Below are 62,334 nucleotides of genomic sequence, written 5' to 3'. Positions count from 1 at the left end.
CATTTATTCTCTCCCATTCTTGAGGAATAAAAAAAAGACAACTCTCTCTTGTCTTACTTGATAGTAAAAAGTATTGTATTATATGTTTTTTCATAATCGATTTTTAATTGTGACTTGATTATCATAGATTTTTTCTTTTAGTATTTATGTCTCTCAATTTTTTATTAGATTGTGATAAATTATTTTGTAGTCTTAAATTTAAAAAAAAAAATAAGTATATTGATGAAAAATAAAAAATAGAATCATTTTTTTTAAAGTGATAAAATATAACCTAGTCATGAAGATGAAAACAAGACAGATTTAACTTGTTCATATATTTTGAATCATAATACTAAGGATTCAATTTTTCAATTAGATGAGTTCTCTCTTAAGGTTCTTGCCAACAATGGTTATTTGCATTCAGAAAGAAATACCAAAAATTTTTAGTTCTGATTATCGATGAGTTTAAGAATCTTAAGGAACGAAAGACAATCTTTAAATATATGTGATTTCTTTTATAATTATCATTATACTAAATTATGTATTCTTTTTATTGTATTAGTGACTATAATTAAATACATAAATTTTGAGTATATTATTTTGTCTCCTTCAAAATTATTGGTCTAAGATTCATCACTAGGCTCAAGTCAAATCCAAGTAGGATTGAAATGACCATATCAAGTCAAATTGGCCCTGTATTAAGCTAAGATGGTCATGTTTACATTGAGTTAAGTGGGTTAGACACACATAAAATTAGATCGGGTTAGGTACACATTGAGTTGACCAAGTTAAGTCAAACTCGTATCGGGCTAAGATGGTCAATCCCATGTCATGATGGGTCAAATTATTCTTATATTAAATTTATGTGGTTGGGTAGGTTGAATTTAGGTTAAGCTGAATCCAAGACAAGTTAAGTCAGATAAAACTCAAATTGAGCTTAGTTAAGATAAGATTGGAGTTGAACCTATATTAAGTTAATATGGATGATTTCATAACTACATTGAGTTGAATTAACTTTAATTCATTATAGATCAAACTAAATTGATTTCACCTTGAGTAGAGTGAAATGTTCAACTTAGATTAAACCACTTCGAATCTAACTCACATCTAATAAATTGAAAATAGATTCACGATTGTCTTATTTTTTTTTAATACTTTTCATCTATATTTTTATATTTTTTCCTACTCTCCTCACTTTTCCATATTTTTAAAGGATTATTTTGTAATTAGAAGACGTATAATTATAACATTACATTAATTGTAAATAATAATTCAGTTATGTTAAGGACACACAAAATACTTATAATAAATTTTTCATTTTGCTTGATCAAATCTTTTGTATATAAATATATGATAGAATATTGTAATTGTCCTAACCACACCGTAAGTACACGATCACGGTCCTCAAAGGGCCGGTCACTCCAGGCCGACGACTAGTCCACGACATACAGCCACCATACACATTTAGGGTTGAACACTCTAGGCCGCGGACTAGCCTGTGACAATCACCAATTTATCCTCCATACGGATTACGACTAATATCCCTCACAGAGAAGGCAGTCCTTGGCGTCTCCCTCAAGTCGACTACCACCTAGCGTCCCAAGGAAGTAAACCACACCTGATCACGACCACTCGAGAATTAAGCGGACAAGAAGGATGTGAAAGTCGAGATCCGCATGATCGCATACCGGGTACCGAGCACTCCATGGCAATTGTTGACAACATCTGAAGGACCAAATGGCAATTCAGCCCCTAGCTCTGGACCTAAAGGTAATTGGGAAAAGGGAATTCAGGCCCAAGACCCATAACAAGTAGGACCCACATGTATAAAGAGTATAAATAGCACACTATTTTAAGCATTGATTACGCATTAATGTATTATCTGAGATTCTGACATCACCTGTGTTAACTTAGGCATCAGAGTGTCTTTTGTAGGTCTCCCTGCACCGCCCTTGAAATTCACCCGAGGAAGAGTAGATTTGCCTGCAACCGAATACAAGACCCCTTTCAACAGATTTACAGAATACAGTTCGGTCCCTACAAAAACAGTAATAAAAAAATATTTTCTTAATATTATTGATGTGGATTATCCAATGAGTTTGTGGTTGAATAAACTCTTTCCCACCACAATCCGGTTTGTCATTAATCACATTTTTTTTTTCTAAAACACTATCAAATATGAGACCTCACTTAAAGAAAGAATCAAATCCATTACAAGGAATGGAACCAACTTTTACGGGCACCGACGGATCTTTAAAGTGACAGAAGGCTTGCTCCCAGATTCTTTTATATTTATATAATTTAATATTTAAATTCAAGTATTATTTTTAAAATTTTAATATTTTTAATGTATTTTATATATTTGGTATTCTCAATAAACTCTATACATTTATATTTATATATAAAGGAAAAGTTTTTTTATCCTCATTTATTTTTTAATTTTATCTTTTAAAGTTTTTTAAATTAAAATAATTATTTTTAAATGATCATTTGTTTAATTTAACTAATTTTTTTATTTTATTGTATTTTTAAACTTAATCATAATAAATGAAAATTAATTATAGTAAAATTATAAAAATTATTTGTTTTTAATTTTATAATTATAATAATAACAATAATAATAATTTTAGTACTTTTATTATCATAAAAAAAGTAAGTCCAATATTTTTACTAGTTTATATTAAAATGTTGGAATTACTCTTTTGGTCTCTATTCGTTCAAAATTATCAAATTGGTTATCAGTTCTTTTAGTCTTTATTTGGTCTTGATTTTTTGAAAAATTGATGCAATTTGATTCTTTTTTGGTAAATTTCTTGAATCAAATCAAAGTTTTTTCATCAAAATTGAAGTTGTGAATAAACATAATTAGTTTTGTTAGTGTAATTGACATGATCCTAGTATCAATTTTGATGAATTTTTTTTGATGCGTTTCAAGAAATTTAATGAAAATAACTAAATTGCAACAATTTAAAAAAAATACAACCAAATTGAGATTAAAAAAAAATTATAGGATCAACTTAACATTTTTGAACGAAGATAGAAATCAAAACCGTAATTCAAACAAAATATTGATACTTAAAATATTGGTTGAAAATTCACCACGGTTTACGGGACCAATATCTTAGAATAAAAAAATAAAATATTTATGTAAAAAAATAAAAATGTTATTATCTTAACAAAATAATATAGAAAATAAACAAATAGATAACAATAAAATAGTATTATCTAATTAAAATAATTTTAACATTTTTTAATTATATATATGTGCGTGAGAGAGAGAAAGAATTAGAAAAGCTGGGGGACCAAGACCTTCTAAACTATCAAATAGTATCTGTCTTTGTCCAGTTGGACCAACAACGTGGTAAATAATGTTTATGAGATATTACAATTTTATAATATTATTATTTAATAATCTAATAATAGTGTGTGATGTACATGACCAAAAACATTTTGTAGTTTTATTGGGGAAGGTATAAGTGAGAAAGATAAGTTATATTTTTTTTTGAATATATATATATATATAATGTTTTTATAGACAGTTTGAGTTAGAAATTAGGGTAGTTGAGAAAAGAAGTGCACTATGTTGGATGAAACATAATAAAGTCAAAAGTAAATGCAAGAAATACAGCAGCAGCCATAGTTTGTTTTGTTGACACACAGTGTTGAGCTGCCATTGCCTACATCATTCTATTTCTAGATTAACACCTATTTCCATCAAATTCCACCCATTCCAAACCCTAAAAAAATAACCCTCAATTAACACCTTCTTTTCTCTTCTCCCTCATATTTTGCTTAATTATCTCCCAAAATTCAATTTCCCATCAAAAACCAAATTTGGCTTTTCCCATAAAACTTTCTCAACTCACCCTCTGTCCCCTTGTCCCCATGGCCATGTACAAAGAAAAATATAAAGCCCTTCTTTCATAGAACCTTTTTTCTCCCTTCTTTCTTCAAACTTCTAAAGAAAAATCCTTATGGGTTATCGTTAGAATCCGATTCGGAGAAGAAAGAAGGGAAAAAAAAGAAAGAAACTTTTTTTAAAGAACTAATAATAACTGACTCCGTTAGGCAGTTAGAAAACAGTTATGTCAGTTCTTATCCGACCGGCGGTGTCTCACCGGAGGATGCCGTGTCTGGGTCAGAGCGAGCCCGGGACGCGGTTGGGGGAGGCGGTGGGTGGCACCGCCGCCGTGTGCTGCTGCTTCTCGTTCGGGCTGGCGAACATGGTGTATGTCGCGGTGTACAAGGTGCCGGCGAGACTTTACCAGAAGATGCTGCAGCGGAAGCGGCAGCGGCAGCTGAAGAGCTTCAAGGAGAGGCTGGAGGCGGCGGCCGCAGCCGCGCACGTGCGGAGGTGCACGTGCGGGGCCTGCGACGACATCATGGGCGCGGGGTGCGTGTACCCGCTCTGCATCGACGACGTCGTAGACGTGGCGGCGCTGCGGCGGCGGAGCGAGGCGGAGAATGACGCAGAGTTGTTGGAGCTGGAGAATATGATGTGGGAGAGGTTTCGTGGGACAGGGTTTTGGAGAAGCCCTTCACAGATAGAACGAAACGTTATTGCTGCATCTTCTTCTTCTTCTTCATCTGCTTCTTCTGCTTCCAATGTTCAGGTTCCTTTGTGAATTCATGATTCCTTGCTTCAACCCTGTAACATGAAACTGAACAATATTTGTTCATTAGTTAGTGGGGTGTGTCTTGGTTTTTGGATTTATCCTCAAGTGTTCATCTTTTTTTGTATTACATGAACACAATTATCAATTTCTCTCTTCGTCGCTTCCTTCCAAATGCTTCAAAAGTTATCATCATGGAATGAATTAGGTTTCTCAATCTAAATCTTAAGAAATAACAATCAGTATATGTTTCTTAGATTAAAGTTAGGTTTTCATAATTTAGTTAATACATTAAAAGTAACCAATGCAGAAATTAAAATATCTTCTAGAAGTTAATGAGTCAACTAGTTTTAGTCATTGGAATGTAAATACATAATTTATATATTCTCTTCCTAATTATTTATTTATACAATTTCTATCCAACAATGTTAGTCAAATAATTTATGTCAAGAAAAATCTATTTTATTTATTTTCTTTTGTAAGTAATGATTGGTAAGTTTGTTTTTCAAATTATTATTTTATTTTTGGTTCGCTCTTGTTAAAAAAATTACCGAAACATGTCATATATTATACTCTCGGATTTAAGTTTTGTAAATTGAAAAACATATGGTTGGAAAGGAAAAATATTTGTCTGTCGTATGTGAAACAAATCTTCTAATTTAAGATAGGTAAGGAAAAAAGAGAAGTGATATAATGTGATGTGGAATTAAAGATAAAAAAAAAAAGATATGTAAAATATGTTGAAAAAGCTTATTGTATAAAATAATAATATTCTCTTGTCTTATATGGTGGTCCTATATTTATTCTTTGTCTCCTCCAAGTTACTTTTGCCACAAAAAAATTGAGCCACACATATAATGCATGCAAAAGCCTACTACGTCAGGGTCGTTCTGAGCCACTTCAAGAAATTTACAGCTAGTTAAACAAAATTAAAAATTTGCAGGTAAAAAGGGATAGATTTATTGTTTGGAAAATAACAATGTTTCATTATATTGAAATATCTTAAAGTGTTATAAATATATATTATACAGAAAGATAGTTATATAACTTTATTAAAAATATATGATTCACTTTATTATGTTCAACTATATTAGTAGTACAATTTGATCAATTTTAAAAATATATATTAAAGTTTAAAATAAAAAATCAATAGAAATATTTTCAAAAGAATTTTATATTAGTTTAGGGTAAATGTATTTTGTCATGGACAATATCAAATGGAAACGACATGCAGTTAATTGACTTAACACGTGGCAGGAGTTTTTTTTCAGATTTCTATGAGTTTGAGGTTGACACTTGTTACTGCTGAGGAACGGTCCCCTCCAATGGACTTGTCCTAAACATGTAAGAATCACCTCTCTCTCCTGAACTTGTTCGCTCATGCCACGTTTATCATCATCATCATCACACACACACACACATATATATATATATATATATATATATATATATATATATATATATATATATATATATATATATATATATATATATATATATATATATATATCATCTTTTGGATTTAGCCTTACAACCGGATAAAAAGTTATAAGGGTTAATTAGGGTGTATTAGGGTGTAATTCTTTATATTTCAAAGTATAATAGTCTAACATCACGATTTAATTGTAATTTAGTATATTTAATTGTCACGAGATAATTGATTTCACTTATAATATATTGATCATATACTCTTTGATTTTATTGAAACATAAAAAAAATCTCTTAATTGTTTCTCTTATCTATTTTTTAGTGACGAAATCTGACATAGTTGATTTTTGGAGAGTCAAGGATGAGACAGGTTAGAACAGAGCAGACTAGCCCGTTTTGTCATCTCTAGTTGAGAATAATTTAAGTGTAAATAATCAAGTGTAAGACTAAGTTTCACGTTATATAGAAATGATGAACTTAAATATCATATAAGAAAAAAAAAATCATAAATTTAATGTTTTGAGGTTTTTGATCAAAAGTAGTGTCAACCCTTATGTGAGTTGAGTTTATATCACATTTATATATTATTTTCTAAATGAATCTTTTCGAAAGATAAAATAAAAGTCTAAATATTAGAATGTGTCATTTTAGTGATAAACTTATATTGCTGTCCCAAAATAAATTCAACATCGGTTAACAAAATGAGAATTAAACATCTAGACTCCCTCGATTTGAACGTGTAAGTGTTGGAACATTGTCACACAAAATTGATGTTGAGCAGCTAGAAGCAAATATTCTCGATTGCATGAGTTTTCCATAATGGGAAAGAGGTTTATGGTTGAGAGGTTGAATGTATCCAATAATATTTGTGATCGTTAGATCATCATTCTAAGCACCACAAAGTTGAAGTTGAAGTTGAATTGCTTTAGTGTCTTAATTAGTTTGTAGTTCATTAGAAGAAGGAGAATGAGTGATTTAATATAATTGAAATTGAATGAAAAATAAAAAGGAGATGCATGATTGGTACGTATGAGTGAGAGGGAGCAGGTATTTAATTGAAGCATGTGTATGCAGCATATATGTGGGAAAAGACATAGTCCTACATAGGAGTGTAGTGGTCCAAAACATTAACAGTAGCAGTGTTTGAGTGAGTTTGAAATTGAACAGAAGAGTAGGGTTGTGTCAGTTCCTCTTCTCAGAAATTATTTCACAGTCTAAGCTATAGGACATTTGGGATGATGGTGATGCTCACACCACCCAAAACCACTTCACTTTCTATCATCTTTTTTACCTTCAAAACCCTTTCCATAAAATTTGCAGTAAATAATGATATTATGACTCTCATTTTTTGACTTTCATTCTTTATTTCCTGACGTGACTTAGTGTGGGTCATTGATTAATATACCATTATATTTTTTTTAAAAAAATCAATAGTTTACACTAATTCACGTCAAGTAAAATATGAGAGTTAAAAAATAAGAATCAAAGTATAATTTTCCATTTACAATATTGATTAGGTAAAACAATCATATTTGTGAACCCCGTAAACATGATAAATCATTTTTATTTAATGTATTCTTGGTATTCAATAACATAATTAAAAACATGACAAAAAAGGTTTAAAGACGTTAATTTTCTCATAATTCTTTTTTAATGAAGAATTCAATCAATTCAATATTTTATTGATTTGTCAAAATAGACTCTTATGATAAAGAAGAACCTCTATATAGAAATCTTGTCTTTTGGTCAAATAAAAAAAAAAAAGGTTCATGTCTATTTTATTTACAACACATAGTACAAATAGTAATTGATGTGATTTGTACATAAATAAGACATTATGATACTTGAATTTCTATTTGAATTTTCTATTTGTTTTAGTTGAATATCTTCTTTTATTTGATTTTTTGAATTGTTTATTTTACAATAGTCGATGATAGTCACAATAGAAATTTCAACGAATTTAGTCAATGAGCTATAATGAGTTATAAAGATCTATTTATAGATAAAAAATCTAACCTTTAAGAGATAAAAATTTAGAAAAAGATAAATTCTACACGAATTTTAAATCATCTTAGCAGATGAAAGTAGGGTGAACTATAAATAAGTTTAAATCTCGAGGAAGTACCAAAATTTTTTAAAACCTTTTTTTAATTTTAATTGTTTTGATTGATTTATCTAGTTTGAAAATGAGGTGAAATGATTATTTTTAAGAAAAATCTTGATTATCTCATATCTTAAAAAAAAGACAATAAATAAAACTCTAGAGTAAAATACTTAATCCTATCCCATTTAAATGTTAAAAGAGGAAATAGTTACGGTAGTCACTTTTTAAAACATACATAATTAAATAAAGTTACTATAAATTAAAGATAATTAAATATATAATGAATCCTTATAATTTTTCAAGTTTCATAAAATATTATTTAAATTTTTTATTATATTAATAAAAATCACTTTAATTTTTTAAAATTACTTTAAGTTACAGATAATTAAATTAATCATAGAATCTTAATACTTCTAAGATATTTTTAGTTTTTTAAATCGAACAAATTTGTATATCTAATATATATATATATATATATATATATTAATTCCAATTTTGATAGAAAATTGAGAGACAAAAACATATTAAATCCTTTAAATTATATATGATTCGTCATGCCGGCCCGACACAGTCAAGTCATTGTGCCACCCAACCTCACAAGGTCGGGTCGTCGAGCCTGCCTAGTCAATACGGGTTGTCTGGCACGGCCTGTCCAAGTCGTTGGGTCGACTCAATCTGTCCAGGTCGTCAGGTCGACTCAATTGTCGGGGTCATCGGACCCGTTTGCCCCATCAGGGTCATCAGACCCGCTTGCCCCATCGGTCCATCTAAGTCTTTGGGTTCACCTGACCCATTTGGGTCATCATGTTCGCTCAAATTGTTTGGGTTATTGGGCCTGATGACTAGTCTGATGTCGGGCCTGCCCAGCCTATTCTGGTCGTTGGGCCCGCCCGACACTTTAGGGTCGTTGAGTCTGCCTCGTCCGTACAAGTCGTTGAGCAAGGTCCATCCGAATCTTAATTTATCTAGTCCATCTCAACCTTTAGCCTAGTCCATCTCAACCTTTAGCCTAACCCAACTAAAATTTTAAATTAAAAATTTGGATTGAATTTTTTGGATTGCCTATATTTGAAAATCTTGTTTTAGATAATGGATATTCAATCCATAAAATATATAAAATGTAGATTTGATTGAAATCCAGATCCATTAAAGTGAATTTTAAATGGATTGAATTTTTTATAAAATAAATTTTAAATAGATTGCATCATAGCAAAAGTATATCAAATCAAGAAATTTTTTTTTTTCCCGCACCTAGTTTTCTCCTAAAAATTTAAGTTATATAAAAGAAAACAACATGTGATAATAAGAAGTTGTAATGAAGTTTATTGGTACTAGATTACCTTTTATTGTATACCTTTTATTGTATAATTTGTGGTATGATGTGACTCTATGTTCTAACAGAAGTACATGTACATTTGTAGTGGCAAGTATAAAAATTCAACAATAATAACCTCTTGCAAGAATATATTGGATAATCTGTATTGTATTTTTTTATTTGGAATTTTAGTTATATACGTAATTCTTATTACGAGGAAAATAGTTTGTTTATAATTTCAAAAAAAAAAAAATATATATATATATATATTAAATATAATAATTTTTAGAGTGTTATATAAACTATATGGGGTATATATCGTGTTTGAATTTTTAATTATAAACTAAGTTGAGGTTTAATTAAATACAATTAAAAAGAAAACAACTCGTTCAAATTTTGAAGTTATTTAGAGTTTGAAGTAAATTTAATATCTAACCTAATATGAAAAAAATGTCAAATATAAGGTGGTTTGCAACTGATTTACACATAAAGTGAAAAATGGTACTGTGGACCTTTGTTTATTTGACTTCTTAAGACATGTAAATGAGACTTTTTGTATCACCCAAATGGCGAGTTAGCATTGTTATATTATTTATTTATTTATTTAGAATTAAAATTTGTACAACTTAAAGCATTATTGAAATATTAAAAATAGTTATAAAGATGATTTTTGGTATTGAAATATTTTTTATTGTTGAAACTTAAGTCTTTATTGTACTACATTAATTTATGTTAGTTAGAGTTTGTTATAAATAATTTTTAAACATTTTAAGGTTTAATTAAGTTTCAAATTTATAATAAATTCAGTTATTTTAAATTAAAATTTATTTAATTATTTATTTATTTATTGTGGACTCAAAATTTCATACTTTTAATTAAAATTTTAGTTTTTTTATTATATTATTATTCTCTTGTTTACTTATTTATATTTGTTAAGAAATATGAGATGGTAGGATAATATGAAATGATATTTAGAATAGCTAAGTGACTTTATTATTTTGAAGACATGTTAGATAAAAAGATTGGTCATACTCCTAATTTCATATCATTATCTACAAGAATCAAATATTTGCCATTGTTATTCAACATATTTTCAATAAAAATAATAAAATTTATTTATTAATTTATGTTAGTTACAATATTATTTTATACTAATTACAAAATTTTATATTTATTAACACAAAAAAACAAATAAGTAAGATAATAAAATAAAATAACAATTATGTTATTCAATTTATAAACAAGTTAAAGGAAAGAGACTAGTTAAAAGATATAAAAATTCTGAATATTTAATAGATTAAAAATTTATTTATAATATAATTAAAAGTATCTAAATTTATAAGTGATTTAAAACTTAATTAAGATATATTTTCATATTAATACTCTTATATAATATTTTCATGTCAGTTTTACATTATCACTAACATGTTAATAGTAGTTTAAAATAATATTTACATAAAGAATAAAAAAAGAAAAATGTACATAAAAGAAATAATCCCTTCATTAATGATATAAATATGTATCGATGATAGTAATGTCATGTATTCATATTCTAATAATAAATTTTACGATTAAGTATGTTTTAAAATTTTGGATTTTATGTAAAATTAGAATAAATCTGTCTGTATATAAAACATATATTTTGATTTTCAAATTTTTAAAATAGATGAATATAGTAATTTTAATTAAAATATGTTAAAATTTTTAAAATAGATGAATATAGTAATTTTAATTAAAATATGTTAAATTCTTTCCATGTATCAAATATGTTTTATAATTGTCTTTTAAGTTGTTTACACCATATACATTCTTATATTAATATTTGTTATAAAATACATTTGACATATTAAAAAAATTAATGTAATTAAATTAAAAAGATTATATCTATTTAATTTTAAAATTTTAAAATTTAAGATATATCAAAATTTTAAATAAAAAAAATCTTAATTTTATGTACTAAAATAATACTTAATCCTAATTAAAAAATACTTTATTTGATGATCACGATGTCACAAATACATTGAGTACTTTTAAGCCAACATAAACATAAAAACTGAAAATATTTATTCAATAGTTATAGCTAATATCTTTTGGTTCCAAATCTTTGGGATTGTTTTCTCAATAAACTTTTCGGTTACATTTATTTATGTTATTTGAAATTTTATGAGTAACTTTAAGATGTTTCATTCTCACAAGTATCTTAACATTTTCTATTAACAATTGACTAACGGTAGAATAACATAACTTAATTTTAAAGATTTAAATTAACAAATTTGCTGTTGAAATTTTACAGAGACTAAAATTTTACATTAACAAAAAGTAGTTGAAGTCCATTCTAAATATACTATTTGTTAAACAATTTTAAGAAAAAATAGCTTTATTAAGTATATTTCTGAATAACCACTCGATTAATTCTGACCTTTTAAAACCTGATTAACAAATTATGAAAAGAAAAAAATAGAAACAACTATTTATTGGTTCAAATGTCAATTGTGAATTAAAAATCAATGATAAAATAATTGAATTTAATCCGAAAACTTTGTTAGACAGAAGTTGAAGTGACAGAAAAACCATAAAAAGAAGAAAATAAAAATGGCAGAATGAGACATTATTGTAAGGCTGAGAAAGCCTGAAAAAGTGAGCCTTTTATTCATAAGGTGTGGGGTCTTTTTTCCATTACACGCACAATTGTTTTGGTAGACAAATCCACAAACCCACCAAACATCCTACAAGGTAAACTGTAACTGTCATCCTTTTCTTTTTTTCCCTTCGTTTTTTCTTCATCACTTAATCACAATCTCTTGCATTCTCTGTTTTCTGATTTCAGGGTTTCATCCTCTCTTCTCAGGGCCTCTTCCTTCCGTTTCTTGGGCCCTTTTTCTTTTCTGGGCCTTTGCCTATTATCGATGGAGGTCATTACTTGAATCTTGCCATGTTTTTTTTATCAAATTTCGTGTCTTTTTGTTTCTTTCGTGATTCCTTGTGCAATATCAGTTGTAAAGATTGGTGCTTTTTAATCTGGGGTTGGTTGGATTTGCCCCCTTTCGGTGATCCTTTTCTTTGACGTGTTCTTGCAAAATGTTTCTATTCCTTTTTCTTTTCTTGGATTTTGTTGTGATCTCACCGATGATTATTTTACTTTTCATTTTGATAATTATGAAAGTTAATCAAATGTGCATCCATTTATTGCTGGGAAAACATGATCGAACATGTTCCGGAAGGATAGGTATTTGATAGTTGGAAGCGGGAAAACTGATGATTGTTTGAAGTTATTTGCTCAATCCGTGGAAGTCTTTTTTCGAAGAGTTCCTAAAGCTTAATTGGGTGCATAGGGCTGATGGAAACTGCGTTTATTTTCATGGTTGATAATAAAGGTCAAGGTTTTAAATTGTGGTCGTGGTTTCATCGTGATTCTTTGACATTGAGGGAAATTGCAGAAAAATTCAGCCGCATTTGCAGCAAGCCCAGATACATTCTTGTACTGGCCAAGATTGTTGTCATCAAACATTTTCTAAAACCTTCTGCAAATGAAATTGCAATTGTGACTGCAATATCAAGAACTTTAGGCTCTCGCTCTCAATTTTCCACAACATCAAGGATTGTGAGGAAATTGCAACAACAACAATTTGAAATTTGTTAATGATATTTCTGAGTGTGATGTTGTTCTTGTTGTTTTGCTTTTAGTTTAAAAAGTATGTGCAACAGAATTCTTTGGTAACTTTCTACGGTAAGGTTTTTGTAATTTGTGCTGAGGGTTGTGCTTGCCACAATTCAGAGCGAGGGACTGTGCATTTGGCTCAACCTAGTTGAGATTTTGGTGAAGCAGAATTAGCCTAGTATTATCACTGCATCATTTCCTTGTCTACCTTCACTTGGTTTAATAGATATTGGGGAGTAACCTGGATACTATGTTTACTTATTGAGATTGCTTATAATGGCTCAAAATATTTCATCTTGACTCTGAGAACTCTGAAATATACAGGTTCCAGAAATGGGAGGCAAGACTGAAAGCCGTTTGACATCGGCAGCAGCCTTTGTGGAAGGGGGGATTCAAGACGCATGTGATGATTCTTGCAGCATATGCCTTGAAAATTTTAGCAAAAGTGATCCTGCAACTGTAATGTTCAGTTTTTGTGCTTTCTTTTATTCTTTTCACAAATAGAATTATAAGCAAGGATGGCTTGATTTGGAAAGCATTTGTTTACTCCTTTTCCCTGTCTCTCTTTCCAGGTCACTAATTGCAGGCATGACTTCCATCTGCAGTGCATTCTTGAATGGTACATTTTAATACTTTTCATGTTTTTTTCATAAAACTTAGCTATCTAATTTAATTTTAATATTATGGTGTCAACCTTAGAGTTGGGTAGGTGGGACTTTGCCAAAACTTTAACTGTAACTTTTCGACAAGTGCTACCTCCAACAAAGTTTATACCCTATGTGTTGTTTGTATGCAGGTGCCAGAGAAGCTCTCAATGCCCTATGTGTTGGCAAGCTATCAGCTTGAAGGATGCTACCAGGTAGTTAAGGATTTTTCTTATTATGGCCTACTTTATGATTCATTTCATGATTATATTCTTACAACTCTATGAATTTCATGACAGTCAAGAACTGCTCGAGGCAGTAGAGCAGGAGAGGAGCTTGAGGAATATGCCATCCAGAAATGCTTCAATTTTTCATCTTTCGCAGCACGAATTTCAGCGTGTCAGTCTGTCTGTCTGTCAATCAGTTTTTAGCACATCTTGTTTCCACCATCTATACATGCTAGCAATTTTCTTACTTGTGCAGTTACCAGTGGAGCGTGATTCTGATATTGAAGAGCGAATCCTTCGACATTTAGCTGCTGCAGCATCAATGAGGAGAGCACACCCTCTTGGTCGGAGGGAAAGTCAACGATCTAGGTCATCTTCTCTTGGCAATGTACACTCCTTTGTGTACGCAACTCATCCTAGTGCACCTCCATCAGTTACTGGAGGGGGAAGTGAACCAGCTGCAATTCCTGCAGGAAATCCATCTGCTCCTCTTATATTTGATGGAACACAGCAATCATCACCACAGCAGAGGCCCCTAGTACAAACTCGGAGTTCTTCTTTTACTTCTGCCTCTACGGTCCCAACAACAAATCTTCAACGAGCTCACTCCAATGGGTAGTTAGACCTTAATATTTATTTTCTTGTGGTAATTATTGGTGTGTGATCATGTGAAGTTATACATTGTATATTTACGTGTTTGTAGAAGCTTTGCCTCTCATTCCTTGCCTGCAAGCCATGATGAACCACAGCCATCAGAACAATCATTCTCAGATTCTCTCCTTTCCAAATTTAATGCAGTATCCATGAGGTACAGTTTCACAGAAACCTTGTGCCTGCAAATTCTATATGTTGTTAGGTTGACTCATCCAGTGATTTTTCTTGTGACAAAGATACAAAGAATCAATTTCAAAGGGCACAAGGGGATGGAAGGAGAGGCTGTTCTCTCCTAATTCTTCTGTGTCAGAACTTGGTTCTGAAGTTAGGAGAGAACTGAATGCCAAAATTGCTAGTGTGTCCCGATTGATTGAGCGCCTTGAAACTGCAAGAGAAAATAAGAACGCTGCAGGCACTTCTGTATCAAATCATTCCGTTGCAGAGACCAGCAACAACCAAAACAATGTGGAAGTTCATGGAGAGAACTCTTTTCCTGGCAGTAATTCTTCTGCTACTTTTTCTGCCGTCCCAGATTCAAAGTGAGCTCTAGTTTACTTCTGTTCATGCATCTTTGCTCAGCATATCATGTTTGAAGGTGAGCCTTGATCTTAGTTTACACTTTTTTGCCACACAACAGAATCAATGGAGATTTCATTCATTCATTAACTAAGTTTTAGAGTTTAATAATTTCTGTGAACTATCTGTGTCAAATATTTTACTGAGTCCAAAATATCTACTGAGTTTTTTAGTTACACTGGTGTTAGTATATTAAAAGTTGATCAACCAATTAAAGATGATCATTAGTATAACTTCAAGATAGTGTTTGCAGAAGTTAACTTGTTCATTCATGGTGGTTAATGATTGAAAGACAGTACTTTTTACACTAGTGGTGGTGTTTGATTACAACGTATAAGAAATGTTTAGTGTGTGTATCAGATATCATTTCTCAACTGAGTGTTTTTGTATTATTTTCAGGCAAGCACTTGCTCAGATATGACATGGTGAGGAATATATGCTGATGGAGGTTATTGGCTTTGAGTAAGAAAATAGGATATGAAGCAAAAAGCTTTTGCTTTTATGTAAATATTATATGCGGGGAACTGTAGGAAGTAAGTATTTAAGGTATGAACCAAGGGAGAAAGTGTTATGAAATTTCTCCAATCTTAGGTATATTGCCATATATGTTCATAATCTGTCCTTGAAATTACTTTATAGATATCAAGATGGCAACTTGAATTCTTGGTGTTTCTGCTACTTTAAGCTAAAAGCTTAGTTTTGAAATTCACGTTGGGAAAACCTGAAGCTATCATACTGTTATGAATTAAAAGTAAAATCCGGTGATTGCAGTTCTGAAGTTGTGGCCATTCTGGAATGTTTACATTTTTTACCTTTTGTTTTAAATCTTTTGATCAACAATTTGCACTGGTTGTTTTGTATAGTTTTTAAGTTTTTGTCACTATCAGGGTTATTTTTTTGCCAGAATAAAGTTAATATTTTTTTCTTAGTTTAATTAGTTTGTTTTCTTTGCAATAAAAAAAAGAGTTGCGTTATGGTTATTTATCTTTCTTCACCAATAATGGTGTTCTAATGAATTTTTAACTTGATATGAAAGATTTTTCTTATTTAATATTATTAGATAATTACTACTATATTTTAAATTTATTATTTAAACTTGAGCATGAACAAGGAAATATTAATGTGCAAAGGACAAATATTTGACATGAAGTTTTTTATTTAAAATGTGGTTGAGAAATTATACTAGATTTGCTTTTTCTAATCTGAATCTTATTACTTTTCCACAAGCTTGCAATTTTTGAATGTTTTCTGAAAATTTGTAAAATTATTTTAAATCTTAGAAATTCATGAATTTATTTTAAATATTTTAAATTCAAAAAATCTTTTAAAAGATAAATATTTTAAAAGTCCTGCTATATTCCATTCCTAACCAACCAAACTAAATTTATTTCAAAAGATCATTTAATTCATTTTGTAATAATCATGGGATGATAGTGAGAAATTTGGGAGAAAAAAAATTACCCTTGCAAATTTTTGCCATAGAAATATTTCCTAGCAAATGTATATTTTTGATTACTCTATTTTTTTTCGATGGAATTATGACGAATAAACTAAGTTCTTATGTTTTTTTTTTTTATTCTTTCTTGTTAATAAGTTATTAGTGACTATTTTTTTCGTAGTTAAAAGACATTTGAAATTTTTTGACAAAAAAGAAGTGGTAAAATATTGTGCAAGCTAGGACAAAGATAAGATAAAAAGCTATATCACCTGGTTTGGGTTGGTATACATAGTTTTATTTTGGGTGATTCTAATTGGTTTGATTGCATTTATGTATTTTTGAAAAGAGGAAGAGTAACAAAGAAGATTAGATGACTTTGGATAAATTTTGAAAGAATCTTGAAGTATTAGATAGATATTTTGAAAGTTATTATCAACTTTTAACTAATTAATTAAAATAAACGGTAGTCGTAGTCTATATATCGTCCTTAAGGTGATGTAGATGAGGTCAATGTCTTTCCTTAAGACTCTACACTTTCATCTCTATTGAGAACTTGAACTTGATGGACTAGTGGTCTTATGTCACTTCCAAGACGATGTAAACGAGGATAATGTCCATCCTTTAGACTTTACACTCACATCACTACTGAGAGCTTAAGCCTGAGGGGTTAGTGGTCTGTATATCGCCTCCAAGGTGATGTAAACAAGGACAGTGTCCTCCCTTTGGACTTTAGACTTTCATCATTTTTGAGAGCTAGAACCTGAGGGGTTGGTAGTCCGTATGTCGTCCCCAAGGCAATGTAAATGAAGATGATTGATATGAGTGGATCCATTAAAGTCGGGTTCAGGACGTCGTCATAAAACCCAAGTCCTTACATCATGCTTGACTGATGACACATTCGCCACATATGTCATCTTCTATATCTACACCGCAAGGCATGAGACAATCATGAACACATCTTTGTCATGTTCGTAAATTAACTAACCACCACAATGAAGTTGGTTGGTTTTTTTTTCTCTTATAGGCATGTAATCGAAATGATTCAAAAGAGACACATGTTTTACTAGACAATAAAAAATAGAAGAGAAAAGGAAAAATAAATAAGTGTTTTTGACATAAATTTCTACTTCGCCTTTGGTAGAACAAGTAGCTTGTTTTGTTTATTTTCAAGCTATTTTTGTTATAAAATGGTCTTTTTTCTATATTTTTTTCACCTTTATATTATTAAACTAGTCATTTTGAGAATTATTTTTTCATATTTTTCTATAGTTGAAAACTATGATTCCATGATTACAATAACAAACCTTTGTCAAATTTTAGCTAAATAGTTATGAACTCATTTTTTTATTCTCCTACTAATTAGTTATGACATAAATAACTCTATATGACATGTCATAAGTTTAAATCTTAATCTCATGTTTAAGATGTCCATGTGTTGATAAAAACAAATAATAACATGTGATGAGTCTAATAGTTTGTATATATGGAAAATAGGTATATGAAAGAGTTCAAATTAATGTTAAACATTTGGTGTTAAAAGTCTTATAAGAAGACATAACATGAACACATTTGACACAAGTTCTTAACATGAGACACACTTTTGGATGAGATGACATTTAAAGAAAACAAACTTAGCAAGAACACATTCCAATGATGATTATAACATAACACACAAATCATTAGAGTTTGTGTGCTCAAGATGACATTGATAGAAACATCATGAATGTTATCTTTTACAATACTTTGAGTGCAACAATAAAAGGTATCAACATAAAGTCAAACACTTTCTTAAAAGATGTTAGCATAAAGTCAAGTCACACACATGCAAGCTTCAAGAATCCAATTTAGGAGGTGTATAAAAGAAAGTTTCAACATGTATATATGATTAATGAAATGCACACTTCTCACATGAACTTATATGAAAAAAAGTTCCAATCTTCCTAGTGTTTAGCATTATTATTTATAAAAGGTCTTTGTTATTCTGTCGGGATATCCGTTTTGGATGCGTCTGTAATTGTCAATTTTTTGTTGGATGTGGACCTTTATCTTTTTTTCTGTGTTTTATTCTATGATTGCTTCACTTTAATGTTGTATATAATGATATCTTTATTTTTTTTATAAGGATAGAAACAATCCTATAGTCAATTTTTAAATTTATATTAATTATTACTGATAAAAAATTGGTGAAATTATGACTATAAAAGTAAATAATGTACATTCGTAATATATTTTCAAGCTTGTCATTATAAAATAACTATATTGTTATATAATCTATTGTAATTAGTCCACTCATTTGCATGTTATAAAGAAAAACTGAACATAAACTTAAATTGGTATAAACTAAATGTTCACTAATTTTTCTACTAACCGAGTCTTCTATTATTGGTTATCCCTTTTAAAGATTTTTATGAAAAGTTTGTCAATTGGTTTCAAAGTCTTTAGACAACACCCACCAATGTTTTGCAAAAATTGTTTGAAATAATTTTAAAACTCTATTCAATGTTTAATTAACCAATGTTCAAAGTAATAATGATCATAAATTGTAAAGTAAATTCATAATTTATTCCTATTATATAACTTCATTCCTTACAAATAGTAAATTACTTAATACAAATACAATATTTAAATAATTGGATCAAACGGACAAAAGCTCATCAAACTTATTGGTTATAGATTTCTTTTTTAAATATAAAACTCACTCTAAACCATTTATAAATATTTTGAATTTACTATTTGTATGTATTTTTATAAAATTAAAGATTAAAAATTCTAACTTCTTTTATTGAAACATTTTTATGCTTTTGTCATCTAGAGTGTTCTTTTAAGCTTTTAGTTTAATTTGTTTAAATTATTATTTAATTAAAATAAATACACATACAATATGAATATTTGAAAGTTATCTCAAGTTATTGATACGTTTTTTATTTTTATTTTCAGAGTATGATCAAAGCCACATAGGGATTTGACTATTCAATATGAGTATAAGATAGAAACTAGAACCCCAATCCCTAATTTGGACTATGAAACCGTTGTTCTCCAACTCCGTCGTCGTGAAGAAGAAAAAATGAACTGAGGAAGAAGCGAAACATTTTTTAACCCAAAATCTTTTGCTTTCTCCCGCTTGCACGTAATCGTAGTTTCTTCAATACCCTTCCTCTTACTTCTTCTGTGGCCTCTTTTTTTCTGCGTGCTACCGAATTTCGAGTCCAGTTGTACATGGTGTGACTCGATTTACGATTTATCACTTTATTGTTGAATAAATTGGGACTTTTATGGAAAATTTTCTGGTTTTTTGCGAATGGGGTGTGTTGTGCGATATTGAATTTGTGTACTACTTGTAAAGTATTAACTGTGTTTGATGAATTAATTGAAATAGAATGAACATTGGTACTCTAAAGAGGATTTCTTTTCTTCTATCTCTTTAAAAACTTTGCTCTTACACCTTACAAGAAAAGGGTGGTTTCGTTTTTCTGTTTTTCATTTGCTTAAATTTCGTTGTTTTATGAGAGCGAGTCTTGGGGAAGAATTTTAAGCCTATCCACCTTCACCCTTGTAACTTGATGAGAATTTGTTGTCTATAGTAGGTGAAAAGGGCAATTTGTGTACAGACAGATATTGGACATGTACTATCATGAGTAATGAGGGTTCTCATAAAATGGTTTAAATATATTTTTTCTTTTGATGTTGTTTCTTGTATTACTTAGGTTATGTTTGGTTTTCAGTTTGGGTTGCTTCCAATTCAGTTTGGCGAGTAAACTCAGGTTTGTAACATATTAGATTTTATTACCTTCAAAAACACATTTAGGCATTAACATTTTTTTATGAAAACTCGATTTTGTAGAAGTTAAGACTAGTGCTAGTTTCGAAAACTCAGTTTGCTGACTTAATGTTGATTAAAACGTATGTTTGCAAATTTAATCCAAACGTGCACTTGATTTTCAATGCAATGATTTCTTTTCCTTTCTCGATTATGTACTTTAACTGAATTACGATTTTGTTTTGCGAGTTTGAATTTTATTAGGTTGAATTGTTGAAGGAATTTATTCTAGTGTGCTTTGTGCATGATGCAGTTCTAGATATTTGGTTCTGAAGCTTCTGTACTATGGCAAAGGACAAAGCTGTTTCTGTCAAAGATGCAGTTTTCAAATTGCAAATGTTACTCCTTGAAGGCATTCAAAATGAAGATCAACTGTTTGCTGCTGGATCTTTGATGTCGAGGGGTGACTATGAAGATATTGTAACTGAACGGTCCATCACAAACGTGTGTGGTTACCCACTCTGCTGCAATGCTTTGCCGTCTGAGCGCCCTCGGAAGGGTAGATACCGGATTTCACTGAAGGAGCACAAGGTCTATGACCTACAAGAGACTTACCTGTTTTGTTCTTCAAATTGTGTTATTAGCAGCAAAGCTTTTGCTGGGAGCTTGCAAGCGGAGAGATGCTCAGCTTTAGACCCAGAAAAGCTAAACAACGTACTTAAGTTATTTGAGAATTTGAATCTGGAACAAACAGAAAATGTGCGAAAGGATGGAGATTTAGGTTTGTCCAATTTGAAAATCCAGGAGAAAACTGTAACAAGCAGTGGGGAGGTGTCTCTGGAGCAGTGGGTTGGACCATCAAATGCAATTGAGGGATATGTTCCAAAACCACGGGAGCGTGAATCTAAGGGTTCACGGAAAAGTGTTAAAAAAGGTTAGGATCTTCTGGTATTCTAGGTAATAGTGGGAAACCATAGATAATGAGATAGCCATATGTTATTTCTTGCTTAGGAGTATCTTGTTTATTATCATGTTTATTCTTAGGCCTATGGATGATTTATGACCTAGACTGTGAAGGTGAAGCTGAGAACTTAGTTTCTGTGAAATGGAACAGTGTAATTACTGATTCTTATCCTTTTTTTGCTTTTCAACAAAGTGAGCTTTGCTTGTACATTGCAGGGTCCAAAGCTGGTCATGGCAAGTCAAACAATGACGAAGATTTGCTTAACAATGAGATGAACTTCGTGAGTACTATTATTATGCAAGATGAGTATAGTATTTCAAAAGCATCCCCAGGTCAAACAGACACAACAGCTGTAGACAGGCAACCAGAAAAGGTTGGCCTTAAAATGGTCAGGAAAGATGAGGATAGCATTCAAGATCTGTCTTCATCTTTTAAGAGTGGTTTAAATTTAAGTACCTCAGAAAAAGAGAAGGAACTATCCAAATCATATGAAGCAGTGGTCAAATCCTCTCCCAATCTGGCTAGTAAGAAGAAAGATGCACATTCTGTTTCCATATCAGAAAGACAATGTGATCAGGAAAAGAATAATTCCGCAAGGAAATCAGTGCAAGGTAAAGGGGAGACAAGTAGAGTTACTGCTAACGGTGGTGCTTCCACTTCCAACTTTGATCCTGACAATGTTAAAGAGAAATTCCAAGTAGAAAAAGTGGGTGGGTCGTGTGAGACTAAACTCAAATCTTCCCTTAAATCTGCTGGTGAAAAGAAACCTAGCCGCACTGTTACTTGGGCGGATGAGAAAATCAATGGTGCTGGGAATAAAGATCTTTGTGAGGTTAAAGAATTTGGAGATATTAGAAAAGAATATGAATCACTAGGTAACGTAGATGTTGCTGATGATGAGAATATGCTACGTCAAGCATCAGCAGAAGCTTGTGCAATTGCATTAAGCCAAGCATCAGAAGCAGTTGCATCTGGAGACTCAGACGTCACTGATGCTGGTAACTACTGTTTCTTTTACGAGTTATCTATTTAAATATTAATTGGTTTACAAAGGGCTTCTCATCGATCAATGGATCTTGTGCAGTTTCTGAAGCTGGAATTATTATATTGCCTCGGCCAGATGATGTTGTTGAGGAAGGTACTATGGAGGATGCTGATATACTACAAAATGATTCAGTTACTGTGAAATGGCCAAGAAAGCCTGGAGTTTCGGACATTGATTTCTTTGAATCTGATGACTCATGGTTTGATGCTCCACCAGAGGGTTTCAGTTTGACAGTAAGTCTAGTCAAATTTTTTAGAAAATGCCAATCTGTTTTAGTGTTCACGGAATATTCTAAGATACCTTGCGATTTTTTTTTTGCATAACTTCAGTTGTCACCTTTTGCAACTATGTGGAATGCCATCTTTTCGTGGATGACATCATCTTCTTTGGCATATATATATGGAAGGGATGAAAGTTTTCATGAAGAATACCTATCAGTCAATGGGAGAGAATATCCTTGCAAAGTTGTCTTGTCAGATGGTCGGTCATCTGAAATAAAGCAAACATTAGCGGGTTGTCTTGCTCGAGCTTTTCCTGCACTTGTTGCTGGGCTTCGACTGCCAATACCAATATCCACCTTGGAGCAAGGGATGGTAGGACCTTTGAGTTATCTGTGTTGTTGTGGTTTATATTAGTACGGTTGTCCATTGAGTCATTACAGTTCTATTATACTCTAGGAGGTCTGATCTGGTATACTTATATTATTCATTGGGACTTATGATACTAAAATGGACTATTAAACGGTGAAAAAGGCAAAATCATATCGTATAATCTGTGCAAATTGATATGGGTATTGCTTGAAATAAGAGTCACATAGAAGTTAGGTAATGGGCTGAAGGATAAATAGTACATGTAATTGAAAAAAATATAAATTGCTTGGGAATGAGGTGTTCACCCTGTACTCATTTACTTCCTCCGTACAATTTCAATTCCTTAATCTTTAAGTAGCTCAATTCAGGGGAAATCTGCAATATTTGGAAGATACCAAGTTGAATTGGTCTTTGGCACGTAACAAATATTGACTTCTCAATTCTGGAAACAAATACTAAATTGATTTATCCCTGTTACATAGATTTAGCATCTGCACCACTTTAACTGCTTTAGATTGACAATTATAATTTTGAGAATCAGTTTTTAAATTTGTGGAAGTAGAGGGTGTCTTGGCACCAAAAGTCATCACATCAGCCTCTTGCAAAGGCAAGGTTGGCAACTGTACATCCCTCACATATTGCGTCCAAGCACATTAGCACGAGGCTACCTTTTTTTTTTATGAAGTGTAATTAAGGCTATGAGTTGCAGACAGGTTTGAGATATAAACCTCATATCTATATTGATAGAAGTCTTTAATATTACCCGATGACTTGTTTGTGAGTTAATGAGTTATATGTTAGTTCTAATGACTTTCTCTTAGGCATGCTTGCTGGAGACAATGTCATTTGTGGATGCACTTCCAGCTTTCAGAACAAAGCAATGGCAAGTGGTTGCTCTTTTGTTTGTTGATGCATTGTCCGTTTGCAAAATACCTGCTCTTATCTCATACATGACGGATAGGAGGTCTTTGTTTCACAAGGTGAGAGACCCTTTGTTTAGATCATACTGACTTACTATTTTATATACATTATTATAGAAGGAATCTGTTTGATGTGCATGAAGCATTACATATTTATGTTGGATTGTACAAATATTCTGGCCAAAAAGGGACAAACTCTTGTTCTGCACTGGTCTTTTGATTTGGGGTAGTTCAATTAACATTTATCTCTATTATTCATTTGCTAAATCTGGTTACTTTTCATCTGCACTTCCTTACAAATGTTATGTTTTCTGTTTATGGTTCAAATGGGAGCTTAGCAACATAAACCCATCGTAAATTAGCCATGATGATGTGCTTAATGTTTTCTCCTTCAGCTTTAGACTTGATGCCGCCACATTTATTATTCCATAACTTAGTTCATGTAGTGTGGTTCTCCTACCATGGCTGTGGACTTGAAATTCTTGTTTGCACTCCAATGGCTTCCCATCTTGTAATGCCAGGCTAATTTTTATTTTTATTTTCCTTTTAATTTGATTCCCTACGTAGTGTTGGGGTTGCAAAAATACGTATATGAGCTGGAATTTGGAGCCTAATAATATCATTTTCTTTTGTTGTTTTATCTGTTTTGTCATGCCAGATTTTGATGTATAATTTTGAGCTATGCTTTTATATCTGTTAACCATTGTTTTGTTATTGATTTGGTGAAACAGGTTTTGAGTGGTTCTCAAATAGGAATAGAAGAGTATGAGATTTTGAAGGATCTTGTAGTACCACTGGGCCGGGCACCTCATATCTCTGCCCAAAGTGGGGCATGACAAGAAATAGGCCAAACGTTGGAGTTTGTTCATAAATAGGCCAATGATGAATTGAAAAATTACCTTTCAATGGAGTGTGTTCATAAATATCAAAGAACATGCAATGACAATAATACTAAGCCTCGAGCAACACTGAAATCAGATTTCTCTATGTTCTATGCTGGTTTGAGGGAGTGATGAATGTAAAATTGATATTGTTCCAAAATATTGTAGTTACAAAAAAAAATCTAAAATAGTCCGATTTAACAGACAGTTTGTAGAAGGGTCTGAAGATGTCCATTGGATTTTCTTCTGAGGTCATGTCAGGATGGGGACAACCACATGAAAAAAAAAATGACAGAATTCCAAATTCCTTTACTGAAGTGATGTCCATTGGATTTTGCCGATTGATCATATTACTTTTGGTTTGCAAGACATTGAGCGTGTATCAGTATTTGGATGATTATTAGTATGGTCAATTTTGGATGAAATTGATATTTGTAAAAGTGATTCTTGTGAGAACAATAATACTGACAATTAAAACAGCCATATACAACAATATAATAAATAATGTAATAGTATGAATAAATAACTGATAAATTGATTTCAGTACCGAAGTGATATATGTTTGTGCTTTTACATTAAAAGCAATAGTAAAATTTTGTTCTTTGTTTTTCTTTTTAAGTTTTTCAACTTAAAATCAATTTTTAGCATGTGAATCCAAACAAGCGAATTATGATTCAACCTGAATTTATGTATACACTAACGCCATGTTTGGTTCTGTATTCAACATGGGAAAAGTGGTCTAAAGAACCACATTAGTTGGAAAAAAAAGTAGCTCTGGTTGAAATGATTTTGAAGTAAGACAATTTGTTTGTGTGTTACTATTTAAAGAAAATTTAAAAGTAAAATTTGAGTTTTTTCTTTTCTTCAAGACTTATTTTAGTTCTATCAATTCCAAACTTATTAGTAATTCTTTAAGGTCCTTTAATTTAAATAACTCAAAGTTCTCTATGTATCAATGGTTTTTAGTTAATTTTTCTGTGTAGTTGAGTATGCATTAACTATCGGCAAAATTGGAAGCAATATCGATAGACAGTTGAATTTCATCAAATAAATTTATGCAACTTTCAAGCCAACTTTAGGCATATCTAAACACAGTATAAAACTTATGCCAAATCCAAAACAACATTAAACTTCAGCAAATTAAAGTGGGAGTGCTTTCCTTGAACATTGTCTACAAGTTCAGTTTTTTATTTGTAAGTTTGATTTATGTGATGGATGAAAGTATCCTTACAATTAACATGGAAGGGTATCATCTTGCATGCTTTTCATCATGGGAAGCAACAAAGAAAAATTGTCTCAGTAAAAATGTTCACTTAATCAGAGGCAAGACACATGAACAGTTTGGTAAATAATGAATTAACAAAATATTCATTACAAACAGCAACAGTTCAATATAAGAACAATCAACCTATCTTCAAATGCAATACAAGATTATAATGAACATGAAACAATCTCTATATTCACAACAACAATGAAATAACTGGTAACAAGGAGTCCTATGTTTATATAAATACTCTCTGGCTATATATATGTGAATCTACACTCCCACAGTAACCTCGTATGATACAATCTCGGGTGTGGATGAATTTAAGACCAGTGCACCATTCTGAGTAAGCTCAGTTTTGGATTCTAGCTCCATGTCATCTTGATATTCAGAATTGCAAACTGGTGGATCATGGCATTCTTCATTGTTTCCTGTGCCTGCTTTCACATCTTGGTTGATTTTAGTAGACTTCACAGGATTCTTCTCAGTTTTTCCAATTGCAGTTTCCTGAGACTGCACCTTGGCTTGAGTTTTTCTGATTGGTTTCTTTGAAATCACTTCTTTATTAGTACCCTTTACCTTTGCCTTGGTTGAATCATTCTGTTGCTGTTTTGCATGTGGACTAGAACAGGATTTATCATCTGAATGGTTCACAACATATCCTTTGTTTCTTCCAAGCTTTGGAGATTTTGGGCGTGTTATAGGTATCTAGTTGGTAGATAAAATACATCAAAATAATGAATATTAAAGGTTCTCTGGCTAAGAATTACTTCCATAACATGAACCTTCTTTTGTATTACTATGACAGTGAGCTTCTGTTGCCACAAAAGGTTTAGAAAAACAAATTTTAAAAGGCATTAACAGCTATGTGAGCATGTGGTGGTTAAATTACCTTCTTCAATTCAACTTTTGGAGGAGGTTCCTTGTAGAAACTTGGCATTGGAGTGGCTTTGAATGTCATAGTCTTCCTCAATTGCTTGATCTCAGCCTCCTGGTTTTCCTGCCACAAAATCAGAAGAAGATAAATGAAAAAAAGGTGATAACCTGGCAATGGGAGCTCAAACCACATGGAACATAAATTACTGAATTCATTTAGTTGTTGGTTTTGACACCTTTGATTTCTCTTGCTGATTAGTTTTCTCTGCTTCCTTTTCCTGAATTTTCTCTTCTAACTTTGAGAAGAACTGGGGGGAAAGGAGAAAACAGGATCAATATCGGGAATATTCAATATTAACATCAATAGGCCGCAAGGTTTTAACAGTCACCTCCTTCCTCTTTTCAGCTCTTTCTTCCAATCTGAAGGAAAATCCAGAACCACTGCTTCTCCTTCGAGGAGTATGACTTCTGATAGCACATAAACAAGATTTCATGAACATTTTAGCTAAGGAAAAAGAGGTATGACATTTTCTTTGTGAAACATTATTGAAATCCTAATGAGATTGGCAGATACACAAGGACAACATAGTGAACTGAAAGTAGTAGTGTCACAAATCATACGAAGTTGTGGAGTGAGCATCATCATCCTCTTTATTTGGTTTTTCAGTTTTTGCTGGGGTTGAAATCTGATCATCAGGTCTGCAATAAAGTAAAAAACCACAAGGTGGTAATCCCTTCAGCAAATAGATATACATTACAGAGTAATCTCCTACATGTATTGAGTGTTCACTAGAGTTAAGTTCACCATAGAGTGAAATATATTGATATAGAACCTAGCAACAACATAAAGAAAATTAAGCAAATCTGAGACGTTAAGACTTACAAGGATGCCTCAGATGTAAGGCTCTTGGAAACCGCATTCACCGCCGGAGAGGACTCTCCAATCTAATATGCAGAATAGAAGTCATGAACATGGAGACTAATGAAGAGAAGCTATGAAAGAAACTGAGTTGGAAAATTGTTTCTGTACCTCAGAGGTTTTAAGGTTATTCATGGATGTTAAAGAGGTTCTATGGTTAGAATTTCCAGTGTTTTTTTCAGACTCCTTTGAGTTAACTTCATTGTTTGTCAGCTTGCTTGAACGACGAATGGAAGGCTGAGCTCTAGCCCCATTAACATGCTTAGTTTCTGTCTTCACAAGACTGCCATTGATGCTTTTCTTCATGGCATCTCTAGCAGCTGGTTTGGCTGGGAAAGAAAGGCTCTTGGAGAGGTTTGGCCTGTGTGTTTGAGGTGATGAAGCTGTGGACTTCAAATTGGGTTTGTCTTTGGTGACAGATTTGTTCTTCTTTGAAGCGACATCACCTTTGCCACCATGTTCCTAACCATGTTCACATGAATTAGTTTAGGTGGCAGATCATGATTACAAATGATCATTAATAGTTCAATTGAAGACACAATTCTGATGCATTAGAGGTACCTTGGCAAGTTTTGAGTTTCTACTTGCTGTAGATTTGGGCCCTTCAACTTTTACAATGGATTCAGATGCCTCATTCGTGGTCTGAATTTCAGCATTGCAAGTTTTCTCAGCTTCCTTGTTTATGTTCTCGTTAGTTGTTTCCCCAATAACATGTTTCTCGTCCTCCATGGCAACTCCATTTTCAGATTCCATTGTGCTACAAACAGTGACACAAGGTTGAGTTTGAAGATGACAAAAGTAGTAAAGGTTTCTGAATCAAATAACTAAAGACAAGAAACATGTATTTTTAAGTGTTTTTATGTCAGATCAGACTCTTAACCCCATTAAATTTCATGATGGGAATCATTGGGCAGTGAAAGATGAAACCAATGAAGAACTATCAAATCTCTCATCCACTTTATGCGACACTTTCGACTAACACCATGTTGTTTTGCAGCAAGGAGCATATATATGTATACGCCATTGCAATTCAACAAAAGCTAACACACTCAAATTATAGATTTTACTCAGAATTTCAGATAATTTCCTGTAGACATTCTCTGAAATGAAAGTGCTATTAAGGACAGATGTAACTGGAGTAAACAGTGTCCCTTGATCCATCTTAATGATCATTCTCTGCAAAAATTTCCTTCCATTCCCCCTCTTCAAGTTCTCAACTTGAATACAAATTCTCTACTAACAGAAACCAGAAATAACACTTGAATTCATTGCAATTTTGCAATGTTTGACACAAATCTAGACTCACTTTTCATCACCTCTTTCTGTACAACTATTATCCTGAAATAAGATGGATAAGTAGAAAGAAAACGAAGCTACATAATATAGTTTCAATGAACATTCCATTGTTCTTCTGCCTCCACCTCCTGCACTCAAATCCTCATAATCCAATGCTACAGTTTCTCTCAACAAAAGCAAAAAACAACAAAGAATGACATTGGATCTTAACACGTAACACAGACCCATATAAGATGAGCTTGATTTTTATTGAAAACACACGCAATCCAACAAAAGAAGATACACAGAATCCAAATCAGAATAAGAAAAGGACAAAATGCATCTCGGAAACAAACACAAATGTGGGAATTCAGAACTGGGAGATGCAATAGATGATGACACAAATACACACACTACGGGTACCTCTTAAACCTGGGATTTTGTCTGTGGCCCTGATTGATAAAAAGGACTAAAGAAATTCAAAGACTGAATTTTTGTAAAGATTGGTAGAGTAACATGCAGAACACAGTTTCAATTGTGGTGGGTTGGATTAGAAGCACCAGAAGAAGTGGATTTTTAAGTGTATGTGAAAGATGAAACTGAAAGATGGAGTTGGTGACACTCAGGTTTTCATTGAAGATATGCAAGATAGATTTGTGGAAAGAAAGCTCAAGTGGGACTAGCTTTCAATGAAGTGGAATAGATAGGAACTGCCACAATGACTCTTCTACCACTCCCTCAACATGTAACTGTCACAGGAATCTTATTCATATTTTTATGTCTTATGTTGTTTTGTTATGTTATGTTCTTTATGTTCAATTTTCATATACACGGTAAATCTAACAAAATTTACATCATCAATCCATCATAAATCACCAACTAACATAACTTCTAACTTTACCATTATTCATGATAATTTCTGCAGGAAATCTACTATTTACTCTTTCTCTTTTTTTTTTTTACTGTGACTGACAATTGCCTAAGCATTTGAGGTGAAACTATTTGGTGGAATCGAAAGTTAAAAGACAACATGCTTGCAATGTTTTTGTTTTATTGTTTGATGATCTGAGATAATTGATGATTTGGATTATTGGTGCTAACAAAAATAAAATGATTATGTTGTCTGTGTATGTGCACTATATGCATGTGATTAATGTTTAGTTAATTAGTGAGGTATTCATTAGAAAGATTAATTAATCAATCATTGCGTTCATATATGATCATAAATAAATAATTTGTATCTGTCTATGTAGCCCCAAAAAAGAAATGATTTGTATCAATGCTTGAAACTGACTCCGGGAAGAGGGTGCCACTGCCAGCAAAATTTGTTTATAATAATATCAGAGAATAAAGAGAAAGAAAAGGAGGTTGCTAAAGGGTGTTTCTGCATAATGGAAACACAGAAATAAAGAAGAAAGAATAGTTCATTAGTCTGCTTTTTTAATTCTAAACCTTGATACAATATGTTTTAATGTTTTTATTTATATATTAGCCATTTTATTTTACTTTTCAATTAATTAATGTGAAATTTGAACTCATTTTAATTTAAATTTTTATGGAAAGTTAAATTTAAAAGAAACAAAAGAAGAAAAAAAATACACTTGAATTGGTTACAAATAAATGTTGCACATGAATCGATTGTTCCGTGATGAAGACTAAATGAACCAGATCACAATCAAATCGTGACATATAGATAATTATATTCTTAAGTAAAAAGATTTATATTTTGATTAATGATTAAGACTTTTGACGAAACTAACAATAAATATAAGAGTTTTCATCATCAGTATGATACTAATGTGAAGTTTGATTAGATATATGGAGAGATTTAGTATCAATAAGTTATGAAAAATCAAGACATCAGTTTCAAAATTTTATGATAATTAATTTATAAATCTTCTCCTTATATAATATTTCTTTTATATGAGATTTCAAGTGAGTTTGAACTTTGAACAAAATATGTGTTAATTGTAATGGAGAAGGGGAAAAAAGTGAGATGGGGAGGGAAAGAGAGGGAAGGAATGAAAGGAAAGATAAGTGAGTGTTTAGGAATATGAAAATGCAAGCACGAATTTTGGGGCCAACATTTGTGTCTCTTATCTTATAAGCCAACAGTGATAGGTGTAACTATCACAATTCCACTCCTACCTAATAAATTCTTACTATATATGTATACTATTTTCTTTTTTTATTCCTTTCAGATTATTTCTCAATAACTTTCACCTTATTCTATATATTTTTATATAAATTTCAAATTTCCTTTATTTTAATTTTAAATGTTTTAAATAATATATGAAAAAAAATATATTAACAATTACAATAATTAATTTTTAATTTAATAAAATAGAATATCGTGAAAAGATAGGAACACACGTTATGATCTCCTGTATTAGAAAAAAAAATAGCAACCTTTGTGATTTTTGTGTTAATTAATATTGTAATATTTATGGTGACAAAAAACAATGTTGATAAAGTGGTGTTTTATTAGGGTTGCAGTGACGTGGCACTACCGTGGAACGTGATTGTTCGCACGTTAGGCTTAGCACCTGGCGCCAACCATGTGTGAGCTGTCATTGAGTTGATGATCCAACGGTTGCTGTGATCTGAAGCCAAAATCAGCACCGTCCATGTCAGTCCAAAATCCAAATCATTCTCCACGTTTTGGTGTGCCCCACTTTTTATTTTCTTTCAAATTAAGACTCTGATTCTCACCATTTTCACACAATTTTGGTTATTTTGTGAGTTTAGATTTTTTATTAATTTTTTGTGTTGTTTTTTGTTTAATATTAAAAATACATTATATTAATATTTTAAACATTTTTTTAATATATTTTAAAATGTAAAAATTAATAATAATTAATATATTATAAAAACATAGTTTAAAAATAGTAAAAAAATATTCAGCAGAAAATTCAAATTTTTATTTTGTTGTCATAAGTTTCATTTCTGTTAATGTAATACACAGTCTTCCATTTTCGACTTTTCATTTTCAGGTACACGTAATTAAAATATTTGGTTTAGTATTAATAATAATATGGCATCATTCGTATAATAGGACAAAATTTACAAATTTTAATTTTCGACATTTTTCTCATATCTTATTCGGTTATATTTTACAAAGAAAAAGTATATATAATATGATAAAGACTTTAAAATAACTTTTGCTGCGTCTAATAGTTATCTCAAAAATAATTTTTATTTATATAGTAATTAGTTTTTAATGGATTCTATTTTTATATTAATTTTTAACGATGAAAATTTAATTCAATTTTCTAAGTTAACATAACGAAAGATGTTCTGAAAGCTTCTCCAATTATTGGTCTTCATCGTTGCTAGTGATATAATAATAACAATAATGGATGGGATGATACTGCAAATTTCATAAAATATTATAACTCTAGATCTCGCCCTTTCACTTAAATTAAATACTATTATATCAACGGTCATAAAAGGCAGCATCCTTTCGTTTATATTCTCTCCAGAACACCGTATAAATCCCCACTAGAAAAATCCAAAGGAAAAAGAAAAACGAAGAGAAATGTGTTTCTCATTCTATTATTTATTTTTTTCGTCGAGTAGTGTGTGCATGATTGATTCCGGTGCGAATTATTGTTTTTCATTTATTTCTTGCGTTGATAATTTGAGAAAAATTAAATTCATTTCATTTTAAATATTTAATCTAAATAATATGATAATGTAAAGATTTTTAAACGTTTATCTTCAAAAATTAGGTTGAATCTCTTTAACTAAAATTTTATAGATAAAAAAAAAATGGAATAAGAAACTTTTTGTTAAAGCTACGTAAACAGGTGTAGATTAATTATAAACTAAGCTACATACCAACTTAAAAATAATTCAATAACTAAACATGTTAATTACCAAAATTAGTCATTTTCATAGAAAGTCATGATGAGTAAACAGACAAACACAAATGTCTTTTATTTATTACGTAAAATTTCAATTTTTACAGGGTATTCATTTGTATCATTATATTAATTATATTGTACCGTATAACCTATTAACATTTTCAACCAGATCTTGAGTTGATCGATCCAAAGATAAGCGGTTGAAAGCCGCCCAATATGGACGGATAATCTCGCGGTTTGTTGATGTGACAATTTCTCTGGAGTACTTTTTAAGAGGCTCACAACCCAAGCAGTCGTGGTTCGACTGCAACACCCAAGTAATTGAACGACCACATTGGTAGCGTCCCAATTTATTAGTAGAATTTTGTCACCATAACATAAAAATGTGACCTTCGACAACACGCTCAGATCCGGTCGGTCGGTCGGTCTTACTAGAATTAGATAACTATAAATTAAAGTAAAATAAGTCAGTAATCAAGTTTAAAAAAACAATTGGGTCGTGATTAAGAAAACCCTAATCACAAGCCCATGTCAAACACTATAAATAGAAACCCAACGTAATTTGGTAAAGACTTTTACTTCGCATTTAGTACAACATTAATTGCATTCACCTGAACGGACTTGAATTGAGTTAAGTATCGAAATCTTATTGACAAGTACCTGATCAGCTGGACAACCAAACGGAAGAAAAAAAAAAAGACCAAATATGAGAAGCTGTAACGAGGATAAGATAAGGACAAATTCAATGTTTTTAAATAGGTGATAATTCTTTATATCTGAAACATATATTAAAAAGTATATACCCAATAAAAATAAAAAATTACCCTTTCTTAATCCAAACCCCCACTCTCCCTAACTCATCCCATAACTAAAAAATCTATTTTCAAAGTCTTTTTTTATTATTTTTTATTTCAAAATCCAGAAAATTCGTTAGCTTATGAATCTTTTAATTCTTTCCGAAGGAACAATGATTATATATCAGTTGCATGCTTTTTGTTTTTGTTCTTGTTTTGATTGTTTCTTTGGTACATTTTCTTGTTCTATCTATATATAAATAAAATTGGATGTGGATTTTGTTGATGATACATTGCATTGGAAAACAAAGGCAGAGAGTATGTGTTGAAAGTTGGAAAGTGAATGAATGGGATCACGGCAGCGCGTGGATTGCACGCGCAGACATGGATTTAGGGTTTGCATGGGTGAAGATGTTGGTGGACCACACCATTGATGGAGTTCTGCATAGCATCTGCAACACTCACACATGGCATTGGACAAGTAACTAATGCTTCTTCCACTCTTCACAATCGAATGTCACACAATTATTTGATCCATGCATGTGTCTCTGCTTCATATCGGATTTCACAATTGTATTATTCTTATTGTTGTCTAATTCCATTTTGTTGTGGGTGTTCCTTCTTCTGCATATTTTGAAATTAGGTTTAGTTGATTTTTAATTCATTTTAGTGGATTTTGAAATTAATACACTTGTACGTTATCTCATCTCAATCTTCTCATATGATTCAGACCTCAAAATAAGTGAATAAAAACTTTTCAGAAAGAATGATTTAAGCTCATAAGATGATTTTACAGAGGGAAGAAAACAAAAGGTTTTTAGTGCTCCCACTAAACTTGATATAGATAATAACTTAGTAATATTATAAATATTTTTTTTTTGTACTGTATGACCTGTTGATATTTTTAGCCAAAATCGGTCAAGCGGTTCAAAGATAAACGGTCGAAAATCGTCCACTACAAGCAATCGATTCCTTAAATTGTTGATGTGATAATTTTTCTAAAATGATTTAAGGTAACTTACGATCGAACGGATCGAACGGCCTCTGTCATATAATACAATTTCTCTTGCAACTTATAGCCTTTATATATTGTTTTATGTAAATGACCATTATTATGTTCTTACTTCATATGAATCCTTTTGCCATCAAGTTCATTTTCATACAACTACTTTGATGATTGGAAGTTGTAATATTTTATTTCATGAAAATTACAAAAGGAATTAATATTTACGATCTTTAATTTATTAATCATCAATTAACACTAATTCTTTGGTGATCAAAATCTTAAAGTTAATGTTAGAGAGAAGAAAAAATTAAGATTTATATTTGTTTTAGTACAATGTATTTCTTTCACATTCAATTCAGGCTCACTTATCCTTAAAAATAAAAAGAAACTTACTAATCTCATATGTTAAAAGGCTTACGTATTATTTATAATTCACTAAAAATAATAAAAAGGTTAATTTATTACATATAAAAAGTCCTTTAACCTGTATAATCAAATGTTTACAAAACAAAAGAAAATGTAACTGATTAAAAGGTAAGAAAGGACAGAAAAAATCACAGAAAAAAAAATTAAAGACCAAATTACAGATTTTATAAAATACATATACTAATTCTTAGAAAAAAAATAAAAACTAAAACTGAAAACTTATAAAATGGAGGATCGAAACTACTATTAAACCTAAACAATCTTAAACATATGGGTAAGGTTTAGTTAGCTATAGCTTTGCTTTCTCTAGCATAAATTTGTTTAACTAATTACATTTTTAAAATTTTTCTTCTTTTATTAAAAACTTACTTTCATTTCATAGAGTTTCTATTAAATTATAGGTCAAAACTTTACTCTTTACTAAAAAAAATCATATTTCCTGCCAATTTTGTTTTGAAATTTTTTTGTAAGAAATACTTACAAATTTTGTTGTGAAAAATAATTTACAAGAAATTGCTACCAATTTTCTTACAAAATATTTTGTATAAAACACTTTTCGCAACAAATTTTGTAAAAAATACTTGTAAATTTTATAATTTTGTAGGAAATGATTACTCACGAAGGAATTACGTGCCAATTAAAATTCGTAAAAAGAATAAAAAAATTCTTGCAAACTTTTTTAACAAATTTGCAAAAAAAATATCATGTAATATGAGAATTTTTAGTAATGACTTTAAAATAATAGAAAATTTGTCAAAAAAAATTAGATCAAGCAGAAAACTTAATTTATTAATGAAATCATTAATTAGATAGATTATATAGTAGAATATTATAAGAATATTATATATATATATATATATATATATATATATATATATGATTTAATTATTGGTTGATTTTTGTTTTCTTAAAGTTAGCAGTCATAAGCATGAAAATTTTATTTGGCCTATAATGTATGATTGAAAGATGAAACCATGGTTTTGTAGTGTTTTTCATAGGTAAATCCATGCTTTCTTCTAAGCTTAGAATAACCTTTTCATCTCTCTAAGTGACCCCTCTCATTATGCTAATTACGTACCTCCTAAATCCATTTTCAAGACACATGAGTTTATCTTATTATGTTTATGGAGAAAATAAAACTTATTAATTATCAAAACTACACTTTTTTCACTCTTCTCTTAATTAACACATGAATTAATTATGTTCATAATTTCCAAAAGTTCAAACAAATTCCGTTTTGGTATATTTTTAAACTTTGCTAACAAGGTCAATATAAAATTTGTTTGTAATAATCTTATCATAGCAAACAATTAAGAATAAAGTAAATAGATAGTTTTTATTAATTAGGTAAATGGTTTAGCCTAACAAGGGTAGATTAGATTAGATAGCATTCTCATTAATTGTGATTGACTAAGTGAAGGATGATACTTAACAATCAATTAAATCTTTTAAGACAAACTTGAAGCATCAACACTTTTTGCTAATTTCTTGATTAGATGCCCCACATAATTAAATACTTTTAATTAATTGCCCCCAACCAATCCAACTCATTTGTGTGCATAGGGGACCTTATTCACAAATAAATAGGGTTTCATCATTGTTTTAGAGTGGTCTTACAAAGGGTGATGTGTTGGTGCATATTCACTAAAAAATAATGGTGAAAACAACCACATATAAAAATCTTAAGCAAATCCTTGTCATTTCTATAATAACATAGCAAATAATTAGTGGCTTCGTAATTAAGATTAGTTTAAAACTCATTTTGTTGATTAGCTTATAAAACTTAGTTAATTAATTAAACGACTTGTCAAGTAATTGAGTTCAACTTTAAATATAGTTCAACTTATTTAATCAATCCAATCCACGTGAAAGTGTTGATTCAATCATGTGCTCTCTTTGCACGTGTGTAAAATTTTGTTCAAGTTGAAGAAAATAAGTTTAGAAACTAAAATTCTAATTAAACTTGTTTCTAAAAGGGTTAAAATTACATAAATCAAGCCCATTTTATAAGAGGGGGCCAGCCCATATATTTTTGTTCCAAAAATACATAGGTAAAAGAAAGAGAAAAAAATAATGAATGATTTTAATTTTTTTTTCTAGTATGAAAGTTGTTCATTTATAACAATATATAAATAGATATTTTTTTTGTGTCATTTTTATTTTATTTTTAATTATTATTTTTAAAATTAATTATTATTTTAAAATTTCTTTTGTTTTTAACTATCATGTTCAATTTTTTTTACATATTTTATTTTTAAAATTTTACATTTAAAAGTTATTTTAATAATTAATTATATATTTTTTATTCGTCTTAATTCAAACTTTTATAAAAATTAAAAAAATGTGAACACAACGCAGATGTGTTTGCTAATTCTAGTAAAAAAAATATAAAAGATAATGAATTATTTAAAAAATTATTTTTTATTATAAATAATGTTTTTTAAGAAAAAAAACTCTGAATTTTGAAAATACAATAGTGTCGTATGTGACATGAGGCAAATTGAAGCAAAAAAAAAAACATAGTTTGGATGACAGGTAACAAAAACCTAATAATTTAGGTGACCACAATTCAGTGTTAGTTCCATTGTCCTCATCACAGAATTAGGGTTGTTTGAACAATAATTATTGAATGTAAACCCCTATAATTCAACCACTCAGAGTTGTCATTTGCTGTCACACCAAGCATTATATAAAATATTATTTTTATAAACATTTTCTATATCATATGTTCTCATTTACATAATTCTTTTTTTTACATGTAGAAAATTGAACTATCCTTAACGTAATTCTTAAAATTCTCATCCAAAATATCATAGCAAATTATATACGATGGCTTATGTTTGAATAACTATATTTCATAGTGGATGTATACTATTTAAGGTATGTGGAATAAAATTAAAATAGTTGCAACACAATAATAGTTTGGAATTGGAAATGGATAAATAAGTGTAATCATGATTATTGTCTCAATTTTGATGAAAGATATTTAATTTGACTACGACTTGAAAAATATTTAATTTTTTAAATTAAATAAGGAATGAAAGATGTGAATATATCCGTATTAGTCTCATTATATTTTACTTTTATTTTGATTTTGAATTATTAAAATATTCTTTTTTTCATATATTGTTGATAAAAGAAAATTCTTTTCCATATGTTGAATCACTTAAAACTACTAATTTTTCATATATTGAATTATACATTTTTACATTCTTCTAATTGTCTGACTGATTTGGTATCTATTACCTTTGGTCATTACAAATTCAATTATTACCTTCTTTTTTTTGATATGTTTAAACGATGTATTTCTGGACTTTTCTTTTTTTCTTTTGGCATCTTGAAAACAAAATAGATGTTGTAGTTATGATAAAATTTTAATTGCGTTTTTTTTTTTTTTTAATTACTCGACTTCTACGCAATTGGTATTTAAAATTTACAAAAAAATCATAATATTTGACTTTTATAAAAAAAAATAATAATATATGTATATTTTGATATTAAATTGTTATAACATTAGATGCATATTTGATGCATCAAAGTGCTGTGTTTTTTGTTTTTTAACTTGTATAAACTAGAAATAAGAAAAATTGTACAAGTGATGAACTTATTTTTGTGGACATGTAATAAGTTAAACTATAGTTATGTTCTTATAACATATGTATTTGTGATAGTATACAAGAGTTTAGCAGTGAGGCAACAACACAGAACCTTCTGTCATGAATCAAATGCAGACACTTTGAACTTACATCAGAAATCATCATAACACTTTGAACTTCAATTCTACTGTAAAACCCTTTGAAAACCCCTCTTTACCAACTCTGTAGTGAGAATTTCATTGTAGTACTCTTGCTCTAACTCAACATTGTGATAAGGACTTGAGAAACAAAGTTGCCAAATCAGTGTTCTTTCTTACCCTGATGTGTTAATGTTTCTGTTATGTGTGCAATATACAAGTGATTCAAGTTTCTCAAGAGAAACTAAGGTCAGCAAACCGTTCAGGAAATGCTAATTTACCAAAAAAATGATACAAATAAATACACAGAGAATAATATAATTCACCCACTTTCTTAATTAACACACCGGTAGTGCCTCCCTAAATCCAATTCTAAAACTAGTGCTACCCTTTCGACCCTTCTTACCCAAATCTGCATTTCCTTTCTGCATCATAGCCACAAATTCATTGTAGTCTATTCTTCCATCCTGAGAATCATCAAAAATTCGAATTTCACCGTCATAGACATAAAATTATTGTAATGTTCATCAGTAAAAATATGTATACTCACATTATCTTGATCAGCTTCTCGGATCATTTCCTCCAAGGGAACATCTCCAATGCCAAATTCTTCGCAAGCTTGTTGAAGTTCATCTTGAGTGATGTAGCCACTTCCATCTTTATCGAAATAAGCAAAAGCTGCAACTAAATGATCTTCTCTTTGAACCTTGTTCAGATGCAATGTTGCAGCTATGAATTCTCCGTAGTCAATTGTGCCACTGTTATCAACATCTGCCTGGAATCCATAACAAAATTGGATTCCATGGTTCAAAACAATGTACTATTCAAAAACTATGTCTTTCCTATGTTATCACCTATTATCAATCTTTCATTATATACTAAAAACGTTTTACTAGATGATTCTGAAAACTTACTGCTTGCATAAGGTCGTAAATCTCAGATTCATTGAGATTAGCACCAAACTTTTTCAGTCCAACCTTGAGTTCTTCAAAAGTAATTTGACCACTGTTGTCTGTGTCTATCGTCTTAAACATCTCTTTCAACCCTGCAATTTCTTCTTCAGAGAGATTCTGTGCTATAACCTGCATAACACAACAACAATTTAGCTAGCTAAGTTTGGACATCTAAGCAGAGATTTCCAGCATTAAGTAATACAATCATGAAAATGGACTAGACACTCAAAAAAGAAAAAGAAAACTTACTCTGAGAGCCATTTTCTTGAGTTTGTTCATTGCATAAAACTGCTTTAGGCGACTTAAAACTGCAGAATCAAGAGGCTTGTCAGGAGCTTCTCCATCAACTTGAATCCAGGGGTGACCTGCAAAATAATTCAGGACATCTTCATCAACAATGTTGTACAATACCTTAAGTTCCAAAAACTGAATGAGTAATTTCTTTATAAACTAAAATATTAACTGATGCAGGTGCATGAAATAAAACTGTAGTCACTTGCAATAACTTTTGTTTCACAGACATCTAAAAGGGATTGTAGTGAAGAATCTTACGAAGAACGTCAAAAGCTGATATCCGTTTACTAGGGTCTCTGACAAGCATCTTCCTAACCAAGTCTTTTGCACTTGCAGATATGGAAGGCCATGGATCCGATGTGAAATCGAGTTGAAAATGCAAAATTGCGTCGAATATTTCTTGCTCCGTTTCTGGTACCAAGGAACAAAACTAATATTAAACTTTTAGAACCGGGGAACATTTAAGGAAGAAAAAAAAGTTTGAACGTAAAACCTTTATATTGTCACAGTGCATATTCTTAGAAGATTCAATAAAAGGTAACCAAAATGATTATTGGATCATAATGTGCTAGCTATGTTAGGAACTGTTACCTCCCCAAAATGGAGGCACCCCACATAAGAGAATGTATATAATGACACCAGCACTCCATACATCTGCTTCAGGGCCATAACGTTTGCGCAGAACTTCAGGTGCTACATAATAGGGACTTCCTACTACATCATTGAAAATTTCACCTGCAAATCATGAGGGTCACTATAGGATTAGCGCAATGCAGAAATTTCTCACATCCAAGTGCTTGTCTATGATCACTGCACTAATATGACTATTTGTCAAAAACGGATATCAAATTGGCCCATAGCAACTCTTACAGAAACCAAAAGCAAGCAACTGAAGATAGGTGTTAATTAATTAACAGTGAAAGTTTTTGACAAACCTGGTTTGAAAAAAGCAGAAAGTCCAAAGTCTATTGCCTTGAGAGGGGCTTCTTCTTGTTGATTAACAAAGAGAAAATTCTCAGGCTTAAGATCCCTATGCATGACTCCAAGAGAGTGGCAAGACTCAATGACACCAACTATTGTTCTTGCAAGCTTGGCTGCTTTTCTCTCAGTGTAATGCCCTCTTTCAACAATCCTATCAAAGAGCTCACCCCCAGCACAGAGCTCCATAACAACATGAACTGAAACAGCATCCTCAAAAGCCTCCTTGATTGAGATCACATTAGGACTCCCTGCCAAGTGGTGCATTATCTGAATTTCCCTCCTCACATCCTCCACATCCTCCTCTGTCACCAGCTTCCTCTTCAATATGGACTTGCATGCATACTCTTTCCCAGTGGCCTTCTCCACACAAAGGAAAGTAGTTCCGAATTGGCCTTGTCCAAGCTTTGGTCCCAAATTGTAACTATCCTTAAGGTGCCCGGTTTTCCTCAGCAAAACAGAATCTGCTTTGAGGCCTGCACTTGCTGGCTTCCTCACATTGGGTGGTCTCTTCGGTTTTTGGGGCTGCGCCGCCCTTGTTTGGTCCGGAGCTGGTTTAGTCTCCATGGCTTGATGAGGAGGCCTCACCTCATCGCTCTCAATTTTCATTACCTCTGGAGGCTTGTCTTGAATTGCGTCTATGGCTTTTGCGTTCTTTTTGCCCCCTTTGTGTGCATGAGAAGAATCTTTCTTGTGTCCACGACACCACCAGTATGAACTAGAGCCACGAGTTCCGCCATTAGAAGTAGAGGTTCTCGATCCAACACAGGTGTTTCCCATCTGACACTAGACACTTCTCCTTGTTCCAAGCATCTGGTATAACAAACAAAAACAAAAAACCCTCAAACTTCATTTTGTTTTTCTCATCAAAAACATTATCTCGTTTGGTGTTTTTTCAATAAGAATTCGAGTTTTACCTATATCATCCTTAATGCAAATCTTTAAAAACGTAGAATCTTAATATAAAACTCTGATTCTAAGAACAACACCTAAGTTTTGTCCAAAGGAAAAACAAAAGGCTTGTTTATGATACCATGTTAGCTTGATGGTGCAATGCAATTGATGCGAGAAAGCTCGTTGAACGACTAATGTTCTTGTTTTTGTCCCGTGGTAGGAGGCATGCACATGCAAGCGTGCTGAGAGAAGGGCAACGAAAATGGAAAAAAAAAAAAAAAGGCTTTTCAAGATTTGCGAAGTTTTTTAAAATGCTATCACAAGAATGGCTGGAAGAAACCCTTTGGGCAATGATGAAGAGGAGAAACGAAAATGCACGTAAAAGGAAAAGGGTTTTGATTTTGAAGGCGTGAGGGTGGAAAAAAACAGAGCTTGGGTGGAATGAAGAAGAAAAGAGAGAAGAAGGAGTTGTAGCGGTTTTTTCTGTTAGAGGAATGAATTAACGAGAGAGCCAAGAAAACGCGTTGATGATCGGAGGGCTGAGAAGGGTGCGACAATTGGAGTGGACGGTTGAGATTTGGTGGGTTTTCAAAACGTGGTTGTCACGTCGTTGTTGTTACGTGCAATTAGGTCAAATTGCAATCTCTTTCTGTTTTCAAAATGTTCTCAACCGCCGGCCGACGGCAGACCCTCGCCGGTGATATTGGTTGTTTTTTTTTTCTCTCTCTCTCTCCGCTCTCTCTCCTTGTGTTGCCAATTTCTTAATTTGCTTTATTATACGTTAATTGTGTTCTGTTTTTGATCCTATTAGGGTAATCAATTTTCCAAGTGCATGCTAATTTGTAATCTTCCATGTGCACCACACGTTGAGGTGAATTAACTCAACTATTAAAATTGAAATAAACATTATTAGTTGTTAATGAAAATAATCATTGATATTGTATATGCTTATTACATACCCAAACATGTTATCAACCACCAAATTTATTTATTCTATATTTGTTAGAGTCAAATCCCAATTTTCATTTGCTATAAAAACATTGAGATGGATAATTTTGTGATTTTTTGTATGCAACAAAAAATAAAAAATAAAAATCCCAAAAAAAATAATTTTGTTTCCCATTTTTCAAAAAAAAAAAAATCATGGACAACTTGATTTTGTCTACATTTATTGTAGATTTTTTTTCTATCTTTTTCTACTTTTTAATACATTACATAGTGTATAAAATTATGTTTTTGTTTTTTCTAGTGTATACTAAATGTTAATGCACATTTTTTGAATTCTTAAAGCATTACTCATTTCTTTAGCCACTTTTGTCATAGCTGTGGGAGGAAATTTTAAAGGGGAAATTATTTCGAAGAATTGAAATGAATAGTCACAAAAAGATAATGCATGTAAACTTGACGATAATCGAACGAAAATAGAATGAAATGACAAATTTTGTAGTATGATTAGGACATATTATTTAAAATTTTGTTGTCTTCTAAATTGAAGCTCTAGATTGAAGAAAAAAAATTAATATCAGAATTTTAGAAAAAATGTGAAAAGAAAGAAGATAAATGTATAAATAAATTACTAAATAGGTAAAATAGTAATTTATATAATAAATCTAAACTAAAATTTTCACTCTTTCTTTTTATAGGATTATAAACTTCCTTTTAAACCTTAACCTTTACTCTTAAACCATACACAAATAATTATAAATATTAAAAATACGCGTTTGATTCATGGATAGTTGTATCTCTAAAAAAAATTAAAATTAGTCTTCGAGACATGAATTTAGATTAAACTGAAAAAACAAACATACAATTATTCGTTGGTCTTTTATTGTTGTCACAAGTCAAATGGTTAGAGTCTCCGATGACTTCGTTGAGACAATCAATAACATGGAGAAATAAATATTTTAATAGTAAAATTATTATATCCTTACAAGATTATATAATTAATTATATTAATATTTTAGTTATATATATTTTTTAATTAATCTAAAATAAAGTTGTGAAATGAGTGTTTTGTTTCATTGTTTAAGATCATTATTATTGTGTTGTTATTGTATTAGACTATATATATATATATATATATATATATATATATATATATATATATATATATAAATTAATTAATTAATGTATGTATGTGATTTTGTTTTTAAACTCATGTTATGGATCATTACATATTATGACATATTAGATTGATATTTTAAAGCATATCAATAATTTATCATTATATAAAAAATATTATTAAAAAAAAATGGAAGACTAAACCAAATCCATGTATAAAAAATACATAGCAAACTTTGTTGAAAATAAGCAAAACAAGTCAAAACATACAAAGTTTATACTGAAAAAAAAAATTAAAAGTACAAATGACATAATTTCATACCATTTTTAATTAATTTTTTTTTCAATTCTAAATAAACTAGTTTATCCAAACAATGATTTATCACTTAAAAATATGATAACACTTAAACTCCATCATTTACATATCTTCAAACATTGTGTCTGTCTCCCTTTAAGATCAATAAACAATCCGAGAAGAAACGAATTACATAACTATGCATAATCTTTTTTCAACCAAATATATCTAAAACGAGTTTCATGAAAATGTTTAATAGCAAGAATAACTTCCATAATTTTAGCATATAAAGAATTTTGCACTCCAAAAAAAACTAAGAAGCTACCAATATATTAACCTATATTACCTAAAAAAAAGTAAGCTCAAGTCACAAGACTAGAACTTTCACATCATCAATATTCGCTTTAATCTAACCAATGTTTAAAAAAAGAGTATATCAAAAGTATTTCTCTATGATCTGGTGGTTGTATCAAAATATTTTAGAATTAGAAAATCACGCATATAATTGTTTGTATGATTCATTTAATTATCCATCAACTTTACATATCATGTAATAGTGTGCATCGTAGTTTCCTATGAAGCATTTTTGTTGAAATATATGATTTATCATCTTCCAAATCATGTAGTATAAGTTACAACAAGTTGAATGAGCTTCAACAAAGCACTCCTTAGGGACTTAACACTAATGTAACAAAGACTTTTTATGCTCGTTAGAAAAGGCTATCTATATTGGTTATGGAACTGACATAGATACAAATTGGTATAGAACGTTTTCACTTTATATATCGATTGTGTTATAACTGACATAGAAAGTCATACTCTCATTACATTCTCAAATTCTTCATTAACCTTAATTCCACCATAGGCAACTCACATTACCCCGACCTCATACTCATTGCTGCTACCATTCACTCCCTACTCCACTTCCTTTACCTCTTCGTTCACATCTATGATGTCTGTGTTCTCATCAATCCTTTCTTCAATTCCAGTACAACTTTCATCACGCACTTCTTATGCAAGTGGAACGAGAGGGAGAAGACTAGAGCCACCAACGAGAGGGAGAATATAAGAGTTCGTGCAAAGACGAGAGCAATGCGAGGGATGAGAGGTGCAGGAGAATAGTGAACTACAATGCGATAGGAGAAGGGGCAAGAAGAAAATTAAAGATTCTATGTCGGATATAGTCAAGAACCAACATAGTATCTGCTTTCTAAATTTAAAATTAATATATGCGTTCGTTTTCTATGCCTATTCTATATATAATCGACATAAAATCTTTTATTGTATTACAAAAGTGTCAGTTCTATATTGGTTCTACTGTAACTGGCATAAAAAGTCTAATCATATTGACAATTTTTCCACCACATCACTTATTATGTCGGATGGATTATAACTAACATAATAAATTGTTATATATAACTATTTTTTTCATTAGTATAATGAAAGTATTTTAATAATATATGTGTAGACAACCACTACAAATAAGCAAAAATGTCTTATAGTCACCATTAAACATTTTAAGTAATAGAAATTACTAAAAAAAATTTATAAAAATATGAAAGAAAAAATTGAAAAAGTAAAACACACAAAGTGAGACTCGTACCCATTATTACAAAAAAAAGAAGAAGTATAAAAGACAAAATATACATTTTCAGAAAAAAAAATTATAAAAATGAAAACATAAACATTTTAAGTAATAGAAATTACTAAAAAAATTTATAAAAATATGAAAGAAAAAATTGAAAAAGTAAAACATACAAAGTGAAACTCGAACCCATTATTACAAAAAAAGGTATAAAAGACAAAATATACATTTTCAGAAAAAAATTATAAAAATGAAAACATAAACATTTTAAGTAATAGAAATTACTAAAAAAAATTATAAAAATATGAAAGAAAAAATTGAAAAAGTAAAACACACAAAGTGTGAGACTCGAACCCATTATTACAAAAAAGAAGAAGTATAAAAGACAAAATATACATTTTCAAAAAAATATTATAACAATGAATACATAAACATTTTAAGTAATAGAAATTACTAAAAAAAATATAAAAATATGAAAGAAAAAATTAAAAAAGTAAAACACACAAAGTGAGACTCGAATCCATTATTAAAAAAAAAAGTATAAAAGACAAAATATACATTTTCAAAAAAAAATTATAAAAATAAAAACACACCTGGTGGGACTCGAACCCACAATCGTCTGATTAGAAGTCAGACGCCTTATCCATTAGGCCACAGGTGCTTAACAATTTTTATTTTATGTTTCGTAATAATAATACATTTCTAATCTTTTGCAAATATGTGATTCATACAGTAATGTTGCATTTGATCTTTCTAATTTTCTAATTAAACAGTTTTAACGTATCAATGATTATTTGTTCCAAAAAATATCATTAAAGTTTAATAAAAAATGTTAATATTATAGTAATACTTGACTAAAATTACTTAATCTTAAAACATTAATTTGTTAGCTATTGATATTCATTTAAAAGATGCATAAAAATTTATGAGTATCTATATACACTTGCAGATATTTAAAAAAAAGTAAGTTATAAATTTTTAAAATGAAATATAAAAAAAACATATAAAATATAAAATAAATTAAGTTAAACATATTTTAATTAAATTTAACCTAATAAAATATAAATAATTTTTTTTACGTGTAGTTGATTCTCATACAAATTATATGATCCGTACCAAATCTATATATTAATGAAAATTAAATTATTTATTGTCTATTATTTATAGATATTCATTTAAAATATTTATTCATTATTATCTGTAATAGATCTTATTTGTGAATACCGTCAAGAATATTTATTTATGTCATTCTTACTCAATTTATACTACATGTCATTCACACCAATTATATTACTTAAATAGTTTGCACTAACTTAAGTTAAATTCTATTAGATTCAGCTATGCCGATTTTAACAACATTTATTTACCAAGTCATATTAATCACATAATTATATTTTCTAATCCATATATATTACCAAATTTAACAATATAATAAACGAAGTTAGCATAATACTTAAAACATATGCATAATTATTAAAACCATTTATAATTATATAAATACAAAGTCATTTAAATCATTCAAACAAATAATAGTTTAAGTTTTTAAATAAATTTGGTCAGCAGTAGTAATTTCTCCCAACTCAATACCATTAATCCAAAATTTAGAGGAAATAATTTTTAATGTTTTTGTTTGATTTTGAAGAAAATGAAGGAAAGAAATAAAATTTAATTTAATTTGAATTGTTAGAAGAGAGAATAAGAGTGAGTTTATTATAAAAAATATGACATTTTTTATAGAAGACCGATACTATAATACTTTAAAATCATTGACATTTCCAAAGCTCAACAATTATATATTATTATAAGGAATTTATAACAAAAAATGAAAAAATGGAGAAATCGTAATAAAACTCATATTACCTCAAAAATAAGTAATCTAAAAAATAAGGTGTTCACATTTAAAAAAAATATTAAATCTTGGATTGAATAGAAAGATAATAGATAAATATGTTTTGGTCTTTCAACTATATCAAAAAAATTACAATTGGTCTATATTTGAAATTTTACTTCTGTTTGGTCTCCTTATTTTCTAAACCAATGAATTTAGTCTCTCTTTTATAACTATGTTAAATTTTGTCCTATGCCATGTGAAAAAGGACGGTCCACGTAAGCAACTGCATTTCCTTATGTATATTGACACGTGTCTATTATATGTTGAATTTTTTTTATTTTAAATAAGTTATTTTTTAATGAAAACCCCAAGCATTTTCATCATGCTCATTCCTTACTTCTTATTTAAATCACAAAAAACTCAAGGCTTCTCCATTCTCTTCATCATGCAAAGCTTCAAGAAGGGCACCAAGTCCCACTATTGTGCGTCTCTAATCGGTCAAATCTCTCGTCGCTTCTTCATCGATCTCCATTCACCTTCACAAACCATATGTCCGCATTATCATCAACACCACGAAGCCATACTAGTGGTCGTAGATAGAGCTTTCTTTATTGAGAATAAGTTATCTATACTAGGGGGCTTTTGTTTCCTTAGTTGTTGATCGGGAAGGTCTAACTTTGCAAGTACTTTTATCTCACACTTCAAGCAAAGTTCATATCCTTATACAAATTGAATTTCATACCTGACTCTAGATGCGACGTAAGGAGTCAGAAGGGCCTACTACCAGTCATATCCATAATGAAATGGACCCCAATCTCAAATAAGCCAAAAAAATGTTCCTATTATAAGAAGGGAAGGTGATAATAAAAAAATTGTCCACTTAGATAGTAGTCAAATTTCATCACTTCTCAACTTATTGTAAAACTTTAAAATTAATATCATCATATATAATATATTTTCTCTTTTATCCTAATAATATATTTGTTACTTCTCTCTTTAATTTTTTTAATAATACCTTTTTTATTCATTGTTTATGTTTAATTCTTTTAATTCAATATGTTTAAAACATTAGTGCTAATCATGTCAGATTAAAACTTATAAGCAAATAAAACAAAAAAGACAAAGAAGTAATATGAGGCAACAATGACACACAAGAATAGAAGAAACAAAGAAATCGTACAAGACAATAGAGATTTTATAAGAATTGAAGTTGTATGTGACAAAGGAAACTTCAGAACAATTAAAAGAACATTAAAGTCATTGAGATCGAGCACAACTTCTTCATATGTTGAAATCATCAATCACAAATACAACTACATTTTTTATAATAAAAAAAAATCAATCCACTCATTAATGTTAATCACGTCAAAATTATCGTAATCATAAATGACATCTTCCAATTTAATGAAGCACAACACATACAACTTCTTCTCGATGAAGTCGTGCCAGACTCATGCAACTTTTTCATATTTATAACTTTTTTAAAAAAATAGTTCATTTCTATAATTGAAAAAAAACTAATTACACCAAATGGGTAAAAAAGTAAAAAAATTAACTACACGTATGAATCTCTAAAATTAGATAATTAAAAATGTTAACAAACTTAATTTCAATCTTATATTTCATATCAATGAACTAGTTCTTAGAAAACAATTAAATTTAGTCCTTCTTTAACTTTGTCGCAATAAAAAATTGTCTAACACGAATAATGAATAGTTTCAAATATTTTGCAATAGTTGAATGACTAATTCATCCATTTAAAAGATCTAAAACCAAGTAAAACAAGTAATTTGTTGTTTCAAAAATTTAAAGTATAAAAGTAACTTGAATGCTAAAGTGAAATCATAAGAAACAAGCTTACTCTGCTTGATCAGGAGCATGATGTACATGTCTTCCAAAATAACTTCCTTCAATGTCACATTTTTCATATATCAGAAAACAGCCAATGATTAGTTAGGTTTTTTGGTGACAACATTGTTTTGAAGTTACCCATGAAATCATTAACTAAGCTCCGATTCCTGGATCCCCTTCTCCTCTCACCATCTCACGTTTTGAATCTTTCCAACGCTGCAAAACTTTCACGCCCTCGCAGAGAAACACAGCAACAACTTCCCAACACCAATATTCCTTCAGATATCGATGCTTCTCGTGCACTTTTCAACGAGATCACTCAGATTCTAGGTGCACAAACCGTGATCCCCGACCAATCACCATCTGGGACTTTGTTTCCACTCGAAACTCCCCAATCTGAAGTTCGTTCCGAGGACCGATCAGCTTGTAGTACAGGTGTTTGTGAAAATTCCGCACATAATGTTGGCTCTTTGGAAGATACTCAGGTGGGAAATATGGGTAAGGAAGATCTAAGCCGGATTGTGGATGAGATTACTGAAATTGTTAGAGGGGAAAACAGTTCCACTTCTATGGAGGAGAGGTTAGAGAATCTAAGTTATGGGTTGAACAGTGAGGTTTTTGACATGGTGTTGAAGAGGTGCTTCACAGTGCCGCTGTTGGCTTTGAGGGTTTTCAATTGGCTGAAGCTCAAGGATGGGTATAGTCACACGACGCAGACTTATAATACCATGTTGTACATTGCTGGAGAAACTAAGGATTTTGGGTTGGTGAAGAGATTGGTGGAAGAAATGGATGAGTGTGGAATTCAAAAGGATGTTAAGACATGGACCATTCTTGTCACCCACTATGGGAAGGCAAGGAAAATTAGTGAAGCGTTGTTGGCCCTTGAAAATATGAAAAGGTGTGGTTTTGAACCGGATGCTGTTTCATATAGCGCAATTATCCGTTCACTTTGCAGTGCTGAGAAGGGAGACATTGCTATGGAGTTCTATACTGACATGGTCAGGAAGGATATGGTGTGTGATGTGAGGTTGTATGAGACGATCATGAACTGCATGGCAAGATCAGGAAATACGGCAGCTGTTAGTTTGCTTGGAAATGACATGATACGGTTGTCTGTGATGCCAGAAAACCGTGTTCGTAGCTGTATGCTGAAGAACTTATGTATTTCTGGGAGGATTGAAGAGGCCTTGGAATTGATTCGGGACCTCAAAAGTAAAGATTTAGATCTTGAACCTGAAAATTATGAGATTTTGGTTAGAGGACTGTGTAAGGCAGATAGAATCACGGATGCTTTACATGTTGTTGAAATTATGAAGAGAAGGGATATGGTTGATGAGAGGATCCATGGGATTATCATAAATGGGTATTTAGGGAGAAATGATGTTGACAGGGCGCTCAAAGTGTTTCAAAGCATGAAAGAATCCGGCTGTGTGCCTACTATTTCCACATATACCGAACTAATACAACATCTCTTTAGGTTGAGTAGGTATGAAGAAGCTTGCATGATGTATGATGAGATGCTGGGCAAAGGAATTAAGCCAGATATTGTGGCAATAACAGCTATGGTTGCAGGTCATGTTTCACAAAACCGTATATCTGAAGCATGGAAAATGTTCAATTGTATGGAGTGCCAAGACATCCGGCCCACTTGGAAATCGTATGAAGTATTCATTAAGGAGCTTTGCAAGGCTTCAAGAACAGAAGACATTGTCAAAGTATTGCACGAAATGCAGGCTTCAAAGATTAAAATTCAAGATACAATATTCCGTAGGGTTATAACATACATGGAGGAAAAGGGGGAGTTTGCTGTGATAGAGAAAATCCAGCAGATGCGTAAGGCATCCACACTTGATACTGAAAAGTTCAAGGAGTCAAACAAACAAGTATCTTCGGAAATTAAGGTGGAAGAGGATGTTAAAGTTGACCTATCAAAGTCAGAAATAGATTATTCCTCTACACACCGAAACCTAACGACTTGCACGGAGCAAGATTTTCATGAAATTTGTAGGATACTTTCATCCTCTACAGATTGGTCCTTAATCCAAGAAAAATTGGAGGGAAGTACCTTTCGCTTCACCCCAGAACTTGTTATAGAGATATTGCAAAATTGCAACAAGCACGGTAGCTCTGTTCTAAAATTCTTCTCATGGGTGGGAAAGCAATCTGGGTATCGACACACATTAGAATCTTACAACATGGCAATGAAAATTGCAGGCTGCGGCAAAGATTTCAAGCACATGCGTAGCTTGTTCTTCGAAATGCGTAGAAATAATTATCCAGTAACACCAGAAACATGGACAATCATGATAATGCTTTATGGTCGGACAGGTCTGACTGAGATGGCCATGAATTGTTTCAAAGAGATGAAAGCTGATGGTTATAGCCCCAGTAGGAGTACATACAAGTATCTGATAATTGCCTTTTGTGGGAGGAAAGGAAGGAAGGTTGATGATGCTCTCCAAACATACCGTGAGATGATTGGTGCAGGATATGCTCCTGACAAAGAACTGATTGAAGCTTACCTCGGTTGTTTATGTGAAGTTGGTAGAGTGTTGGAGGCCAGGAGATGTGCAGATTCTCTTCAGAATTTGGGCTACACAGCCCTTCTCAGTTACTCCTTGTTTATCAGAGCTCTTTGTAGAGCTGGGAGAGTGGAAGAAGCATTGGCATTAATTGAAGAGGTTGGGGAAGAAAAGTCTATTTTAGACCAGCTAACTTGTGGAAGCATAGTTCATGGTCTATTACGTAAGGGTCGACTAGAAGAGGCATTGGCCAAGGTGGATGCCATGAAACAGAAGGGAATAGCACCTACCATCCATGTTTATACATCACTGATGGTTCATTTCTTTAAAGAGAAACAAGTGGAGAAAGCTATGCAGACTTTTGAGGAGCTGCAACAGTCAGGTCATGAACCAAACATTGTCACATATTCTGCTCTTATACGTGGGTACATGAACGTGGGTAGGCCCATTGATGCATGGAATATCTTCTACCGTATGAAACTAAAGGGACCATTTCCTGATTTCAAAACGTATTCTATGTTCCTCACATGCCTTTGCAAGGTTGGGAGGTCTGAAGAAGCAATGCAACTTATTTCTGAAATGTTAGACAGTGGAATTGTTCCAAGTACTATAAATTTTCGAACGGTTTTTTATGGGCTAAACAGAGAAGGTAAAACTGATTTAGCCCGCGTTGTATTGCAACAAAAATCAGAACTAAGAAGAAAGCGCAAGCTCGTAACTTGATTTCTTTTCATAACCTTTGGAAATCGATGGACTTATGCAATAGTAGTTTCTCATTTTAATTTACTTCTAATCCCGTCATGTTGAAAGAATATACAGGAAAATATAACGAGTGCATGGCCACATTATGAATAGAAGCACCCGCGAGATGGTTAATACTATTAGCCATCCCGTTTATAAACATCAAATTGCACCAAATACATGCATGCATGCATTACCACGATGATATATGTACCATAAAACTCCTTTATTGCATAAAATAAGAAAAATTTCAAGGTCATCCACTATAATGTTAGGAAAATAGTACGTAATAACTATATTCAGGAATCAGAAATAGTGAATGCTTAGGATATACCTCCTGCGACAAGATGTTAACTTCATCCTGTACATAGAGAAGCAATAACATCTCTATTAGGCCACTTCATTGCGATAAGTGAGTCAAATTCTTCATTCTGTAAACTGATCTATTGTCTGCCCCAGAGCAATAGCTCCATGTTGGAATCCTACATTAATAACATGAAAATAAAGGAATCAGAAGCAGAACTACATGAGGAGGCAGTTCAAGATAAACTATGAATAACATTTCTAAGGTAGAAAACAAGAGAAATAATGTATCACTAGAATCATCAATTTTGATACGTCGAATGGATAAGAGAAGGGAAGTTTCATGTACAAAACCGTTTGAGCCAAGGTAAATATTGTTGTTATATAGTTTAAACTATTTATGGAGTTTAGGAATAAAAGTTTGGATATTTTCTAAATAAAGAAAAAGACCGTCTTCTTTCTATTAAATAATTCGATGTTTTATTTTGATTTTGTATAAAATAAAAAAAAATTACTCGATTTTGATTCTCAAAAATTTATTTATTTTATATAAAATTGAATAGACTAAATAAACAAATTAATCGTTTTACAGGGTATTGGCATGCTTATTGTGTGATTACTCAACTTTTTAGAATGATTAAAAAAAAAGGTTAGTATCAATTTATTTAAAAATAACTAATAATCAATACATCATGTTCCAAACCTCCTAAAATAGCTTCTAAATGCAAAAAAAAAAAAAATGATTTGATGAAATACCTCAATGAAAACCTAATTTTCATTTATGATAAAATGTTTAAATGAACTATACTATTATTAATGCAAATACTCAAAATGAATGATTAACCTGAACTAAGTAAAATGAATGATTAACCTGAACTAAAAACTCCAAATACTCAAAATCATGTGTCAAACTAAATTAGACAACAAATGCACTAAAATTGATTTTGACAGCTTTTTAAAAAATGAGTTTCATGCAGATTTTTAGGTCTAGATGCAAGGATAATCAGAATTTTGGTTTGTTAAACTGAAAATTCTTAAAACTGGAACACGAAAATCTTAAAATGCTTGAAAGATAAATGGAAAGCAGAAACACATATCAAAGCAGTAAAGACAATCAAAGAAAGAAGAAGAAATCTAGAAAATCTGAATTACATTAAATCTGAAAATGAATACAAGATAGAGTCTTAGGAAGGATTACAATCACTCGAATGGGGTTGGAGGAACTCTTGGTCACATTGTAGTCTTGGCTCTCCAACCTTTTTCCAGTAAACAGCAACCCAAAGAACTCCTAGAAACTTGAACAAAACTAAGAGAAAGCTATGTGTGAAGGGATGGATGTTTAGAAGTGGTGGTGGTGTGTTTTCTATCCTCCTAGGCTAGTCTATTTAAACAAAAGAAAGTACATGAATGAAAGCTTTTGCCAAATTCTAGATACAATGAGTTTCCTAACTACAAAGGCTCCTTTTCTAACTAATTCAACTCCTCTTTGACCAATCTTCTCAACTTCTAACTTCTTGATGCACACTTCCAATGAATCCGTCCAGCTGGTCCAAGTTGCCTGCCCCCAAGGAGGGGTGATGTTGACTCTTCTCATGAGATTTTTGACAGCTTTTATTATTGGTTCGGCCAACTTGTAGACTTCATCATATCTTCAAATTTTTATCTCAAGCTTGCTGGAAAGCACAATTAAAATTCAAGTTAGTCAAGTTTAAAAAGATTTCATCAAAGTTAAAATCAAGGAAACACTATGCTAGACTAGTCCTAGGAACTCGAAACACACTAAACAATATTTCACTCTTAAAACACCCTTTTTAACACATTTTTATTAAAACTAAGATTTTCAGAAGAAAATACTAAAACGCTCTAAAAACAGAAATTAAAGAAAAGAAAGCTTCCAAAAGAAGTGCTCTAAAACACCAAAAATGTGTCCAATTTGACACTTAACAGGAAGTTATGTTGAGTATGACTTAAGCAATAACAGTTGCTTTTAACTTCCACTTTCAGCTCTTTTTTCACTCAATTTGAATTAAAAAAGATATTACATGGATGCGATGATGGCCACTATCACAAGCATTATATCACACGCAACAATTGTTCTTTTCAAATATCTTTCATCTTCTACAAATAGTAGCCCAATGATTCAGGCAAAAGAAAATGTTGATATTACCTAATATCAAAGCTTCTTTATGACTTCATCAATTACTCGACTATAATAAGTCATTCTCCTAATTGCCAATTTCGCTTCTTCAAAATTCTGGTTTTGAAAAGCATGACCTAAGGTATTAGAGCAAATTTGCAGCTTCTCCTGCATCTGGATGACCAATCAAAGGATGACATCAAGAAACAAGATGGAGTAATACTAATTCAAAATCTACATTAGAACCAATCATGCATTCAGCCTTCATGAAGATTTCATGCAGACCTGGGAGAGAATGCAATTCAAAGCCTCTGCGTTTGTAGCTTCTTCAACTGCTTCCCTGATTTCCAGAATCTGTAGTAAAAGTTAGCAATAAATTTGGAAGCCAGATATTCCTTTTGAAGAAGATGGAAGATGAGATAAAAGATAAGCAATAATTTATACTACTAATCTCACCAAACAAATTTCAGAATTCAATTTAAGTTCTGGAAAAATAGAGGCTCAGATATTCCACAGAAAGAACATAAAAAAAAAAAAATAGACAGAAGAACAAGCAAGAATAGATGACAATATTTTCCAAGTGATAAAATGCCTCTTTCATCCCCTTGAACGTATGCCTAACTGAATAATTTCACATTTTATACTTAAAATTTATGTTATTCTCTTTATAAAGTAAGTCAATCTTCCATAAAATGACACAATCAAGTCCTAAAGGGAAATGGGAATCCAAATGTTGAAAAGAAATACCTAAACTAGCCATCAATGACAATACATTTGCCAAACTTCCCATTTACAGATAATGCTCACAAAATGAACCTTGAGAATGAGAGGTGATTAAACATCAAAGAGGATAACCATCCACCCATTTTCCAAAGAAATAGCTTCACTGATGTTTTATCTATCATGGAAAGGAAGTTAAAAGGAAATTTCACATTCAAAAGCAATAAGGTTCCTTTTTTACCTCTGCCAGTAGTTCTGGATCTGATATTGTCTGCTCTTCATCGATTTCTACTCCATTAAGCTTCAGCTGAAAAGAAATGGCACAACTTTACATGGTAACACCAAAGAAGAAACAACTGAAATTGAACAATATATAACTAAATACAGTGATGGAAAGCCTAGTTAGATGCATATGCCCCAATTCAGATAATAAATTTCACCAGCACAAATATATTATCTTTCAAGATTTTCAAATTTCGCAGATAGTTTGTTATTGTAATGAAGGATCATCAATTTGGAATCCTTTATGGAAGTATTCTTACCAAGTAAATTCCTCTTGACAAAGGCTTGCTAAGTGTCCGGTAGGCATCAATCACCCTTGCAGATTGTTCTGCAGCAAAATCTCTTTCTTTCTAACCAATTGAAGGAAAACAAAGTCTTAGTTTCTCCAAAAACTCATTCAACCTCACTGCCTTCCCCCATCTCCTTAAATCAAAAAAGAGTAGAAAGAAAAATAAAATAGAAGATTTCCATCATACCAACCTGAGATTTTGAATGTACTAAATCAGGATGCAGCTTCTTTTGCCACTCTTTGTACTTGACCTCGAAATTCTCACCTTCTTGATCATACTTCCTCTCCCTGTTTAAAATTAAAAAGAAAAAATAGAAGACAAACAAAAATTATTTTTAGCTTCTTAACTCGTCTATAAATACAATAATTCATCCATTAAATAAATATATTTTTCTTCCTTCATCAAAAAAATTAAATCACACATTCATAATTGAAATTTCACTTCTCTGTGCTATGCCAATATTTAATGTAAACTTTCATTACATAAATTATCAAAATAAAACTCCAATTCGATCGGAGAATGGTATCAGTAGAGCAAAAAAGCACCAAAAAACAAGGCGAAAACCAAATAAATTGTCGTGAGGAAAAAAGTCACATATGCAATTCCTTAATTTTTGCTTTTAGTGTTCTTCTGTCAGAATTGGAATTTCACATCCCTGACCTATGCTAATCTTAATTCAAACTTCTACTACACAAATTATTAGAAAAAAAAAAAAAACTCTAATTCAGATGGGAGAATTGTGTCAACAGAACTAAAAACACCGAGCTAAAGAAGAAAACTTTGGAAGAAATTTCAGCACCCAGAAGAGAAAAACAAAACCCCAGAAACTTACACCCCAAATATCTCAAAATAGTCTATGGAACCATCGACGGGTTGAATGCACCGACACGAGTCGCATACGAGGAAAGGTGCGGAGTGAGGTGGAGCATGGCAATTCCAGCACCCACTTTGGATTTCCACGGCAGATTTAGAGCATAAGCTTTTCCAGGAAATCCCCGGAGAACAGTTGAAATCGAAGGTGAGAGCGCGAGGAGGAGGATGGTGAGGTGATGCATGGTGAAGAAGAGAGAGTTTAATGTGAGGAGAAAAATTGGAAGTGAAGTGCTGAGGAAACGAAGTTAAAGAACGCCGCAAAAGAAAAGAAACGGGCGTGCAGAGGTTCTTCTTCGACATCGTGTGAGCACACAGAGGAGATGCAGATTTTCCTGGCTTCTGGGAAAGTGGAGATCGAGGACGATGAAGCTGTTTTGTTTGTATGATGTTTGGGGTAAAAGTGATTTCAATAAAGGAAAGAGTTTTATTTATAGGTTTTTGTATAGGTTTAATTATTATGTTGTTATTTTTGTTTAAAAATGTTAAATTTATTTTTTAAGTTTTAATTTTGTTTTGATTTTTAAAATGTTGATATAATTTAGTTTTTTAAGTTCTTTTTTTAAAATAAATTTTTAATTAAAATTGAAGTTAGAATCTTTTATCAAAATTGAAGTTATTAATAAAAATAATTTATTTTATTGATGTAATTAAGATAATTATATTATTAATTTTGATAAAATAAATTATTGATTTATTTTAAAAAGTTTAATAAAAATATTAAATTAAATCATTTTTTAAATATTTGGATCAAATTCAAATTTAAAAAAATTAAAATATTAATTTAATATTTTTTGACAAAAATAAAAAATAAAAGAGTAATTAAATCTTTTTGTTAGAATAAAAAAAATAGGATGAAAAGAAAAAATTGGTAAACTGGCCTTTTATTTCAGTACTAGTGTGATTATTTATTTTTCAGTTTTACTCATTATTTTAAATATTATTAATTTGTTCTTACTTTTAAATAAATATCGTAGTAATGTTAACGACTTTATAATAATAAAAATAATGTATGATATAAATAATGAATCATAAATTGAATTTGATACAAAATTTAATATGAATATATGTCTTTTAGAAGATCATTTTAAGTATATTTTGACATTTGATTTGTTTGAATATATATATATATATATATATATATATATATATATATATATATATATATATATATATATATATATATATATATATATATATGTGTGTGTGTGTGTGTGTGTGTTAATTTCAATTACATGGCGTATGTTCAGTAGCTTTTTATACAAAATTTATACTTAATAATAACGAAAAAACCTCATCAAAATTTTCACCATATAGTATATTAATCTACATTGTTTAGGTTGTTAGAGAAATTATAAATTACCTTTTTCTCAATGAACTATATTATAATCGGTACCATAATCATAATTTGATCAAAAGGTTAAGTATTAAACTTTACTGATTCTCTGGTATCACATACATTAATTATACTCATATATTATATTAAAAAAATTTCAAACGGTCAAATTACCACTTAAGTAATTTACCAAATATGTTAATCTAATCTAGTCATTTTATAACTAACTCAATTCATCCAAGTCATTATCCATGACCAACACATATAAGGATTTTCACAATATCAATATCCAATGAAATTCACATAATTAACATAATCTCCATTCTTAATAAATCAATATTTTCTTATAGTAAAACATTCAAATTTGTATATAATATATTATAAAATATTATTATTAAACATGTAAATACTTTAGATTAAGTAAAAATACATTTAATGGAGTAAGAAAATATTATTTGAATGAGATTATCTTGCTTAAGCGATAATCTAAGTTGAAGTATATTTTACCCTTTTAAAGGATAACAAGAACTTTCAAAATTTTAAAAACATATATATTTAGAAAGCTAAACATAATTACTAAACTATTTTAAGTGAAGGTTTATGTTTCTTCATTCAATCCACTTATAAGGTACTCTACACTGGCAAAGAAAAACTATAAGCAAGAAAAGCTAATTTATATAAAGGAAAAATAATTTATCCAAAATAAAATTATTATTTTAGTCTTTGTCTTCTATTTCTTGGTATAATTTGATAATAAAAATAAATGGTTTCTTAGGTTGAAAAGTTAAAAATGAGACAAGGGAATAAACTAAAATTTAAAGTATTTTAAATTTTTCAGAATGATTATTCTTACACATCAATGTTGTAGTTTTATAACTTTGTAAAATAATTTAATAAATTTTTCAATTGAAATACCTAATTGGATGTGATATCTTTCAATTTTAACATTCTAACTTGTTAGTTCTGACACTTTATTATTTTAAATCTTTCATCTAAACTTATTTTAAATTTTGGTTAATATCTTAAATGTAAGTATTTATAATGAAATTACGATCAAAACCAGACAAAATCTTTGATTGAGAAATTATTAATTGGATGTGTGACATTATTTTAATCTCCAAGTTATACATTATTAGTTTTATATATTTCTTCATGGAGATATATAAAATCAAAAATCACCCTTAAAATAAAAATTATAATAAGTCATCAACTTTTGTTTCTCTTGGTAATAATAATTTAATCCTCATCAAAATAAATCAATAAACCCTTTTTATATATAATTTTTTTAACTTATTGTTAAAGTGAGGTAAATATTTTTAACTTATTCTTAGAAGTGTAATGGCACACTTCCCTGTGATTGTCTCCAATACAAATTCATGTTATTTTTAATTAAAAAAAAAAAACTTTCTACTTAATGATTTCTTAACCAGTATAGTTAGTAGGACCTTATTATTTATATATATATATATATATATATATATATATATATATATATATATATATATGGCTAGTAAAAATAAAAGAAAAAGAATACACCAATTTCCAACAAAAACAAAAGGGAGAACCCTGTTGGAAAACATGATAAATTAACCCTTATACAAGTAACAACTGTGTTGAGGTATACAAAACCTGTACTGAGTTATTGGGGCTTGGATGACATGTTGACAAGATAACTCAAAATACCCTGTTTTCTTCTTCTTCTTCTTCTCTTTCCTATTTAACCCTTTTTCCTTTTAGTTAATGCAGAAAACAAATGCCAGATTTTTTTCTGCCTGCATAACTTCTTTGGTACCTCTGAATTCATATCTTGAGTTGCAATGGTATTTAGTTTTTTCTGCTTGCTTTGTTTTTCTGCATGATCTGAAGGAACATTTTCAACTGAATCAGTGTTCAATAGCTTGTTGCTGATTGTTGTTTGATGCTGAATTGCTCCATTTTCCAAAGGGTATGAAACAGCTTGGCTTGACAAAATAGCTGTTGGAAGATTCTGCTCCAATGAAGTTGGTACTACTTTGTTAGAATTTACTTCCTTCAAGTTAGCATTTGTTCCTGTATACCTGAAACAACAAAAAAGTATAAAGAAAAACTAATGATCAGCAACATCTTAAACTATTTTGCTTAGTTTCAAACAAACCACAAGGAACCAAATTCACAGTCTTCTGTTCCTATGAGCAACCACAGAAAAAACACATAATCACCTTGAGTTTTGGATACCAGAGTTAGTGTCATACCCTTGTTGCAAAGATCCCTCTGGAATATCTCCGTTTGGTACTTCATCTCTAACATCAGTTTTGGAGCTTATTTGAGTGAGTTTTAAGGAATATGAATGCTCTCTATCATCATCTTTAATAAAAGGGGTCAATCTTTGTTCACGAACCATTGAAATAGCCTTGTCTAATGTTTGCAGTGCATGTTGTACCTCTGATCTAATATATACACTCCTCTTGCCTCTTATTACACTCGAGTGAACTTCCTTGATTGGAATGTCTTCTACTTTTTTATTGCCCTCCTCAATTTGTACAATTTCTTCAGTATCTACTTCTACAATCTCACCAAATGTTTTGCTACTACCTAGTTCTTCTGTATTCGTTGTCATTGGCATGACATTATTTGCATATTGGTTACTTATATCTTCCTTGGATGTATCTTTTTCCTTTTCATGCTTGCTTTCAGCAAGATCTTCAGCTGTTGCAACTTGTTGAAGCTCTCCACCATTCCTGGCCTTTGATACACTAGTGTTGTTGTATAGAGCTTCACGAATTCTAACATATAATGGATCCCCTAAGGCCTTGCTGAATTCTCCTTTACCGTGGTTCGTCATAGAAGACACAGCCTGTAACATGGATTGGTTTTTTATGTCATAAGAAAATAGAAAATTGTATCAAATAAAAAATGCAATGATGCAAGGATGTTTTACTGTTGCATGATGGGATAAAACAAAAATGCACCATTACATTTTCTTTAAAGTTATTTTCTTTATTAAAGAACGAGTTGGCTCAGTGGATTCAGAAAATAAAAGGCATCTTTTCATTGAAAGCCGAATAAAAGAAACATATCTGAAAGAATCTACAACCTTCTGAAAAAGTCTGAAACCATTGCCAATGAGCTGCCTTGAAATAAAGTTTATAAGGGATGGTGGCACAAAATCCAGCTTTACATCCATATTTGCTATTGTCCTACAAAATTTGAAGTTTTGAATCAGATCAATTTTATTTGTGGTATGATACCTTTTCCATTTGTAACCACATGAGAAAATGTCAATCAATACAATTAATCCGTGAAGCCAGAGCTTACTTTCATATTTCTTTCAGAATCTAGTAATAAATTTACTGGTAACTTAGAATATTGGAAACTTAATAATCAATGGAAACCAGTAAGATCACTTTAGACAGAACAACCAAACAAGCTACATAACCATTCACAGAAATATAAGCAA

The 62,334-nt window shown here is 30.8% G+C and overlaps 8 protein-coding genes and 1 non-coding gene across 18 annotated transcripts in view; 4 read left to right on the top strand and 5 right to left on the bottom strand.

The window, feature by feature from the left end:
* The first annotated feature begins 4,064 nt into the window (after positions 1 to 4,064).
* LOC114189979 lies at positions 4,065 to 4,604 on the top strand. Its single transcript, XM_028078712.1, has one exon. The coding sequence runs from the start codon at positions 4,065 to 4,067 to the stop codon at positions 4,602 to 4,604; it is 540 nt and encodes a 179-aa protein (XP_027934513.1).
* A 7,445-nt stretch (positions 4,605 to 12,049) lies between these two features.
* Positions 12,050 to 15,976, top strand: LOC114192489 (E3 ubiquitin-protein ligase RHF2A-like). 3 transcript variants are annotated; one of them, XM_028082226.1, is made up of 10 exons: positions 12,050 to 12,172; positions 12,267 to 12,351; positions 13,422 to 13,556; positions 13,670 to 13,716; positions 13,894 to 13,956; positions 14,041 to 14,140; positions 14,225 to 14,583; positions 14,675 to 14,776; positions 14,859 to 15,161; positions 15,598 to 15,972. In XM_028082226.1, the coding sequence occupies exons 2-10, from the start codon at positions 12,346 to 12,348 to the stop codon at positions 15,617 to 15,619; spliced, it is 1,137 nt and encodes a 378-aa protein (XP_027938027.1). In that variant the 5' UTR covers positions 12,050 to 12,172; positions 12,267 to 12,345; the 3' UTR covers positions 15,620 to 15,972. The 3 variants fall into 3 exon arrangements, with proteins under 3 accessions (XP_027938027.1, XP_027938026.1, XP_027938028.1); XM_028082225.1 differs by having other exon boundaries at positions 12,051 to 12,172; positions 14,672 to 14,776; XM_028082227.1 differs by having other exon boundaries at positions 12,052 to 12,172; positions 14,672 to 14,776; positions 14,859 to 15,217; positions 15,598 to 15,976.
* A 3,610-nt stretch (positions 15,977 to 19,586) lies between these two features.
* On the top strand, positions 19,587 to 25,272 carry LOC114190979 (putative RNA polymerase II subunit B1 CTD phosphatase RPAP2 homolog). Of its 3 annotated transcripts, XM_028080085.1 has the most exons (8): positions 19,625 to 19,763; positions 20,341 to 20,397; positions 20,707 to 21,327; positions 21,573 to 22,355; positions 22,442 to 22,635; positions 22,732 to 22,995; positions 23,814 to 23,972; positions 24,644 to 25,272. In XM_028080085.1, the coding sequence occupies exons 3-8, from the start codon at positions 20,739 to 20,741 to the stop codon at positions 24,746 to 24,748; spliced, it is 2,094 nt and encodes a 697-aa protein (XP_027935886.1). In that variant the 5' UTR covers positions 19,625 to 19,763; positions 20,341 to 20,397; positions 20,707 to 20,738; the 3' UTR covers positions 24,749 to 25,272. The 3 variants fall into 3 exon arrangements, with proteins under 3 accessions (XP_027935884.1, XP_027935886.1, XP_027935885.1); XM_028080083.1 differs by lacking the exon at positions 20,341 to 20,397 and having other exon boundaries at positions 19,587 to 19,763; XM_028080084.1 differs by lacking the exon at positions 20,341 to 20,397 and having other exon boundaries at positions 19,625 to 19,855.
* An 857-nt stretch (positions 25,273 to 26,129) lies between these two features.
* On the bottom strand, positions 26,130 to 29,847 carry LOC114192260 (protein WVD2-like 4). Its single transcript, XM_028081921.1, has 9 exons — positions 29,551 to 29,847; positions 28,414 to 28,609; positions 27,964 to 28,314; positions 27,817 to 27,878; positions 27,555 to 27,632; positions 27,323 to 27,401; positions 27,170 to 27,241; positions 26,950 to 27,057; positions 26,130 to 26,765 (listed from the first exon to the last, which is right to left on the bottom strand). Exons 2-9 carry the CDS (start codon positions 28,603 to 28,605, stop codon positions 26,331 to 26,333), a joined length of 1,377 nt encoding a protein of 458 aa, XP_027937722.1. The 5' UTR covers positions 28,606 to 28,609; positions 29,551 to 29,847; the 3' UTR covers positions 26,130 to 26,330.
* Positions 29,848 to 38,843: 8,996 nt separating this feature from the next.
* Positions 38,844 to 42,796, bottom strand: LOC114190594 (calcium-dependent protein kinase 26-like). 2 transcript variants are annotated; one of them, XM_028079543.1, is made up of 8 exons: positions 42,095 to 42,796; positions 41,135 to 41,990; positions 40,791 to 40,934; positions 40,458 to 40,610; positions 40,155 to 40,270; positions 39,867 to 40,034; positions 39,503 to 39,727; positions 38,844 to 39,419 (listed from the first exon to the last, which is right to left on the bottom strand). In XM_028079543.1, exons 2-8 carry the CDS (start codon positions 41,955 to 41,957, stop codon positions 39,291 to 39,293), a joined length of 1,758 nt encoding a protein of 585 aa, XP_027935344.1. In that variant the 5' UTR covers positions 41,958 to 41,990; positions 42,095 to 42,796; the 3' UTR covers positions 38,844 to 39,290. The 2 variants fall into 2 exon arrangements, with proteins under 2 accessions (XP_027935344.1, XP_027935343.1); XM_028079542.1 differs by having other exon boundaries at positions 42,211 to 42,796.
* A 3,804-nt stretch (positions 42,797 to 46,600) lies between these two features.
* Positions 46,601 to 46,673, bottom strand: TRNAR-UCU. Its single transcript has one exon. It is a non-coding gene; the product is annotated as a tRNA-Arg (tRNA).
* Positions 46,674 to 49,834: 3,161 nt separating this feature from the next.
* LOC114189978 (putative pentatricopeptide repeat-containing protein At5g06400, mitochondrial) lies at positions 49,835 to 52,942 on the top strand. Its single transcript, XM_028078710.1, has one exon. The coding sequence runs from the start codon at positions 49,835 to 49,837 to the stop codon at positions 52,940 to 52,942; it is 3,108 nt and encodes a 1,035-aa protein (XP_027934511.1).
* Positions 52,943 to 54,396: 1,454 nt separating this feature from the next.
* On the bottom strand, positions 54,397 to 57,955 carry LOC114190082 (iron-sulfur cluster co-chaperone protein HscB, mitochondrial). Its single transcript, XM_028078846.1, has 7 exons — positions 57,525 to 57,955; positions 56,883 to 56,979; positions 56,663 to 56,752; positions 56,362 to 56,427; positions 55,686 to 55,754; positions 55,431 to 55,574; positions 54,397 to 54,936 (listed from the first exon to the last, which is right to left on the bottom strand). The coding sequence occupies exons 1-6, from the start codon at positions 57,863 to 57,865 to the stop codon at positions 55,437 to 55,439; spliced, it is 801 nt and encodes a 266-aa protein (XP_027934647.1). The 5' UTR covers positions 57,866 to 57,955; the 3' UTR covers positions 54,397 to 54,936; positions 55,431 to 55,436.
* Positions 57,956 to 60,420: 2,465 nt separating this feature from the next.
* The window catches only part of LOC114192000, a 5,134-nt gene continuing 3,220 nt past the window's right edge, over positions 60,421 to 62,334 (bottom strand). For 4 of the 5 annotated variants that reach the window (XM_028081497.1, XM_028081501.1, XM_028081499.1 and 1 more), the window contains exons 9-11: positions 61,972 to 62,074; positions 61,097 to 61,731; positions 60,421 to 60,955 (exon numbers count right to left, since the gene is read on the bottom strand). In XM_028081497.1, the coding sequence (XP_027937298.1) occupies positions 60,616 to 60,955; positions 61,097 to 61,731; positions 61,972 to 62,074 (1,078 nt within the window). In that variant the 3' untranslated portion in view covers positions 60,421 to 60,615. The remainder of the gene's footprint in view (positions 60,956 to 61,096; positions 61,732 to 61,971; positions 62,075 to 62,334) is intronic. The other variant, XM_028081502.1, reaches the window with a different exon arrangement.

The sequence above is a fragment of the Vigna unguiculata genome, chromosome 7, assembly GCF_004118075.2.
Source record: "Vigna unguiculata cultivar IT97K-499-35 chromosome 7, ASM411807v1, whole genome shotgun sequence".
Taxonomy (NCBI): domain Eukaryota; kingdom Viridiplantae; phylum Streptophyta; class Magnoliopsida; order Fabales; family Fabaceae; genus Vigna; species Vigna unguiculata.
The sequence above is the reverse complement of the archived record's forward strand: the minus strand, read 5'-3'. Positions and strand labels throughout refer to the sequence as shown.

Coding starts and splice junctions, on each gene's coding strand:
- LOC114189979 (XM_028078712.1), top strand. CDS start 4,065: ATGTCAGTTCTTATCCGACCGGCGGTGTCTCACCGGAGGATGCCGTGT.
- LOC114192489 (XM_028082225.1), top strand. Junction 13,557..13,669: donor GCAAAAGTGATCCTGCAACT/GTAATGTTCAGT, acceptor CTCTCTTTCCAG/GTCACTAATTGCAGGCATGA. Junction 13,957..14,040: donor AGCTTGAAGGATGCTACCAG/GTAGTTAAGGAT, acceptor ATTTCATGACAG/TCAAGAACTGCTCGAGGCAG.
- LOC114190979 (XM_028080083.1), top strand. CDS start 20,739: ATGGCAAAGGACAAAGCTGTTTCTGTCAAAGATGCAGTTTTCAAATTG. Junction 21,328..21,572: donor ACGGAAAAGTGTTAAAAAAG/GTTAGGATCTTC, acceptor TGTACATTGCAG/GGTCCAAAGCTGGTCATGGC. Junction 23,973..24,643: donor GGAGGTCTTTGTTTCACAAG/GTGAGAGACCCT, acceptor TTGGTGAAACAG/GTTTTGAGTGGTTCTCAAAT.
- LOC114192260 (XM_028081921.1), bottom strand. CDS start 28,605: ATGGAATCTGAAAATGGAGTTGCCATGGAGGACGAGAAACATGTTATT. Junction 27,879..27,963: donor ATAACCTTAAAACCTCTGAG/GTACAGAAACAA, acceptor TCTGCATATTAG/ATTGGAGAGTCCTCTCCGGC. Junction 27,633..27,816: donor CTTACATCTGAGGCATCCTT/GTAAGTCTTAAC, acceptor ACTTTATTGCAG/ACCTGATGATCAGATTTCAA.
- LOC114190594 (XM_028079543.1), bottom strand. CDS start 41,957: ATGGGAAACACCTGTGTTGGATCGAGAACCTCTACTTCTAATGGCGGA. Junction 40,935..41,134: donor TTCTGCTTTTTTCAAACCAG/GTTTGTCAAAAA, acceptor CATGATTTGCAG/GTGAAATTTTCAATGATGTA. Junction 39,420..39,502: donor GAGAAGCTGATCAAGATAAT/GTGAGTATACAT, acceptor GATGATTCTCAG/GATGGAAGAATAGACTACAA.
- LOC114189978 (XM_028078710.1), top strand. CDS start 49,835: ATGAAATCATTAACTAAGCTCCGATTCCTGGATCCCCTTCTCCTCTCA.
- LOC114190082 (XM_028078846.1), bottom strand. CDS start 57,865: ATGTCGAAGAAGAACCTCTGCACGCCCGTTTCTTTTCTTTTGCGGCGT. Junction 56,428..56,662: donor TGTCAAGAGGAATTTACTTG/GTAAGAATACTT, acceptor ATTTCTTTTCAG/CTGAAGCTTAATGGAGTAGA. Junction 55,755..56,361: donor ATCCAGAACTACTGGCAGAG/GTAAAAAAGGAA, acceptor CTTTTACTACAG/ATTCTGGAAATCAGGGAAGC.